The sequence below is a fragment of the Rhinatrema bivittatum genome, chromosome 15 (genome assembly GCF_901001135.1).
Source record: "Rhinatrema bivittatum chromosome 15, aRhiBiv1.1, whole genome shotgun sequence".
In the NCBI taxonomy this organism is placed as follows: domain Eukaryota; kingdom Metazoa; phylum Chordata; class Amphibia; order Gymnophiona; family Rhinatrematidae; genus Rhinatrema; species Rhinatrema bivittatum.
Window position 1 is genome coordinate 49,082,030 of NC_042629.1, and position 71,593 is coordinate 49,153,622.

The following is a 71,593-nucleotide window of genomic DNA, read 5'->3' on the forward strand; positions in this document are numbered from 1 at the left end:
ATGCTGGACTTGATGGACCCTCGGTCTGACCCAGTATGGTAACTTCTTATGTTCTTATGCTAATACAAATACTTCTCTTATAATTATTAGGAGGCAGGCTGAAGGTTCAGAATTCTGTCTGTCCCTCTCCCCTCTCCCTCCCATGCTTCTGTTAATTCTTCCCTTTTCGTCTGCACTTCTGAAAGCATGTTGTGAGAGATAGCATGTGATTTCCCAAAACATGGTCCAGGGAGAGGAAAAAACAACTGGTGCTCTCTTGTGATTTGAGCTCCGTCACAACAGAGCCTGTTTCTCTGTTGTTTACTTCTTCCTTTCCCACACTTGTTTACAGTCACATGAGGCAGTGGTCAAGCTTGTCAGATTTACACCAAGCAATCCCATTACACATTAGATAGGGGAAGGGAGGGGAAGGTTGGGGGGAGCGGAAGGAAAGTTCCCTCCGAGGTTGCTCCGATTTCGGATTTTATAACACACGGCTGCGCACGCGTGTTATAAAATCGGGTGTACATTTGTTCGCGCCGGGTAGCACGCACAAATGTACCCCGTGTGCGCAGATTATAAAATCTGCCCCATAGTGTTTATGTGAACCTCAAATTGTAGATACCTGCTGCACATCTGCTACAGCTCTCATCTTTCCTCTTTTTCTTTTCCCAGTTTCAGCAGGATGAATTTTCTTCACCTATTCTTTGCCAAAGAGCCAGGGGCTGAGTGTCTGCAGCATGCTCCTTGTTCTCAGAGATCAGCCGCCTAGATTTCAAGCCTGATGCCAGTAGAGGGGTGAACCTCATCCCCACCAGTCGTCTCTCATAGTCTCATGGCTCTGTGAATTGTCTGTGAGCCACTTGGCACCAACAATCCTGGTAGATTCTATGATCATCAGGACCGAGAGCTGCTGTCCTGGTGTATTCCTGTTGTCATCAGCGATTGGAAGCTGAGATTTCCTGGAACATTCTAAGGTTGCTAGCGGCCAGACACAAATATTTTGTTTTTGGCGCAATGAAGCTGAAACACAGAGCGTTTCTGGCACATTTAGTTACTACTGGTAAACAGGCATAGCCTTCTTAAAGCACCCTTCACTGCCACCAGAACTCAAGTTTTCTGGATGCACTGCATTACTTCTGCCAATTCCTCCAACTCACGGAAAACTGCAGAGGCCTTCTGAGAAGCACAACCCGCCCCTGAATGCCCCCCCCCCTCCCCCATCCATTCCACTCCCTTCTGCACCTGACCGTGCGATCACAATGGCATGGAACGGGTTAAAAAGTATGCAAAAGAAAAAAATGACATTTTCTTGGGTCACATTTGTTCTTCATTTAAAAAGCTTTCTAAATGCAAAAGCACTTAACAGAACCAGAATGGCATAAAGATTTATTGTATCTGCAGTAATCCTTAGGCTTTTCTCCTGGGAGTTTTCCCACGTAATTTCTCTGACTGTCCTGTCAGATATAACATGTTTGCAGCTGAAAGGACAGTTTTACCTTCATCTTCAGTACTTTCCAGGGTGCTGCTTTTCATCCTTGATTTTTGTGGGTGGAAGTTTCAAAGTCATTTCCATGCATAAAAGATGGGTTTATTCATATCTTGTTATAAAATTGCCCAGGGGTCTGTGTGCACAAAAGGATGTGCTTAATATGATTTCATGTCTCCTTTTATATGCACAAAAAAAAAATAAGCATTCTGGTGGGCAGGGGGGCAGAGTTGAAATTTACAAGCACACTTTTGCTTTTTAAAAAGCCTGTGTGTAAATTAACCCGCGCAAGTTACACCCAGCCCTGCAAAAAAGCAAGTGTAATTTTGGGTGGGTGGGGCTGTATGCATTATTTATTTCAGATAATTTGCAAAGTGAATTTAAGCGCATAAATCCACTTTGAAAATTTGTGCCACTGCGTGAGTTGTTATAAAATTACCCTCCACCCCCAAAAGTGCTGTCCCCCAACTTCCACATCAGAGAGCTGTGAGATACTGGATGCCACACTCAAATCCTCAGGTGATACAGGGCCTGATTTGGGGAGATATTTAAAAAAAAGTCCCTTTTCAATGCTTTCGCTCCAAACCTCAGGGTCGCTTTTAAACAGGAGAGGTCTAAACACAATAAAGTAATTTCAGCCTGTGAAACGTACACATTACACGGGACAGGCCGCTAATGGGGAACAGCAGGAGATATTTTAGGTCAAGAGGGAGGTGCATTAGCAGAACGATGTGTGGGCTCACAACTGGAAGGGCGGTTGCTGCTGCTGGGGTTTAGGACTGGGAGAATCTTATCAGCAAAATTGTTTCTGAGTAGCCACCAGGGAATGCATTAATAAGTGACACGACACGTAAGGACTGAAAGGCATTGGCGGAGCACTGTTGGATCAGGTAAGCCTAGAAAAGGAGGAGCTCTGAAGGTCAAAGGTGAGATCCACCAGAATCTATAAGCCTTGAGCTCTGGAATAGGAAAAAAACCAAGACCCTCTCCCTTATCGATGGGTCTCTGAGAATGAATTAGGCCAAAGATGGAAACGATAGCCCTTGGGTGGCATGAAGATGCGCATACTCTGAAGTCAGTACAACATGAGCTTGGTAACAGGATGGCAGGCAGAATGGCCTGCTCCTTAGATAAGCTCCTGACCGCCCAGTGAGGTTATGTCTTGTGCCAAGTCTCCAGCAAAAGAAGTCTTTACCATCAAAAGCCTTTTGCACGGGATTCCACTGCCACATCAGAGCCTATAAGGTCTGGTTCTGGAAGAAGCGTGCATGTCCAGACCAGAAGCCACTCTCCAGCTGCTTTCCAGGGCCCCTGCAGATCTCTAACCTGGGCCAGGGATGCTGGAGAGAGTCCCTGGAAACAGAAAAGAGCAGGCCGTCTCTTATTTTCAGAAATCTGGGAAGCAGGGTCAGAAGACGGGAGCCCTGAGAGTTATATTATAGAAGGATTAGGTTGTTAACGCAATTGTGTGAGCTCTGAATGTCAACATGCCCTTTGAGTTTAGTCACCGGCCAGCAACTCAATCCGTCATACAGTCAATCAATAGCTGGGTGCAGGAGGCAAGTCCTGTGCCAGCTCGGATGTTACAGGTAGATTGGAAGGATTGATGAGGGGATTACATTAATTTCTTTTTTTTTTTTTTCATATCAAAAGTTTGTAAGCGCTAATAAAACCTTGAGCTTTTCATTCACGAACTCTGCTACCAATGTCATGGGAAATCCCCAAAAAGGATAGAAAATAATCATCTTTTAATCATCTCCTCAAGTTTCAGATAAGGACACTATGATGGTAGATATTCAGTGGGCCAGTGAGTGGGGAAAGTTATCCAGATAAAGTAAGTCACCCAGATAACTTTTCCCAGATGGTCAGCAGAACTTACATACATAAGTATTCCACTAAATATACCCAGATAAAGTTAACCAGGTGGCATTAGGACAGTTATTTTTCCAATTAGACTCACCCAATGTGTCTGGGCAGTGTTGGTTGGTTTATCCCATGAAATTCAGATAGAAAAAAAAGGCCTGGGACAATAGTTACAGCTGGACTCTCTTAATATTCGTCTGAATTACTTGTTGCTAAAATGTGTCCGTGCAATGGTGTTTGATGATAGCACAGGAGAGGAGGTAGCGAAGAACTGAACTGACCTGAAGATCAATATAAAGGCATATAAAGGAGAAGAGGAGACTTAAGTGATCAGAAGCACATCGCTCGAAAGTAAAATTAATTTGGGGTATTACTTCTGGCAAAGGTGCGGGAAAGGACATCTCTGTTTACAGTTTGCTGTAGCTACACTTAAGCCTACGCATGTAATGACAAATATTTTTCTGACAGATGCAGCACAGACTATATATACAAAGCAAATTTTTAAAAAGTGATAGGACAAAGGTGATATTAAAGTGGTAAGAGGTAACCTGACGCAATATACTGTAGGCCTGATTGCTTAAGTGCAAGTCCTACTTAAAGGGAAAAATCTGCTTGGCTGACTTGGGCTTCCCTAGAAGGCATAACTGCTCTATGTGATCGATGTGTGCACTGCAGGCTGCTGGGGCCTTGGGCCTGACTGGCGGCTTCTCCATGACGTTTCGAGAAGCCCGGGAGAAAACAGAAAACGATATCTTGAAGAGGCTTAGAAGACAGCAAGGGATTCACGCTGCGCAAACACATTTTGGAAAGCTCGATTTTGTACTTTCATAAACCCTAAAGCGGAAAGATGTTATCCCAGAAGCAACACGGTGTCGAAGATTGCAGGCAAACCAGAACATATCCTAGGTTTGACTTCCCTGCCACCTTCACCGCTTTTTCCTTCTGGCACAGTGTAACCACAAAATTCACCGCAGACGTCCATGATGTCTTTGTAGTGTGCGCGTGGACTGGAATGCCCCTTGCAGTGGCACGTGTGAGTCTTTCTTGCTGTGCTCTCAGCTCATTTATTTTCCAGAACATTGAGACAGCCGCCGGTCAGCAATGAATCTGTCTCATGACAGCACGTCCCTGCTATCAAAGTCTCATTTCGTCACACTGTAAGGCATTCATTGTCTTGGGGGGTGCCAAGGGAACAGCTCAGAAGCTGTATTTAGGAATTTACATTTTGGTATGTTGTATCTTTTAATTATGAATTGTACATTAATAGCTGCTTTGGGTGGTTCTCTGGGCCAAGAACTCAGGATATAAAGTGTTAAGTCAGCAGTGAGTATTTTAGTTGGATCCCAACCAATTGTGCATATTACAGCGGTGACCTATAGCCCACCCTGCTCAAGAGTTGGTGTCTCAGCACTGACTATCCTGGTGATGGGTTTTTCTTAAAATTTCCCAAATGGTTACAGAAACTTATTGCAATGCAAAAGCCCTTTGCATTCCTGTTCCATGTATGGAAATAAAGGTCAATATATATATACATAATACATATAAGGAGGTCCCTTTCTATTGAACTAACAATATATTTCTTGACAAGCTTTCAGGATTAACACTCCCTTCATCAGGTCAAAACAAAATAAGAAGGTCAGAGCAAAAGATGGTGTTGCTTTGACCTGTATATTTTGTCTTGAAATCAGTACACATCATCTCTCAACCTGCTGCACCAGAAAAGAGAGAAAGTCTTGTAACTTACTGTGCTGATACATAAAAGAGCCATGCCAGTGCATAATGTGCGGGAAAGAGTGACTTGTGAGTAGGCGAGTGTTTGAACCTCCAGTGGTGCATGACTTGGTTAGAAGGGTGAGCGTCTTCCTGTGAGGTTATCACCCTCGCTATAAGAGCAAGATGAGTGGTACAGGAGTGTTTCTATCCTGGAAGCATTGCTTTGCTTTTTTTTTTTTTTTTTTTTAACTTTGGTTCCATTAAAACTGTAAAACTCCAATTTTCTGTGAGAAAACTCATAAATTTGTTTTCAGCCATCTAATGGCCATTACACTTGGCTAATGGAGATGTCGTCAGGCTAGTTATATCTGAGAAAGCCAAAGCCCAGTGAGAGTGGAAGACTGTGGCCTTATGGGTCCAGCAAGCCCGTCGATTCATTTACTTGGTGGGTCTGCGTCTGCTCAATTGAATGCACTTTTTGTTTGATTAGTAATGAAAACTTCTTATCCAAATACCTTTCCACCTAAAACTGGAAAAAACATCTGTGTATTACACTAGATACTTTTACAATGTCACAGGTACATTTCGATCATTTTTAATGTGCATACAATAATTAGAATTATCAGGAAATGAAGCTCAATTCATATCTTTGTATTCTGTTATGTGAGTGGCATGCAGCAAGGTGACGTCATATGCCATGAAGTTTAAACTCAGAACTGTTTCCCTTGGGTGTGGTGTCACGGTCATCATTCTTGATGGACGGTTTCACAGAAGCTCTTGAAAATAAAGGTTAAGAAACAAAAACAATTTATTTAAGGAGATGCCTTTTTATTGGAGTAACTTAAAACATTTCTTGACCAGCTTTCTGGAGTTAACATTTCCTTCCTGAGGCCCAAACAGAGTGAGCAGAAGACATTACCAGAAAATCTAAGTGAATCATAAGATGGAAGGGGAAAGGAATGGTGGGGGTTGATGCATTAGAGTACGGGAAGTAAACTTCCAGTACTGGAGGGCTGCACACCTGTTGGGTTTTCAGGATCTCCTAATGATTATGCATGAAAGAGATTTGCATGCACAGGTGGCAGAGGCAATTGGGTTATTTCTGGGAGTGACTTAAAAAAAACAAACCCCAAGTCTCTGCCATGTCTTTTTCTGTGAGTTCCAAGGTTTTAATCATTTTAACATCAAATGTCTTACATTTCTGGATTGCTCTGCATTTACCTTTTGGTATCCTGATCATAAGGTTATTGATGCAGTGCTCTGATCCTGAAAGATGATCCCCTCACAAAGTTGTTGCCTCCCTCTTTTCTGTGTTGCATAATTTTATATTCTTGTCTTTAATCTTTGACCTGTTTCATTAGTGTGACATCATTCTTCTTATTTTCTGCATTGAATAATATATACAGGAAAAGCTCTATTATTGGGCAGCTATGGGGAATAGAGGGTGCTAGTTAATCAAATATGCCAGGTGTCTGCTGCTTCCTGCTCTAGCCCCTCCCCTCCCAGGCAGCAGCATGTTTAGAGCAGGAAGGGAGGGGGCAAGGCTGGAGTCGAAAAAGCACAGAGTAGAGCAGAGAAGAGCTGCTCAGCTCCCTAATCCAATCCCTCCCCTCCTGACATTCTCTCCACCAAAGGTGATGCTTGTGCGCGATGCTGGTTAACTGAGCATTCCTGCTGGTAAAAGTGCCAGATAATAGAACTTTCACTGCATTACACCAGAGGAGAAACAAGCATGAGATCTCCTAACACTTTCAATTTAGCACCTTGACATACCACATTTGAGCTCCTTAGAACCTGAATTATATGGGGTAACAGTTGAACCACTTCATTCCTGCACTGCTGTGCTCAACCAAAACACTGCTGCGACTGTATAAGTCCTATAAGTCCCCTGCAGCAGAATCCAAAAGAATATTGCATGCCATGGATCCAATTGGTATTATAACCAGTGATTGTCAAAGCCAAGCAGAGCTAATCAGATACCATCGTAGGTGATGTTAAGCTGGGAGATTTTTTTCCAACAAGGTAGAGGAATGTGAAAGTGGAATGAAAATGGAGACTTGAGAAGTGGGATGAGGATTGCTGCTTGCGGTATTAGAAATGCTACCCCAGCACCAAAGTTTTCATTTCAGGTCTTATCGGCATGCATCGCATGAAATCCACTCTCAGAAGCATTTGCATTAAAACCAGGGCCGGATTTAAAAAGTTGGCGCCCACAGGCAGAGTACAATGTCAGCGCCCTTCGAAGCTCTGCTGGCACGTGGCCCTAAGGCAAGCAGAAGTAGGTTCCTCTCTGGCCTGGATTTTTGGTGCCTTTAAAATCTGGCGCTTTGGGCGGTTTGCCTAGGTTGCCGATGCCTAAATCCGGGTCCGATTAAATCACCCCATGAAATGGTGCAAGCGTTGCTCTGGACTTTGAAGCGCTGCATTAATGTGATCCCCAACCGACCGCAAAGATACTGTAAATCCCATCTTTTATGCACTCGATAATAATTTAAAGAGACTCTTGTACACCCCCCTAGTAGAATGGAACTGCCCCAGCAGAGAGGTGATGGGAGCGTAACATTTCCCATTCCTATGGTAGTGGATTTGTCTAACTCTAAGGCAAGATCCTTAAGCAAGCTTTGGACAGCTCAATTGGAATAGTTCTGTTACTTTTCATTTGCCCTTCCCTAAGCATTCTGGAAACTGTAGTATGCACATAGCCTAGAACTACAGATCCCAAACTGTACCACAGTAAGATACAAATTAGCAAGGTGAGTTTAAATCATACCTGATGGTTTGGAAGTATTCAGTAGGTCCAAAATATGCCTTTCTATCATTTCCTGGACGAGAAGCTCATAGCAAAACCTGAGTGGGGAAATTAAGTTCTAAAAATTGCAAGATCTCAATGTTTGTTCTCTCCATACAGCCCTGCAAAGTGCCCCAATCTATAGAGGAAGTCTTTGGGCCAGCCCTGGCCTGATGCCTGAAGGACTGGATTACAGATACCAGAATGCATTGCAATGTAATCCAAACTGTATTTCCTTCTCCTTTCAGGAATGAGGTCCCTTGAAAGCTCTGCTAGAATATTTCTCACACCTCCTTTTACTTTCTGCAAAAAGAAAGGCTGATTCCTACCTCCTTCCTCCTTCCACCCCCTAAAGTACCGCTACTGTTCTGGGTCAAAGGAGGACATCCTATGTACATCAGCAAGCTAAATGTTAGATGGGAAAATGTGCACCTCTGATCCTCCAGAAAAGTAAAGGTCCCCCCTGTTATAAACCAAGGCGCAGGAGAAAAGGATCTGGTGTTCAGAGTGAGAGGGCGTGGGTGGCTCTTCTCATTGCTTCATAGCTCTTGTAAAGTTCAAGGCAAAGCCCAATGCTCAAGTTTCCCTTCAGCGCTGGAGGGCATTCCCCTACCACACATTGCACAAGCCAGACAGCAAAGATGGCTTTCAGCTCATGACTTCAGGGCCATAACCAGCAGCATCCTTGAAAAGCAAACCTGCCCAAGTGACTCAGTTGCTAGAGGGAGAGTTTTGACCTTTTGGAGGATGGGAGGGGGGTTAACATGCTTCCCAGTGCATTATGGAATTTGTTGTCCTTCATTCAATTTGCAACAGCACCATGGTAAACAAAATGCATAGGGGGCATGTCAAAAATCTTAAATTCTCCCTGCAGAGACTGGCTCAGTGGACTAGTGGTGATACCATCTGGGTCCATGTCATAAGGGACAAGCTAATCCTGTCCTGGCTTTACCCCACAGCCAAAAGTTCTGATTTTCCCTTTGATTTTTGCTAAAAAAAAAAAAAAAAAAAAAGTCAGAATTACAAATTCATGCAGTTAATAGTATAAAACCAGGACTGGACTGAGCTGTTTCTTATGACATGGAGCCAACTGGCAACCCTACTTGGTAGCTGTGTTGGAGGTCATTCCCTGGGGTTTGGACTCTCACTCTACAAACTCCTCCATTAATTGAACTGTGTCCATAATCTATTGGGAATCCTCGGCCAGGCTTGGTTGCCAGGTTGCCTGATTTTTAGGGCAAGTATGTGCCCCTGCATGTTCATTGTGGATATCTTAAGGGTCCCAAGGACTGCGTTTGGGGAACCTAATCTACTCAGTGAAGTGTATTTTTTCTACTTTTTGTGTGCCATGTGAACAATCTAAGGCCTCGAAATTTCCGAGCAACCTGCTCCAATTTAAGTACCAAATGTGTGTGCTTCTAGCAGGAATGTGATGTGGACCACCTTTTGGAGACAAGCTTTGGAGCAGTACTGGCTTTCTGGCTCCCCCTTTGCACCCATCTTTCCTAGTGCACCATGCACTTGTAGTGCTAATTGCAAAGGGAATAAGCAGGGAATGCACGGGGATGGAAGTTCAAACACCAGGACTGGCCAAAAGTCTCCTTCCAAAGGCTGGGCTGGGCTCCCCCCCCCCCCCCGAATAATCTACTTCAGGAGGAGGAAAAGAGAAAGAAATGGCCACATTAATTGTTTTAACTTCCTCCTGCCCTTTGTAACTTTTCCTAACCATTGTAGAATGAAGTCAGTCAAGGTGTAGATGTACTGTTCACAATCAGAAAGTTGTGCTGGTATCAGGTTGATATGATTAAAACAAGCATGGGCAAGCCTGGTTCCCAAGGGTCATATTCAAGTCCCACTTAAAAGCCCACTTTTTTTTAGGCTCCCTGGCTCATTGCTGTGCAAAGGAGTCTGTGATCACTTTCTAAAGTAAGTCAAGGTCTTCCCTTCCCACAACAGCCAGAGCTGGAGGCAGTACTCCCAGCCTCTAGGGGGGGCATGTCCCAGTAATTGTGCAATGGCGACATCTAGTGGCCAGCTTTAGAACCCATGATTACAGGGTTCTGGAAGAAACTCTGGTTCGTGGCCCCAGGCCAAGGACTATTGCTTCAATGACAGGGCTAAGCAATTTGGGAGGGAATATAAAATAGGGAACCCCCGCCCCTCCCCCCTTCCCCAGGTAGTTGCAAATGAAGGATCATGGTGCCAGATCCCATTTCTCCTTGCCAGTTGACCTGGAAGCCCAAGGGAGCAGTTGGGAACAGCTTCCTTCCCTCCCACCTCCAAAATAAAAATTAAAAGGTGCATGATATGTATTTTCAAAAAATATTAAAACATGATCATTTATTTTACTCATAAATATGTGATATTCCACTACTGGCTTCTAACAGAAACATCAACGTGGAGCACAATAATACACAAATATACAGTTAAGCTCTAAAACCTGATCTTGGCTCCAAATGGAAAAGGAGGACCAAGAAAAATTCACTGACAGGCCGATACAGTAAAAATCGCGGGAGAGCGCCCGCTCTCCTGTGCGTGAAATTCAGTAAATAAAATTATTCAAACTAGGGCCCGCGGTAAAAAGAGGTGCTAGGGACACTAGTGTGTCCCAGTGCCTCTTTTTTGACAGGAGCGGTGGCTGTCAGCGAGTTTGACAGCCGACGCTCAATTTTACCGGCATTGGTTCTCAAACCCGCTGACAGCCACGGGTTCAGAAACCGGACGCCGGCAAAATTGAGCATCCGGTTTTCAACCCACGAGCCGCAGGCCAATTTTACATTTTTTTTTTAAATTTTTAATTATCTTTAACTTTTGGGACCTCCAACTTAATATCGCCATGATATTAAGTCGGAGGGTGCACAGAAAAGCAGTTTTTACTGCTTTTCTGTGCACTTTCCCGGTGCCGAGAGAAATTAACGCCTACCTTTGGGTAGGTGCTAATTTCTGAAAGTAAAATGTGTGGCTTGGCTGCACATTTTACTTAGTGAATCGTGCAGGAATAACTAATAGGGCCATCAACATGCATTTGCATGTTGCGGGCGATATTAGTTTCGGGGGGGGGGGGGGGGGGGGGGGGTTGGACGCGCGTTTGACGGGCTATTACCCCTTACTGAATAAGGGGTAAAGCTAGCGCGTCAAAAACGCGCGTCCAAACATGGGTTAACAGTGCGCTCTGCTGGAACACACTGTACTGTATTGGCCTGTGAGAGAGCAGAAGTGAAGAAATGGGCGCCAGGTGACCACCATAGGTAGACTGCATAGATCAATTAACCAATTGTACAAGCGGTATATAAGAACTTTTAAATAAATAAATCTTCCAGGTCAAGCTTAGTCACTTCTCCTAAAGACAGCTCTCTGGTGTGTTTGCCTGGGGACACTGGGAAAAAACAGGAAAACATCCATTATCACCTAAATCTTCCATAAAGAACCAGCAACGTTAAAAGCTTTCCTCTGGTGGTTTAGTTCTTCATGGATTACCTTATGTGAGGGGGGCAGGGAGTGAACTGCACTTGCAATAAAAGCCCTGCACATTTAGCATTCATTCGGGGTGCAATGATTTCTTTTTTGCAGACTGGTGTTTTTCGGAGACTTTGCTATCAAGCACTATAGGCAGCGAGCCTGGACGGATGAGCACAGCATCCCCGTGGCAAATAATCCTGCCGGCCAGAGGAAAGTTTGAACGAATGTGCACTGCACTGCTAGCACAGTCCCAGCACCGAGAAGTCCTTTCTGTTTGGGCTGGCTGGATACTTTCAACTCTTACCCACTCGTTTTAGACTGCAACCTGCAGCTCCCCCCTGACTCTCTTCTTGGGCAGAGTCCCTGCGGGGGGTGAAGTGACATTTATTTACCTAGCAAAACTGTGACCCGCTCCATCTTTCCAGGGGACAATTTTCATGCATAAGAAGAGACAAATATAGCAAAGGACAAATATGTAGCTAACATTTATCAGGAAAAGTTAGCAACAAAAAAATAAAAAAGATCGACAACCACCTGAAAACCAGCACGTGAAAGGTAAATAGGACGAGCCGGCGGTCCCCCAGAACGGGTTAGCTCCAGAGCTGGGCCTGGCACAGAAGCGCCAGGCTGGGCCGGATCCGGGATCCGTCCGGCCCAGCATCCTGACTCGGGCAGCAGCCGACCCGGGTCCCTTGCAGGTAAGCTGGGAGATCACCACGCCCGCCTGGCCAATAATTGTGAACGGACCTCATCTCCAGAAACGACTCCACACCTTTTTTTTTTTTACCCCCAACCCATCTGTGCTATCGACTTTGACCAAATCCTCCAGCTACAAAATTCCATGGATTAAACGTGCATTCAATGAAAATAACCGCAAACCTCTTGAACGTGTTGGAAACCTGCTCCCAGCTCGTTTCCAGGAGCCCTACCACTATTTGATAGGGTGCATACGGTGAGTGTCCTACCCCATTCATGAGCTGAGGACCCTCTTCCATCGCACAATCCTCCGGGAGCCCTGCAGGCTGATTTCTCCTGCTACGCGGTGGCCAAATGAAGGGATATTGTGCCTTCAGGGGGAGGTAGGGCTCAGCCACCTTCCTCATACCTGAGGTTGCACCACGCCTTGCTCGGCAAAGGGAGCTACTTAAAGACGATCCCAAGCAGCTCACCTCATTTACCCGTGAGGGGAACCACAGTCATCCCGGCAAAAAATAAAACATAAAACGAGTTCCAACCCTGGCGTCTTCCTCAGGTGGCTGTAACCTGCACGATGGCCTCCGCGGGACAGGTTATATTTTGGAGGTATGGCTTTTACCCGAGAGGAGTGGATTGCTCAGAGTGCATTTTACTGGAAAGCTAAATGAAATAATAATAATAATAATAATAATAATAATAAAAGATAAAGCAATCAAGCAGACCAGCACTTCCGTAGCAGGTCTGGTTTAGAGTTATGGCTTTGTTCTTCTCCATTACATGCAAACGGCAATGTGTGGTTATTTCACTTCTAGCTGGTCCCCTGCGAGTCGAGTTCTGTTCGTGCTCAGCGTGGTAACGCCACGCGCCATTCGTCTCGGGCGTATTTCGTATCGTTGCATGGCTTTGCAGCGGGCCGGGTCGCTTCCCCCCCCCCCCCCCCCCCCCCGTTGCTTCCGAGCCGATTCCGTTTAGCAAACGTTTGAAACGAGAGCCTGCAGTGAAGGATGCACGGGAGAAAACGACCTTCCTCCTGCAGCAAACCCACAAGTGATTTTTATTCAAAGGAAGTTTGCTCGTGGCGGGTGATAACTCTGCGAGACGTTATAATGGCATCCATGGCTCTCCTGATAAACCCTCCCTCTGTCCCAGCACCCGTGTACTGGGGACCATTGAGGGAGCACAGTCCCGATAGAGAGCTCCCATCCTCACTTTGGATATTTCGCCTTTCCCCTTATCAGAGACACCCGAGGGTAAAGCTCCCACGTCTCATACACGGGAGCAGTCGCCGTCTGACCAATTAAACTGTCCCCACCAGCAAAGCATCCAAGCATCCATTAATAGTAATAGGTCGATGGGAAACCTGAGCAATAAGCCGAGAGCCACAAGCGCCGAAAAAAGGGGAAAGGTTGTGCATGATCCTGGGCTCCTTTGAAGCAATCAGAGGAGGAGCTGCTGAGAATCCCCCGACCCCCAGGTCTCTGGGTTGGCCGCTCCTCTTTGTAACTCTTGAGTCTTTTACAGCAAAGTCTACCAGCAGCACCAGCTTGTGCATTTCTAGATTTTATAAGCAGGTGATTTCAGCCATGCAGCCTGCAAATGTAATTATGCACTAGTCAGTGTATACAGTAATTAGTTTACTTAAGATACAAACTTTAGATTGTAAACCTTCTGGGGATAGGGAAATACCTACAGTGCCTGAATGTAATCTGCTCTGAAAATGCCTGAAAAGTGCAATATATAATAATAATAATAATAATAATAATAAAGATAGGGTCCGTATCAGAAGCCAGGCAATATTTATTGACTAGAAAGCAGAGTCAAGTAGCGTGGAAAGTAGAGCATGGCTGGCTGGTGGCTTGCTAGCAGCACTGTACAGTGTGCACTACCATGTGAAAGACTTTGCTTCTTGTGCTGGCCCCGGGGATGCTGGTGCTGCAGAGGAGGCCTTCACAGTTCCAGGGTTGGAGACAGGGGAGTCTCTGCTGTTGCACAACAGCAGCACCTAGTGGCCACACTCAGGGTTCATGCCTACCAGATGCCAGAGAGAGCCATGGCCATTGGCCCGTGGTCGAAGACTGCTGCTGCATTGGTTGGGCTAGGAGGGAGAGGATAGAGTGTTACGAATGGGGAACCCCCCCCCCCCCCTTGTAGTTGTGAATGAAGGGTCATGGTGCCGTAGTTCAGCAAACGCTGGACTAGACTGGGCTGGAAGCCCAAAGGAGCAATTGTGGGGTCCATTTCTTTTAAAGCATAGTTTTTCACATATATGTAAAAGAAAACTAACAATAACCAAACAAATATTGGACAGAGAAGATTTTACAGGTACTTCTCAGCTCACCATCACTGAAAGAGCAACACCGTCCTAGGTGTGCAGCCTCCCATTTACCCATGCCAGGTCCCTCTTTAGAGTTCTAATCATTGCCCTTTGAAATCTCTCTTCCCTGTGGCAGCCGTCTGCACATCCTCTGAAATATGGCTACGGATTTTGAACTTGTCTTAATTCAGCACAGGTAATTCTGTTACCATGCGTGCAGCCTGGGGGGGTGCACCTGTTTTTCTGTGTAACTACAACAGTTGAATGTCACCAGATTCTCACTCCTGAGTGGCACAACAGGTTGAGAATCATGCGATCGCCACCGCACACCAGCGAAACACCCAAGGCAGGAATGTCCTAGAGTAGGTCGCCAACACTGAAACATTGCCTCTCTCAACACTTCTGCTGCTCCTTCATTCTTTTAATTTCATGAGGTTGGTCCAAGCTGGCTTCTGACCCAGGAGCTGAGACGAGAGACTCCCCATTACTTGAATGCTAAGTAAATCCATTTTATAATCTCCAGTTTAGCTTGAAAACCAGAGGGCGGAAAATGAACCGATGAAGAAATCCTGCAGGTGCGATATCGGAGCACCTTGTCACGAGCAGGTGTGTGTATGCCTGCATGAAATACTAGAACCAGCTAGACTGGTCTGGTCGCCGGAGTACATACGATAGCTTTTTTTGCAATCAAGGTGTGCATCAGAATTGCGCAGCTTAAGACTGACGGGGAGAGCTGCACTGTGTCCTGCTTGCATGGTGGGAAGGATGAGTATGGCCACCCCAGAGGCACTTTTGACTGACAGCCTGTCATTCTTCAGGAAGACAGCATCACTGGCCATCACATTAAGCCAAGGCACTTTGGGTTGCGCAATGTGAATCCTGGAAAAAGACAGGACAAGCTTGCTCTTGGGCATGGGGATTTCAACCTGGTCCGTGATGCTTCCCCTCAGTGGCATAGCCAGGACTGATCTTTTTGGGAAGGCCTCAGGTTTACTTGGGCTGAGGTGGACAACTAGGCATAACAGGGACCTGAGACAGAAACTTGGGAAGGGGTCCACTCTTACTGGTCCTCTTCCACCACCCCCACCCCCCCTTGTCTCCTTCCTGGGTCTTCTTTCAACACCTGCATGGCCCTTTTCCACACCTAGATGCCCCCCTCCCCCAATCACTTTCCCTCTTATTAATTTATTTAACATATTTAACTGCCCTTTCAAAATATCAAGGTGGTTAATAGCCATAAAAATAACAATTAAGCATTACAATAAAATAACACAATAGCAGACAATTTAAAATAATAAATCCAATAAATAACAAAGAAGCATCTATTCCTTAAATCAACTTGACTAATAGCAGTTTATGGACTTCTCCTCCAGGAAGTTGTCCAAATCTTTTTTAAACCCAGATAAGCTAACTGACTTAACCACATTCTCTGGCAATGAATTCCAGAGCTTAACTGTGAATTGAGTGAAAAATAATTTTCTCTGATTTGTTTTAAATGTGCTATTTCCTAACTTCATAGAGTGCCCCCTAGTCCAGACAGGCCCATGGGGTAGGCCTAAGTCTAAAGTGGGAGGGGCCATGGCCAACCCATGGGCACACTTCCTCTTCCCTCAAGAGCTGGACTTTCCTGATATCCTCAGTGAATATACATGAAATCCAGGGATGTGCAGCAGGTTGCTGATTCTAACTAAAGCTCAGACAGGTTCATTATGGGTAGTTTGAAACCTTGATTAATTTGTGTGTGTGTGTGGTGGCCGGTGGGGACTGGAGGAGGAGGGAGACGGGGCTGTGAAGGCTGTATTTTGGCAGGGCACAGCTCAGTGCCACAGTCTTTTTGGTTTCCATCTAGAAATCTTAGGATTTAAGCCTGCAGCCTTCCAGCTCCAATCGAGAACCCCATCTACTTTAACCCCCATCTGCTCTCATCCATTCCCTTATTACTTTCCATGTTACAAGGACACAACCACTCCCTCTCTCCCCCTCCCCTGCCCCACACATTCAGATCCACTATCCTGGTGTTACCATCTCATTCGGCATCAGAAGGACAGGTTCAGAGAGTCTTGCTTTCATACCCTTACATCCCATGTAAATCTGTCTCGTGCATATTTATTTTGGATATCCCGGGGTACTCGAGGATCAGGTTGATAACCTCTGAAGCATCTCACGCAAAAGGGCCAGTCCTGGTTTTAACTCCTTCGCATCTATGGACAACATAGGTCCAGTTTCTCAGGAAAAGCAGAAACTACAAGACCATAGATTCAACAGGGGTAAGAGCAGGACTGGTGGCTCAGCCTGACCCCTGTGACATGGAGATCTCTGGTCCAATGCCCCTGGGCTGGGGGGGGGGGGGCAGCTTCCAGGCTTCTCCAATCCCCATATACAATTGTAAGCCAGAAGTTTAACATAGAAACATAGAAATGACGGCAGAAAAAGACCAATCAGCCCATCTAGTCTGCCCAGCGAGCTTCCACACTTATTTCCCTATACTTATCTGTTTCACCAACCACCAACTTCAGGGCTCTTGTTGGTAAGTGTTTGATGCAAATTTCCTGCCATCCCCTGTCATTGATGCAGAGAGTAATGTTGGAGTTGCATCAAAGGTGAGCATAAGGCTTAATGGTTAAGGGTTGTAACCGCCGCATCAAGCAACTTACCCTGATGCTTGTTTACCCAGATTGCACAGATCGATGCTTTGTTGGATGATGTCTGAATGCAAATCCTGTTTTCCTCACTTCCTCCTACCGTTGAAGCAGATAGCAACACTGTAATTGCTTTCAAAGTGATGTATCAGGCTTAAAGATACTGTCCTTGCTCTGACTAGCAAAGGTGAATTAAACTGTAAAGGGGAGAACCATAAAGGCAAATGGTGACCTGTGAATTACTTAGCAGTACCTTTGTTGATCCAGATAGAGAGGGGCCAATGCAAATTCTTTCCTTCGAAGCCTACAGAAGTCCTTCTCACCTATACAAAGGTTAAATTACCCTCTGGCTCCCCTACAAGAGAGGGGGGGGGGGCATGGCTGGAAGCCAGTGGCATTATCCCCTGAATTGCAGTGACACCAAGTGGACCTGGCTACAATTGCTAGGATTAAATGGATATTTCCACAGAAGGAAAATTTAGAGTTGAATGGACCTATGGCAGTTCTTGGAATCAGAATCTGGGGTGTAATCCCGGACCAGAGCCAATGAGGAGCAGGGGATCGTTTGCTAATGAACTTTTTAAATTAGGTATAAAAGAAAGGTTGTCTTTTATGTACAGTCAGACAGGCAGAGCAAGGAAAAGGCAGAAGGACATAGCATTGAGGTGAGGTGTGTTACAGAACTGGAGGTGCAGGATTTATATTGACATTCTGTGCCTTCCTGTATACATTCCAGACTTCACTCTCATAGCCACATAGAATTAGCTGAATGAAGCTATCAAATAATTGTAATAGTAGTTTTACTAGAAGCCTGAAACTAGCCAGCTTTATAAAATTACACAGAAGACCCTTTGGTCTTTCTTATTAAGAATTTTTGGTTTTATAGCCAATTTTAAAGCAGGGGCCATGCTATGGAGGTGGGTGTGATATGAGGAAATGTCATTTTGGTTCTCCCTCCCCAATTTCTTCTGTCTAGAGATGCACTGATTTGATTTGTTGACCAGGCCTGTGGACATTGAATGCACCATGATGTCATGCATCTGAGAAGCTGTCCTGAAGTAACCCTTTGCATATCTCTTTCTTTTTTAGCATGATCGCAATAATAATCATTCTCGCCACAGCAATTGCATTGATCATAGGGTTTGGCGTCGCAGGTATGTCATGTATGCATATATGGGGGGAAAAACTTTCATGTAGTTCTCAGTAGTATTTAGCATTATTATCCTAATCTTCCAGTACCAGTCTCTGTGGTCAGGATGCCTCCCTGGACTTGTTATTGCTCTGCCACAGGTCAGCACCAAGGTCAGCACCAAGAGCTGTGAGGGACTTCAGGCTGTCATAGGGAATGGTGGTACAGGTCTGGGAGGATCTGTATGGGGCTGGAACATGCCAGGTTAGGATCGAGCTACATTATGAAAGAATATTTGGCAGCCCACAAGAGCAGCAGGGTTAATGCAGGTCGGACATAAATCGTTTAATTCACGGAGTTGGACTCACAGTTGCATATTTTGTGTTTTTAATAATATGACATTATGAAGGTCTTATCTTTTACTGACATTTTGATTATGTATGTACCTTGTACCCCGCCCTAAACATAGGAAGGGCGGGTAACAAATGTTTTAAAATAAATAAATAAACTAGTTAACACAGAGCACCTAACGTATGCCTTAAAAGGCAATTTAGAAAAAGATTCTGGTATTTGGGATGGAGGAGGAGAATGGATTTAAATAGTCTCTGGTAAACAATGTTCATTTGCCTGGAGTTCAAGTTAATGTTTTTGTTTAACTTGAAATAATGGAATATTTATAATTCTCTCCTGGTTTTTCCTTTTTTTTTTTTTTCGGTGTGTGCTTTGGAAAGGCTTGTTTTATGCCTATGTCTGTATAAATGCAGAGTTTTATTTTAAAAAGCAATGTACTGACAGAGTAACAACGGAGAAAATTTGCAATCTCACTCTAGACAATGCTAAGAGTCCCTCACTTTCATAAGCAATAAAAATATAATAAGTTTACTCATTTAAAAAGGGAATAATAAGTAGTGTGACTGAATCTCTGCATGCGGTGGGTTGGTGTCTATAGAAGGACATCTCTGCCTCTCCCTTGCTCTCATTAACGTCAGTCCTTCCCTTCTACTGACACAATGGATCCTTTTTGCAAGACCAGCACCTTTGGGACTGGATAAAACATTCCTATAGGTGTAATTCACTCGTAACAGGAATCAGTTCTTCCACAGGAACATAAATGTTCTCTTATTTAACCCAGCAGCTTCCTCCTACTTCACTGAGCTTCTAGCTAAATGTCAATCTACTCCCTAGGGCTATGGCGTCATACGTCCTTACTTGCAAATACCAGTGGGGGAGGGGTTGGCCCCAGTTTTTAAACTTCCCTCTTTACTCCTGTCTGGCTCAGTCCTGGCAGCCAGAGCCCATGTACCGTGGCGTCCTCCAGAGACTGGTTTAAGTATGTCCTGAGTCTGACCAGTAGAGGTCACTGCTGAGCACTGGCCAACACCAGGGACAGCGAATGCTGCCTCCTCAGCAATCCCCCAACTCTGGCTGGCCCGCGGAACAAAAACCCAAATCTCTCTCGCAGCAGCTGATGGTCACTGTCACTGAGTCACCTGCCTGGTCCATAAAAGCAATCTTTATAAAAAAAAAAAAAAAGGGTGCCTTGGCCTCTCCTCTCTAAGCTTACTGTGGCAAAGGTTCACAACGTTTCCTGGTACTTTATACATAGGGACCTGCATTTTCAGCTTTTGTTTTCCCTGGGACTTTATCAGTGCTTTTTACAACAAGAGCAAAAATTGTATTTATCCAGAAACACTTATTTCTCCTGGTTTTATCATTGTGGTAATAATCACTGATAAACTACCAGCCAAAATAAAATAAAAAACTGAAAATGACTAGGAATGTATGGAGGGGGGTTGAGTCACACACACACACACACACACACACACACACACACAAAAACCCTGCCCAAAAGTCATTTTATTTAATTTCTTTTGCTTTAGCACACACTAAAATCATCTGGCGCACATTAAGCCGACAGAAACAAAATGGGAGAAAATAAATCAATAAATAGAAAAGGAAACCAAAGCTTTTTCCATGCCCCCCTTCCAAGATACATTGATTCCACTCCTGGGAATCCATTGAGAATTCCAGCATTTTCCACCCTGCAGTGTAAAAGTACCAGCTTCATATGTGCTCATAGGAGGAAATTAATGTACGACGCCCATGAATTGGTTATTCCGCTTGGGTCTGCATCACTGCAGCAGGAAATAAATTGGACGGGCTGGACAGGCCCTAGGGTCTTTGCCTGCTGTTACTCTGTGGACAGCAATTGCATAAGTCACAGCAGGACATTTTTCTCTCACAGCAGATGACCCCGAGCCACTTAAATTTTAAGTCTCGGAGGGATGAAAACAAATTGAACGTATCTAAATTTGGGGGGCATTCTCGCATTTTTTTTTTCTTGGAAACCAAAATTGTGCAAGAGGGCTTCGAGGGTCATCTTGGAAATTGCAGACTAGTGAGCCCGATGTCAATGGTAGGGAAAAAAGGCAAAAAGGATTGTTCAGGACAGAATTATTGCTCATGTGGCTAGAAGTGGCTCAGTGAAGAAGAGCCAGCGTGGATTTGGCCAAGGGAAGTCTCATCTTACCAAGCCTCTGGTGGCTAGGGGTGAGCCAGTTAATTTAGTGGAACTTCAGCAAGCGTTTTGTAAAGTCTCTCATAAGAGTCTCCTCAGGAAACTACAAAGTCATTCGGCAGAGGAAGAAGTGTCCTGTAGCGGCTTGGTAGCTGTTTTAAGGCTAAAGGATTAAATGCTCAGTTTTCCCACTGGAGAAAGATGAATAGTGGAGGGGTAGCGACTGCGCCTGTCACTTGTATCCATTTTGCTTTATGTATTTATTTATTTTCTTTTTTTGTTTATTTCATTTTTGTTTATTTAAAACAAAAAAAACCCCACAAATAAAAAATGGTGTCAGGTCCGTGAAACACCCGCTTCCCCCACCAACAAAATCATTTAAAACAAAAGCAAAAAAAAAAATTGTGGGCTTCTTTTCACCTCTCCCCAACCCCTCCGATACCCTCTTGCCCCCCACCCCCCACTATCTTGCCCCCATCCGTTGGCTCCAAATGAGGCAGGAGTGAGATCCCCACTCGCGCCTGCCAGGCTGCTGCTTTTTTTCAAACTGGTGCTAGCAATCAGGCCGATAACAGTAAATCCCGCAGGAGAGCCGGCGCTCCGAGGCGAGTGCCTGCTCTCCCAATGTGCGCCCAGGCTACTCTTCTGGGCTCGTGATCAAGTATTTAAATGAGGGCCCACGGTAAAAGGAGCGGCGGCTGTCAGCGGGTTTGACAGCAGATGCTCAATTTTACCGGTGTCGGTTCTCAAACCCGCTGACAGCCACGGGTTCGGAAAATGGACGCCGGCATAATTGAGCGTCCGTCTTCCGACCCGCGGGCCACGGGCCGATATTTAAATTTTTTTTTTAAATTTTGGGGCCTCAGACTTAATATCACTATGATATTCCCGGTGCAGGCAGGCATTCATTTCTGAAAGTAAAATGTGCGGCTTGGCTGCACATTTTACTTTCTGTATCACTCGGGAATAACTAATAGGCTCATTAACATGCATTTGCATGTTGCAGGCAATATTAGTTTCGGGGGGCTTGGCCGCGTGTTTTCGATGCGCTATTACTCCTTACTGTATAAGGGGTAAAGCTAGCGCGTCGAAAATGGGCGGCCAATCGCAGGCTAACCGAAGCGCACTGTACTGTATCGGCCTGAATGTCAGGCTGGCACAGTTTTACTGTACAGTTTCTTGGTACCAGTTTGAAAGATAAGCAGCGGCGGGGCAGGAACAACGGGGAATGGGGTAAGATACTGGGGAGGGGGGGGGGTTGTTTGTTTTTTCTTTTGCTTCATTTTCAGAAAAAAAGGGAAACGAAACGACAATGAAATTCCCAGTTTCCTTCCCTGGTGGGGGTGGCAACAGGGATCTGTGTAGTGGGAACAGTGTTGTGGTTTAACTTATCCGTCAATGATCTGTAAAAAGGGAGCCAGGCATGAAGTTTGCAGATGAGTGGAAATTAAGCCAAGTGGCTAAAACACAAGCAAACTGTGAGGGATCGCAGATGGGGTCCTGTGAGGTTGATGAGCTGAGCATCCACTGTGAATGACAGATGAACTTTAATGTGCCAATGTGAAAAATAGATGCACAAAGGGAGAAAAAAAAATCCTAATTATGGGTCTGACCATGCTAGGTTCTACATTAGGAAAAGGATCTTGGAGTCACTGTGGACAATATGTTGAAATGCTCAGCACAGAATAATACTAGGTATTATTCAGAAAGGAATGGAGAAATAAACTGAGAACATCATCATAACTCCTCTGTATAAAGATCCATGATGCGACCACACCTTGAGTATTGCATTCAGTTCTGTAAGGCTCCTCTCAAAAAAGATACAGTGAACTAGAAAAGATACAAAGAAGGGCAATAAATATGATAAAGGGGTTAGATCACCTCCTTTGTAATTAACAGCTACACAGGTTGGGGGCTCTTCAACTGGGAGAAGAGATGACTGAGAAGGGCTTTTGATGGAGGTTTATAAAATCACGAGTGGTGTGAAACAAGTAAATAGGAGACAGTTATTTATCCTTTTAAGTAGTACTAGAACAAGAGGACATTAATTAAACTAACTGGTGTTCGATTTAAAATAAATTTAAGAAAGTATTTGTTCAGTCAATGCACAATTAAGCTGTTGCTGGAGGATGTGGTCAAGACCAGTAGCATAGCGGGGTTTAAATAAGTTTGGACAAGTTTCTGGAGGTTCATTAACTACTATTATTCATATAGACTCGGGGAATGCCATCTTGTACTGCTGGGTGTGAACAACAGGAAATGCATTTCCCCTTTAGGGTCCGTTGGGTACGTCTTACAAGCCATCTGGAGTGGCTACTATTGGAGACAGGTCGCTGGGTTCAATGAACCAATGGTCTGACCCAATATGGCTTTTCTTGTGTTCTTAAATTTTAAAGAAAAGAAAAATGTTTGGAAGTTAAATACTTCCACCCTCTATTAATTGGAGGTTTTTGCTACAAGTTTTTTTTTTTAGAAGTAAAATATTTCCAAATGTAGTTTGGCCTCATGCAGTTTGTAATAGGAGCAGTTGCACATTTTTTCTTATGATGGCCCCCTGTATGACAAGAAGGCCTCCATACAAGGGGTTGCCCCATCGGGTGAGCTGCGTCGGTACTCTGCTGCGACTCACAGGGCCCTTCTCACTCCTTCCTTGGCAGGTAATAACGCCGCCACGGTCAGCACCCTGACGTCTGTGGGGATGATCAGCAATGACGGCATCCTGTCCTGCATTTTTGTGCCCGACATCAAGCAGGGCAGCGTGATCCAGTGGGAGAAGACAGGTCTGAGTGGGACGGTGCTCCGGTATGAAAATGGCAAAGAGGATAGGACCAAGCAGAATCCTGCATTCAAGGGACGGGTGCAGTTCTTTCTGAACCAGGTGGTAAGCGGCAACGCGTCGCTCCTGATGAAGAATGTGCAGCTGTCCGATGCTGGCACCTACAAGTGTACAGTGACCACGTCGGCAGGTACAGGAAATGCCAAGCTGGACTTCAGGGTTGGAGGTAAGGCAAGAGCACAGATTTGCTGGAAATTTATTCTAGAAAAAGACATTTGTGTCATTTAATTGCATTCATCTTTCTACCAAGCACAGTACACAATTTCAAATAAGGATGTGACGTTCAGAAGAGGGGTAGAACGTGTTTGTTCATCTTTTTGGGCAGCCCAAATGTATTTGATCGTTGTCCATAAATTGTTTCATGCACAGTATTGAATGTACCTGCCTGAGATGACTTACCAAGGAATAAACTGTTTCTTTAGCTCCTTGAAACAGATATGTTACTTTTCGTATTTTCATTTGAACGAATAGCATGAAAAGGTCCCACTCTCACTCCTTGCATTGCTCGTCTGATCTGTTCAATAATTATTCATTTGACTGTGCCATGGTCGCAATCTTTGGGTACTAGAAGTGCTCTGCCCCAGAGTACAAGCGTGGTACAAGGCATGCTCTGCATTGATATAGCCCTATATATATTGACAATTGGCTACATTTCAAGGATCATCTGGGTTTTACTTCCCCCTTCCCTCAAAAGCTCTCGAGGAAGGGTGTGGACAAACTATTGCTGTGGTTCCTTCGTTGTGCCTATCTGGGATCCTCTAGAGACCTATGAAGAGAACATAGAACTCCTCACCCTCACACACCTACTCCATCATTACCCAAAAAAATGTTATTACTTCACTTTCACATAGAAGAAGGGGGCTAGAGGGGTTCCCACAATTTTCTCTGCTCTATAACTAGGACAATACAAACTTGATAGCTAAAGATCAAGTGTGGCAGTGACATTTTTTTTCCCCTTAAAGACCACAACATCCGCATTTTTTGGCTCATTGTCCTGCTCTTACATTTTTTTTCCGGCAGGGATGATACAGATATGAGTCCTCAGCAGGTACTGTTTTATTTCTCCTCAGATTATAGTCCTGTAGATGTGGAAAATGTCACAGGGGGTGCATTGCAGTGCACGTCTGACAGCTGGTACCCAAAACCCTCTGTGACATGGCTAAACACGTCCTCGGGCGAGAACCTCACCAGGTTCTCAGAGACCAGCTTCCAGGAGGTCTTCGACAATGCAGTGGAGGTGGTGTCACTCCTGAAGAACGTGGCACTCAATGGCGCTTACTCGTGTGTGATCGAAAACCAGATCGCCAGAGGGACAAGCTATGTCATTGTCACAGGTACACAGTGATCTCTTCTACTGTCAGAGATTATCATGGCACAGAGCATTCTGCAAAAATCATTGAAGGCACCAAGGGATTGAGGATAAAAAGAAAAGAAATTGACATCTCCAGTTACAGAAATACTTGTTTTATGTCTATCACAATCAGTAATACATTAAAAGGGATTTTATTGTTTCATATATTTTTATGCTAGTTAGTAGATTTCTGTCTTCTGCATATCAGAACTGTTCATCTTAGTGGTTCTCACAATGATCAAATCTATTTGGCACGAAGCTTACGTCCAGTAAACCAGTCTCAAGCAGCTCCCTTAATACATGTATAGCTGTATCTATCTTAATATAGGCAATTTATATTAATGAAACAAGGGTCCCTTACCACATCCGGGATGATTTTTGAGCATGTGTATGTGAGGTTAGAGTCGTAACGAAAATATGGCAAGTAGGGTTTGGGTATATTTTATAAGGGAAAGCTTGTGTACAATTTTTAGATATGTATATAATTGAATTATTTATTTATTTATTTATTTATTTAAAATATTTCTATACCGGCCTTCATGAATGGGATTCATATCAGGCCGGTTTACATGGAACAAGGGATAAACCAAAGTAACCATAAATAAGAAAGGTCGAAACTATCAAAGTTACAATAAAACAGGGGTATTAAACTTGGGAGCTAGAGTAGCTAGGAATAAGAGAAGTAGGAGTAAGAGAGATAGGAATTAACTACATAATAATCATATAATATGGTATGAAATTAGTAGACATTCCGTTCCTTGATCTTTAAATTAAAAGGTTTTTGGATTTTTGCATATGCTGGTTGGGTCTGTTTGGTATAGTTATTTATGTCATAGCTTAGTCCGAGAGAGTACTGTGTGAGAAGATAAATATAAATACTGTCAAACTTGCATAAGAACGCTTGAAATATTTGGGATGCAGCAGTTTGAATAGAGAGGGTAGAACACACAAGCTGTAATTCAACTATAAACCTGCCACGAGCGAGAGAATTATGCACTGGGGGGTGAGTGATGCAATAAAGTGTGCCCAGCCTAGCGCGAGGTTAATGAGCATGTGGACGCGCATTTTGGACTTGCTAGACTAGCACCCGATGCAATAAGGGGATTAGCGCGTCCAAAGCACGCGCCCAAACAACTGCGTAGCCGATAGCTCTCATCACATGTAAATTCCATGTAGATAAGGCTATTAAGCTATATTACCCTCTGATGCAGAAAAATCCCCCCGATGCCCAACGCGCACTTTTCAATGCCACAAATTTAACTCCAGCCCTGGAGCTGGCATTAAATCATTCCGCCAGTCAAGGGCTCCTGAGAAAGGCAAAAACACTTTTCTGTGTGGTTCCTCCTTCTAAGTATCATTGCAATACTTAGATCTACTGCTTGCAGTGTTCAAGATTAAAGGAATCATGTGTCAACCTGATCTAAAAAAAAAAAAAATAAATTTCTGTTTGCACTATATACACGTTCCAGGCGTGTATATTGTGCATGTACGTTGGGCAAAATCAACTGAGGCGGGATAAATGGACACTCATATTGAGCACCTGTTACAATTGTGGATGCACAGCCATGTCTGCTGGGCGCCCAATGCATAAATCTTCCCTAGCGCATCCTTTTTAATGCAGCGCCTCGTTTAAATATTGCATTGGATGCCCAGTAGACGTGGCTGTACGTGCATTAAAAAAAAAAGCAGGCGCCCAATTTGGACGCAGGCTTTTACACTTGTCTTATTGCATCGGTGGGTGCATTTGGTTCCTACGATTGGCTATAATGGGGCATAGTCCTGGAAACCAGGGACGGATGCCTGGAACAGATGCAACGGCAGCCCAGAGGCAAAGACAGATGTGAATAAAGTTTGGTAAATGGAAAAGCACAAAGGAAAGAAAAGGGTGATCCCTGGACAGAGGATTGGGAGAGGGAGGAACTGAGCTCCGTCTAGAGTAGTCACCCCCCACCCAAGGCCTAGAAAAGTTAGCGTATTGCGAGGAGCGAGGAAATCCGATCCCGAAGGGACAGTGGAGATGTTCTGCATGAAGAGCCACTGAGCCATAGTGGATGGTAAGAGGATGCCAAAGCTACCATGGCAGTGAGCAATCAGCAGCCCGGCAAGGACTAGGCAAAAGAGGAGGTGGACTGGACTGGCCTCGGCTGGCCATAGAGGAGCGGGATTTGCAGTCACCCTATTCATGCACTAGCCTTTCGTCTCTCACTTTGATTCTTGAAATGGGGGTGTGGAGCTCACTGGCCCACGAAGGCCTGGAAGGAGGCCGGAAGGCTGCCTATTCACACAGTCCTTTAGAAATAGTATGCAAAATCCTGTGCTCACCCTGTACCGAGGGAAGTGTAGTGCTGAAGGCTGGATTTATTTCCTTTTATCCTAGGAGCTAAGGCAACATTAAAGAGATTCAATAGCTCTACATGTGTCATTTGCTGGAAGAGACTCTCAGGAAAGCTCATCATTAAACTAATATATCATTCTTTTGCAGACTCTGGCATGAAGAAAAAAGCTCAGTTAGACATCCTGACTGCAGCATCCCAGCCTTCCCACCACATCCCATTCCACTGCCTGCTGATACCAATTTTGACCTACTGCCTAACACTGTCATAATAATTCATCCACCCCATGCACAGAACCCTACAACTCAAGGTAAGGCCAAAAAGAACTCCTAAAATATGTATCTGTGTGAGTTTATTGCAGCCAAGCAAGTCCATAAAGATATAGGCGCTCTGACTCTGCGAGTGCTGATAAACAGCTAGGGTCATGTTTTTTTGGTCCTGCATGCTTTTATGGAGCCTGTAAAACTCTATAAGTGACATGGGCAGTGACTCACAACTTCCTGGGCTCCTTAAACTGGATGTCCCCAAAGGAGGAAGCCAAACCTAAGAGAATTATAATAATTCAATTGGACATCAAAGCCCCACTCTCTTAGTAGGTCCTTATCTTATCCCCTTCAATCTCATTTCCGGATGGATGGAAGAGTTTTGGGTCATTATAACACTTCTGGCAGTCGATGAGTCAGACCAATTATAATTAGTCCCTGCCTGGATGCTAAAATGGGAACTTTTGAGATTTCTTTCCTGCAGGACAAATGATCCCTTCTCTTTGTTAATAATGGGGACAATTTTTCAAATGCTGCAGGAAGCTGACTGGTCCCTGGGTACTCTGTACCTTGTACCCCTAGACCTGCAAGCTAATTTTGAAGGAGAAGCCCACCCCACCCCCTTTTTTAACTGAGTACTTTGCATCTGCTTGATAAGTCCCGGCACGCCCTTCACTTCCCTCCCCCTGAGGAGAGGAAAAATGTTCAGCCTGCTTAGTTACCCGGGCAAATTCCCTTCAAAATTGTCCTCCAGGTTTGCTTAATATAATTTTCAATTATGAATTATTTTCAGATTCTGGTCAACAATTGATTGGGGAGGGGGGTGTTAGGAAGTTAAAAAAAAAACAGAAATGAGAGGGAGCCAAGGAGATAGAGAAGCACAGAAAATAAGGTGGGAGTAAGAGCTGTAAAGAACTGGCAAAAGAGTATAGATGGAAATAGGGCAAAAATGAAAGAATATATTTACACCAATATTACCATGTTCCTTATCCTACAGCTTCTGGTTCCAGACATAATTATAGACGGTCACATTGTTCTTGTCTGAACCTCCTCCCTCTTGTTTAAAAAACATATTATAAACTGATCTGAGGCTCCCGATCTGAGTCAGCAGAAGATATCTTTCTTCTCAACTTGGTCAGTCCTGGTATCCCAACTCCAAGCGCCTACCGGAGCCATGAGAGAGTAAACAGAATAAATGACGGCAGATAAAGACCAAAGGTCCATCCAGTCAGCCCAGCAAGCTGCTTTTGGTAATAACTTGGCTAAATTCATCTGAGTCTTCTGGACTTTACTTTGATCACAGGGCCCAATAACCAATTTTTGTTTGTTTGGGTTTTTTTGGGGGGGGGGGGGAATTAATCAACGCTTTGTATCTTGATGTGGTTTTATGTCATGCCTATTTTTCTCACTGAACCTATTCTTTAAAAAAAAAAAAAATCACTTGGAAGTTGGCCACCCTACTCTGCCTTGATCTGGTAAACAGTAAGATGAAAGCACCTCGAGCAGTAAATATTGGTCAGGGAGAAATATCATAATTAGAGATATAAGGGGCAGTTAGTCAGAGAATCCTACCCTCATCTGACTTCTAGACAGCTAGAAAGGGGATTATGGTGTCAGCAGCTGCTTGAGACTTGGAAAAGAATCTGTGTCCTTGACCAAATCAATGCTGCTCTCACAAATGTGTGAAAGCGTTCATTCTTCTCTTTGCTGCTGATCACCTCCATCTCTGCAACACGCTTAGAAGCTACAAGGGCTCCCCAGACTCCATCGAGAAAAACGAGTCAGACCTGGGTCTCACACACTGCTGCCAAGCCTGCAGTTCCCTCTAACCAAATCATGAGTTTAACACAGAGCTCTGGTGGCAGCATTGGTCCTGGATATAGCTGGATCCTTTGCTGGTTGTGGTACAATTTACTGGACCAACCTCACATAGAAAAAGAATATAAGGGCAGACAAAGAGCTAAGACACATCTGGTCTGACCAAATTACTTCCTGTTATGATTGCCATAGACCCCAGTGGATCTCTGGCTTCCTCTTCACTTCTTTTCAGCAAAGAAACGTAGAAGATATTGGCATATAAGAACCAGTGGGTGCACCCAGCCTGCCCATCGGTGCATGCCTTCTGGGCTGCCACAGTTCTTAATCTGTGGTCATCTCCAAAGACCCCATAGTAAATGTTCTTGAGCAATCCAGAGATGATGTGGTACACAAGCTTTCAAGACAGCATAGGTCCTTTCTTCAACTAAAGATTCTTGTGTGGACGCAATATTGTATGCTTGCTATCATCTTTCACTTACACAAACATTGGGCCTACAAAGAATCCAATCATTGGTTTACTGGTTCATTTACATGAAGTTCATTGACATCAGCTGAGCACAATACATCCATTTTTAGGTTTTTTGTTTTTTTTATTAAATAATTTCATCTATTGGCTGGTTGGTAATGTAGCTATGGTGAATGAATCAGCTTCTCCCATTTTGTGTCTAGGACTCAAATGGAAAGCTTCCAGAATATACAAATATAGGTTGACTTTGCCAGTGTTCAATGTCCTGGAAAGTCTCCATAGGGACCAATTCATCAACTGTTTGTTCCACATTTAGCAAAGGAAATATCTTAGTGGGTTGTTTTTTTTTTTTTTACCTATGAAACACCTGAATGCAAAACTGTAGCACTGTTGTTTTGGGTTTGTTTTTTTTAACATGGAAGCAAAGTCTTTAAAAAAAATGCCTCGATGTGATCTGAGAAGGAAATGTGCAGACCAAAATCTGTGTGCTGGGAGGAAAGGAAGAAAAGGTGCCGGATTCCCAGGACTGCTCATGCTATACTAAAGAAAAGTCTTCTGAAATGCAGGAATAACATTATCTTACTATTTGTTTTCAGAAAACGTGAAAAAAAAAACCCAAACGGCATGGCAGGAAAATTTTCAAGGACTGTTCGACTCACAGCCATATCTGAGTTGAATGTCAGGCTTCTTCTTTGAAGAATAAGGTTTTGGTTGGGGGGGTTGCATTCTGGAAGGGATGAGGGGGAGAGTGTATCTGGGTGTGACAGCTCTACCAGCAGTTTATGTGTTAGAATAGACAGTACAAGGTCAACCAGAAGCTCTACTTTTTCAGAAGCTCTCTGGTTAGACTTCTTGCAGTTGGGTTGGGTTGGGTTGGGGAGGGCGGATAGAGAGAGTCAAAGAGTCCCCAAGAATAAAGAAACCCCAAACTACAGATGCATCTTGGTATTTTTCCAAAGCTTCTCTCCTAGAAAGTAACAATAGCTGACCAGTAAGGACCTTGTGGCCCACTGTCCCTTTAAACTGTCATGGCAGACCCTGCTCCGACTCCGCTGTTATCCCTAGCTCCCTGTGTCTGCCCTGGATGCTCGAATCCTTCGCTGGCCTCTGCTTACTCTTCCACCTCTCTTCATAGGAGATACCAGGTGTCCGTCACCTGCCCAGCAAAGCACTAATTTCCTCTGACCCCGGGTATGCTCCACACATCTCCTCCCACCCTCAGGGAAGCAGCTCAAACCTCCTTGCAACTGTGATGAGCTGCAGATTTTAATCCAAGCCCATTTTGTTTCAAACTTCAGCATATTGCTAGAAGCCCGGGGATAGCTAACAAATGTGAATTTTATGCACCTTTTGAGATGAAATCTAGCACAATTGAATTTCTGGAAGGTGAGTCATGAGACCATGAATACTTATTTCTTATAAAGTGGTTGTGTAAAATATTTATTTTAAAAAAATCAATAAAAGGGAATGGTACCATAATTACAGTATAAAAAGATCTCAGTATAATCTTAGTTACCACACAGTGCATTCTTTTTTTTCTCCTTAATTAATGCATCCTGGTTAATCTGGTGACACTATTGTGTTACACAAAGGCACTTTTTTTCTTATGCCTAGTAAATAAGGTTTTTGGTTACGGTGCTTGGAGAGAACAAAGATTGATTGATACTGAATCTGCTGGAAAGTACTCATCATCCCTAGTGTGAAAAGTAATATGCTCAAATCTCCTTCCATCTCATGAGGTAGTTCAGGCTATCTTGTGCTAAAAATCATTTCCAGTCCTTGCAAAAGTATGCTCTCACTCCACCCTCCTGCCAAGATTGCAGAAGACTAAACTTTACTCAATAGAAGAAAAAAAAGATTGGATTAACTTGAATGTGTCCTTCCCTTTAAATTAATCACCCTCTATCTCTGGGTCAGCAGAAGGACAACTTGCATCGTTTTAAGGAACGATAACTAACTCCATTGACAAAGTGGTATTCGATGTGCAGGTTATGCTCCCCACCCTGTTCAAAAAGCAGAGAATAGTGAGAATAGAATCAGGGAAAGGGGCAGGAGTAGGTCAGCAGGAGATACCCTGTTTTCAACCAAACATCTGAATTGTAATGTTTTTGAATTCTTTATAAGAAGTATCTCAAGAACCTGCATACACACACATGCCATTAATTCTGATTTCATGGACGTACTCACGCAAGACAACACAGCAAGCCCTAAGACGTCACAGGATCACACACGACACGACTGTAAGCCTCAAGATATTTTAGATGCATACCAGTATGGCACTACTGAATATCCCAAGTTATGTCATGGCCTTAAATTCATTCCATGCAAGCCACTGTTAACCCAAAATAACTGGGATGAATGCAAATGCTCCAAATCTCAGGATATTCTAGTTTATGAGGCCTACTTGCTCCGTGGGACCCCACAGAATTCAGGAGGCAGTGCTCAGATGCACAGGAGGAATAACCAGCTTGACCACATTGAAACCCGCAGGCAACAAGCAACTATGTGCTTCCCCAGGCCGGGCAAATAGCAGAGACATACCTGAAGTGAATTGGCTCCTACAGGATTCCTTGCTCTTCAGGAATTCTTGACACCAGAGTGACTTCCAGGTCAGCAATAGCAAGCCAGTGGCCTACTTACTTTCACAATTAAGGAAGTAAAATGCTCAGCATTGCTTAAGTTTGAAATATTGTCCTCTGCCTCAGTGACATTGTCTTTACTTACTGTACAGTCCTCACTCAACATTCCCTCCAATAAGCATGAAATCCTCTCCATTAAAACTTCACTTGAGTAAATATCTTTCAAAGTCAAAAGAAAATGTATTTCAGACTTACTGGAAGGAAGGCTGAATGAGGACCAGATTCTTCTGTGCTCTTCTGGGTTCTTGTCTCCATCGCCCTCGTCTTCCCCAGCTCACTATCCACCCGGGAGCAAGACAGGGAAGATGTTCCTGCTGTGTGAGTTTATGAAGTTCCAGCAGCTGATGAACAGACTGGCTCCAAAGGGAACGGTTACCTGCTCTGCAAAGCTGCTACAAGCTCACAGTTGGCATACCAAGCTCTAGATTTATCCAAAAATATTGCTCGCAAGCTTTTCCCATGTTCTTGTTTTATTTTTATTTTAAATGTATGTGCAATTATCTTAATATATTTGTTAGCACATGTAGAAGGCAGAGCTAGAACATTGGTGCAGGGCAGATGCTGTTTTATTGGTTTCTGGGCATTGACTGGAGTGCAGGAGTTTTTGAATGAGAGAAGTAGAAAGAAACAGAGTCTTTTTTTTTTTATCAGAACTGCCTTTCGGTGAACCAAAAAAATGGCTAAAAGCAGAATGGTTTCTCAGCTCAGTCCACCATGAATTTGTCGGTGTGGTACAGCAGCAGTGCAGCAAACAAAACTGGCCTTGATGCATGCCTTTCATTCCTTACAGTGGAGAGATCGACGCGCCCCTGTGATGCGCAGCTTCCCCCCGGAACAGCAGAGCCAAACTGGTAGAGGATGGAACTCCATGGGCGGGGCTTCCTACTTCCATAAGGAAGAAAGCGCTGGGGGTTAATCCTCTGGAGAGCCATGTTTGATGATGCCAGAGTGACCCCAGTCCAAGGAAGGAGATTTTAGGGCCAGTCCCGCATCTCTCACAAGGCCCGTCCTCATGCACTCTGCAATCTGCGGCATTGATTACAGATGGTAGAAGCAGGGACCTTCCAATGCCACAAGGCACTGGAGATGCAAATTCAAAAACCCAGGATGAACAAAATTCTCCTGGAACTGAGTCACTTGGACAGCTCTGTAGAGTGGTCCTATAGCTCCACGTCAAAAGGGACATGGCCTGGTGTCACCCTGTGCAGGCTTAAGTTGTAGATGCAATCCTGCTTTTCTTAGGGAAGCAAGAACTACGCGTCCAGGTCTGCATGCAGTGGGACAAAACCAGAGTTTCCATGCGGAGCTATATGGTTACCCTAGCTATAGTCACTGTCAGAGTTTCAGAGATGTAAACATAAAAGTAGGTAGAGTACTTTGAGAAAGCTTGTTACTCCATCTTCTGGTTTATTAAACCTCCACTTTTTTTTTTCATTGTAAATTCATGTAGGTTCCTCACAATACATTCAAAATCATTTTAGAGCCACTTTTAAATACAAAATGGCTGAAAATAAGTTTGCTTTGCGATTTGAAACCTACTGGGTGAGAAAATGAAGTGAGGACCATACTGTAGGCCGGCACTAGGGCAGCTTCCATATGATACCTACTTTGAATTCTGTATTCCCCCTCAGGAGGAGATACCTCTATCTGTCATGAGATAGTACGGTAACAATCATCCTTGTTAATTACTTCAATCATGCCTTTCAAAGCGTGTTAGAGTAAAAATTGCAACATTTTTATCCGGGGCTGTGTGTTAAAATGTCTTACTGGGTATCTTTACTGCAGGATGTGATATCATGACAGTCTCATGGGTACGATAAAGCCTACATTTTCCTTCCAGCCAGTCATGCTTGTCTGAGACAGGTCAGGTGACCTGTTTCTACCCAATCAGGTAAACCTGCCTATGTGTAATAATACTTATATATAAACCATAGGGATGATAACATGAGCAGTAGATATGAAGTTGAAAGTAAACACCACCAAGAACAGGAACACGGTTTAGGCAGTTCATACATTTGTAATGTATATTTGGAAGATTATTGGCCATATGCAATAAAGACTGTTTCCATAGACACAGAATAGGACAAAGTTCTTTCTGAACAAGGCCCTGTGTGTCTTCACTTTTGTTATTCTTGTATTATTATGTTTTCTTATCAAAACTGTCTATTGCTTAACTCTTTGATTCATTTGTGATCAGTCATCTGAATTTTTATCAAATAAAGTTGTATTTTATTAACTCAGTTTTTGTCTGTTGGGGAAATGCGAGAGGCTGCAGTTCAAGCAGTGGCCACAAGGCAGCAGTATCTTCCATTAGGGACTGCAGTACCAACAGTGACCACCAGGCTTCAGTGTTTCCCAGACATCACAAGTCATTTTTCTAAAAGCTGCTCAGGATAAATTTAACCTGTTATCTTTAGCTGCACTACCCTAACTAGTTAGATGTTCAACTGAAACTCTCTCCAGCTAGATTTAAATTCCCCCTTTCAGGCAGTTCAAAGCGAATTACATTCAGGTACTGCAGGCATTTCCCTATCCCCACAGGTTCCACAATCTTAAGGACCTCAATCACCAAAGCATTTTTCCCACACAGAATAGGAAATAATCAGACCCTAAAGCCTAGATTTTAAAAGGCCTGCACGCGAGTGCCAGGCCTCTCCGAAGGGGGCGGGCCGCGACAGCGCCATTGTATGCTGTCCCGAAGATTCGCGCGCTGGCAGCTGGTCGGCCCGTGCAACTTCAGCTCCGGCCCTGAAGTAAGTTCAAAAACAAAAAAAACATAGGATAGGAAGGGTTTAGGGGGTGGGGAGGGGAGGAGAGGGGAGGAGGGGAAGAGGGAGGGAGTTTAGGTAGGGGGGTAGGGAAGTTCCCTCCCAGTCCGCTCCTTAATTGAAGCAGACCGGGAGGGGACTGGGGAAGGCCCGATTGCGTCGCCGCGCGTAATTTGCAAAAATTCACACACCCCCCTTGCGCGCGCCGCCCGCATGTGCACGCGCAGACTGTAAAATCCGGCGCACATGCGCGGGCGGCCACCCGCCTGCGCGCACGTTATAAAATTAGCGCGCCCATGTGCGCGCGCGCCGCCCGCATGTGCACACACAGACTGTAAAATCCGGTGCACATGCGCGGGCGGCCACCCGCCTGCGCGCACGTTATAAAATCAGCGCGTCCATGTGCGCGCGCGCCGCCCGCATGTGCACACGCAGACTGTAAAATCCGGCGCACATGCGCGGGCGGCCACCCGCCAGTGCGCACGTTATAAAATCAGCGCGTCCATGTGCGCGCGCGCCGGGAACCCTGCGCATCTTTTCAAATCTACCCCTAAGTTGTACCCGAGGCAAAGGAGAGGGAAGTGACGTTCTCAAGGTCACAGGGAGCAGTGGTAAGATTTGGCTTCCCTGGCTCCTGGGCCGCTGCTCTAACCACTAGAGCTACTCTTCGCCGGTTTGCACAGAAAATCAGTGCTGAACCGGTTACGGCCTAACAAAAGAGAATCCCCAAACCGGTGATTCCCAGGCCTGATCCCCCTTCCTGACTGCAAGTGTAGAAAAAAAAAGCAAGGCTGCCCCACTGCCTCTCCCTCCTCCTTCCTGACTGGAAATAACCGGGATCACCCCATACCCCCTCCCTGCCTCCTGTCTGTAATTTAAAAGAAAAAAGTGGGACCTTCATTTCCCCATCCCACTCCCTCCTCTCTCCCAAAAGCAGTGCAAGTGCCCCCCTCCTCCCCCCCTCAGTAATGTTTCCCTCCCTCCCGAGCCCTCCCCTACTTCCTAACCCTGTCCCCTCCCAAGGTTTCCTCAAGCCCAGCTGGGAGGAGAGCACAGGCGTTACCTCCTCCCTGCTCTCAGCATCCAGCTTTGCTCTGACAATGGCCCCTTTTATAAGGGCAGGAAGTTACACTGCACTGATGGCTCATTCTGGCTTAAAAATGACAAGGTCTTTATTTCAGAGCTGCTGCTGCTGCGATCCTAGAGAGAGAGAGAGGGGCTCCATTCTGCTCCTGGGTGTAACCCTGCCTGAATCCTGGCCAAGCAGGTAGGGCACTTTCATTCAAAAAGAAAGAAGATCACACTTACCAGCCTGCTCCAACCAGAAAGAAAAAAAATAAATTCAGCTGGCATTCAGAAAGGTGGTTGCTGCATTAGTGATGGCCACTTTGTATGAAAGCATTCAGCTCCTGGAGCTGCTCCGGTGGCAGGCGGGCAGGCTCGTGCTAGAGTTGCCAACAGGCTCCAGATTTTCAGGGCAGGTAGATCCGGTCCTTGTTTTACTCACTTGCGTGCAGGTACTTATGGTCTTGCTTTTCTTAAGGAATACAATAGGGAAATCAGAATAAGTCCCAGCATGCAATGAGGTAAATCCAGGACTGGACCAACCTGTCCTGAAAATCTGGAGCAAGTTGGCAATCCTAGATTGCGCGATGTGGGTCTGATTCTCCGGCCGGCAGCATTCACACTGCTCAGGAAGAGGAATTGGAACCGTCGCTCAATGGTGACAACTGCCAGCCTGACAAGGTTGCAACTGGCTCCAGATTTTCAGGACAGGTGGATCCAGTCCTGATTTTACACTATTGCTTGCTGGGACTTGTTCTGATTTCCCTATTGCATTCCCTAAGAAAAGCGAGACTGCATGCAAGGGAGTAAAACCAGGACTGGATCCACCTGTCCTGAAAATCTGAAGCCAGTTGGCAACCCTACTCAGGGTGTGGCATAGCCGAGCCTCCAGAGGATAGCCCAGCCTGTGGTTCCCTGGTCAAGGTTCATCACCGCAATGAGCTGGGCAAGGTGGTGGTTTGTAAAATAGCTGGGGTGGGGGAGGACCTGAGCATTCCTGGTACAATAGCCCAGTGGAGACTGGTTCTGTCTGAACTGAAACCTCAAAGAAGCAGGAGGAAAGCTGCTTGCCCAAATAAAAAAACAGTTGTTTTCTGGTATTGTATAAGGTGCCAACATATTAACTGAGCTTTCATTGTTCAGGTGCCTGAGTACAGTGAGCTGTGTACACAGTGATTTCAGCCAATGCCCTGATATCATAGCCCCAAAGGCATCCAAAGATAATTACAGGACTATCATGCTCCTCTCTTCATCCCCGTACCTCGGCTTCCCGACCTTCACACAAACACAGACATCCACAAAGAGGACTTACAGAAAATAGAAAAAATTGTATATATATATATATTTTAAATACATCATTCTTAAGTTTTACATCTGCCAGTGAAATGTCTGCATCTACCGTTGCACAGATTTCCACCCACAAAGGCCTCCGAGAAGTTCCAGTGGTTAAAAGCTTGTCTCCCCCGGTTATATTTCAGGTGGTCCCTGCATTTGTGCCTGGGTTCCTTTTCATCAGGTAAAGGTGGAGTTGCATTTCCGTTTCCATTCAGCTGGTAGGGCTGAAAGCTTGTGGCTGAAGTGTGAGTTTCTGCCTCGGATGTGGAGCCTACATAGCCCTTCTGTGACTCATCAAAATGAGAAGAAAATGCAGGAGGAGGCAGAAAGCCCTAATGGTGCTGAAAAAGTCTCAGATTTACTGTCATATTTTACGAAGGGGAGAACAGCACCTGTTGCCCATTAACCACCATGAACGTTCTCAGCCTTCCTAGAGTAACACGGCTGATAACACCAGAGAAAGGCCAATGGGCCCATCGGGCCTGTGACCCTACTGCAAGGTTATATCCCAAGGGCCAGACATTGAAACTTGACCGCCAGTGGGGATATGGCACCTTATTCAAGTCAATTTTTGTTTTACTTGTCGGGTTTCTACCATCCTGGAGAGATGAGCCTACAAGATCCCATCCCCCAATCCAAAACCCAGCAGTCTCTGCACACCCCCCCCCCCCCCCCCCCACCATCTTCCAGCTGGTCATGTCTTGCCCACAAGATCTGCAACAACATAAAACAGCCACCAACACCATTTTGCTCCTTTTGAAAAATAAAAATATGGATGCTGCTGTGTGGCAGCTATGTCAGCCCACTGGGAAACATAGAAATAGAGGTAAAAATAAGAAGAGCTGTAGGTGAGGCCTTTCTTATCGGCCTCTCTTAATGCACTCAGTACTGGTAATTACTTTATGTCAGCAAACAACTTGCAGTGATACCTGTTTACTGGACTAATCTAATGCCTTTGTGTCTGGCTTTCCAGAGTCCTACTTCTGCCATAAAAGTTTGTATATCACATCGGAGATGGCAGCAGAAAAAGACCTATTGGCCCAGCCAGTCTGCTGTCTACGCTGTAAGGCTCTATCCCAGCTGCCAGCCAGAGAAGCTCGTCCGCTTGTGTGGACCTAAGGGCACTATTGCCTAAATATAAACGTGAACCGTTGGCTGGATTAATGAAAGGAGGGAGGGAAGGGGGAAAGCGCACATGGGCGCCCTATTCTTTCACTAAATCTGGGTACAACTTTTGTTAAAAAATGAAACAAATCCCCTCCCCCTCCCCTTTTATCTTTCTCTCAGAGATCAGGTTCATGGAAATGGCACAGCAGAGCCGGGTGTCCGGGTGAACCTCGCTCCTTGACCAGTTAAACGCAGGTGGTCGGGATCGTAATCCTCCCACTATACCTGAGACTCTGCCAAAATGGCATAGACGGAGGCGTGGTCTCGCTTGCTTGCTCTGGACACCCCCTTGGGGCTTTTGGCTGCACTCACGGTGGTGTAGCACAGATCTTCCTCCTCCTCGCGACCATGGGAGGACCGTTCGCCGCTGGGATGTTTCAGGGCACAGTACACGGTGTCTTCTTGTTGCTCTTTCCATTGCTGGTCCTGGAGCTTTTTCTTCCATCCTTGCTGGGGCTTTACACATGCATAGTGGATATCTGGGTCAGGGACTGCGCTGGCAACCTGCTGATAACAACACAGGAAACCTCAGCACCATGGTCACCCTTATTTTTGACCTATAAACCTCCGTGGCGGAAGAGAGTGGAGGAAACCGCTGCAGAAAGCTTGCACTCGCCTTGTTCTCCTCTCTTACAACTGGCTCTCGAGCGTTAACCCACTGCAGTTTGATTCCCACCTGGCCAGTCTTGTGGTTCACGCCAGTCACTGAGCTTTGGCCACTGGGCCACCAGGTTGAGACCTCTTATTTAAGGTTTTTTAAACCTAATCCACTCAGAAATTTGAAGCTTTTTGGAGTGTTCCAGACAACCCAGAATTTTTACACTGTTCTCCTCCAATTATATGAAATTTAAATAGAGCAGGAGATAGTACCTCAGCTGGTAATAGTAGCTTCAAACCAAAGGACATATTTGCTTGCACAGGATGAATATAGAATTAAAGAATACATAAATAAGCCTCGTAACAGCAGTGGTATTATGGTTGGTTGGATGATTTTAGTTATGATTTTAATGTGTTAACTGTATTATGGTTTTTGTGTGATGTGCTTATTTTGCTTGTTTTTATTTAGTGAACACTATCATCTATTGTAACCCGCTCTGAACACCCACCTGTAGATTTTAAAAGAGTTCTCACTCAAAAACAGTCAAGAGAGAGAGAGAAAGAGAATCTCCCACTGTAAGAGGGGCACTTTCAGCTCAGGGTGAGTTTTGAGGGGGGGCAGGGAGGTCAGTGTTACATTGGTCTGCAGACCCTCGTAACGCTGCAGTAGATGGAGGCATTATCAAGGACGTGCTTAGGTCGGAGGGGAGTAAGTTGCACCCATACACTTGGTTTTCAAATGTACATGCACATAACTTTGTGTCGTCCCCCCCCCCGGATCTGCCAACCTGTAGATAGAGCAGGTACAACGTGTGCATCTCACCCAGGCAGCCTCCCTTTCTATGTATAGTTACGAGATCCACAGGCACAAAAGCAGACGGGGACCTTGCACGGCTGCTGAACGTTACAGCCCACGCCCCTCCCCCAATGGCTTCTTTAAGTTTCTCCCCCCTGTTCTTCTACGGCGCCGAGATTTTACCACCATGCTGGGGTTCCTCCCCCCTCTTAGCAAAGTTCTGCTGAATCCCAGGGCCCTCGCTGATGTTATGAGCACCTCCCCCCTCTGCCTCCTTTCCGCTTAGGTCTAACCACACTTTCTGGTGCCCGCTGCATCTCAGGCGACCTTTTGCTGTGGCATCAGGAACACTTTCCCCACTCGTAAAATACCTGATCCAAGGGGGCTCACACATGTGTGGGCTCTGTTACTTGCGCGCCCCCCCCCCCTCCCCCAACCAGAGCTGCAGCTGGAATGCTCCAGGCAACATCTGGCAAACAGAACATTTCCCTTTCTTGCGATCTTATGGACGGTCGCCCAACTAAATCTTTATCAAACTCGTTGCCCCCTACCGGTGACACTGTTGCAAAGAAGAAGCTTCATTTCCCCCTCTCTCCGGTAATTCTCACATCCTGCCTCTCTTCCCCCTTACTCTCTGCCTTTCCCTTATTCTTGACGTAAGCTGATGCTCCTCTCCCTTGCAATCCAGGCTGGCCTTCCTGAATGTATTTACTTCTATTATGAGTAGATCCCAGGCATTAAGCTTAATAGGCCCAACAAAAGTGAGAATTCTGTTGTTATCGGTTAGCTTTTGCTTGGGTAACAATATCTTTTACTGTTTTGGGGTTTTTTGGGTTTTTTTAGTAGATCTGTTGTCTTTTTAGGTGGAACTTGTAATGCTTTTGACTGTAATTCTTAGATTTTTTTTATTAAATTATTGTTGTCATCTGCTTGGTTCCAGCTGGTGCCAGTAGAACGCGGAATATAAATCTATAAATGAAATAAACTGAAACTAAATCCCCGTCTGCCTCTGCCAATGGGACTTTTATTAACCAAATGATGATTGTTGGTGCACACAGCCTTCTAAATATTGTTCCTTCCCTGCTTATATTCTCTCTATTTACCCTCAGCCCCACTTTGACCTTCCTTACCCTCCCTGTCACATGACAGCCATCCTAAAATGTGCTGAAATATTGTTTCCCACTGATTTTGCAGCACTTCTGTTTTGTAAATTCATTAAAAAAAATAAATTTGCAGACAGTTTGGTTGACAATAGAATGACCTCTAGATCAATCCTGCGTTCCATGCCTTTTATCATTAACATACCTGAGGGCGTCTTCTGTTATCTCTCTGCGCAGTTCTGCTGGAGTTGGCTAGTTGTAGAATAGAAATGTTTAATCATGTTAGATTAGATAAGCAGCATGGGGCTTCCAGAATTTCTAAAGGGGACACATTACTAGCACATGTGAGTGGTCAAGAGTATGAACAGTTTATGTTAGTAGCTGTAATATGAAGAAGAGCTGGGTGCTTTGCAGGTTGTGAAATCTTGTGGTCTTGAAAGCTCACATAACATCCTCATGTTTGGATAATTCTTATGTTGGTCCAATAAAAGCTATCACAGCCTGCAGAGAATCTGGTTTTCCCCAGGACCAGTATAGGCGCTAGAACTCTGTGCTAGGTAGAGATCTGGAATGGATACAGTAAGATTATCTGGTTCTGTTCTTCAGGCTTAACAGATATCTCCTAAGAATTTCCCAACTGCACCCTGAGATCAAAGGCAATTATCATCCCACAGTGGTTTGAAGCGCTAGCGCGGCAACCAGAGTAATGCGAGGAGCCTTAAGGGCATTAGGAAAGGAGCCACGCACTCTGGTAGGTGCACCGGCGGGTTTCAATGAGCGTCCTGCGTGCTCAGTGGTCCGCCCGCATCTTCCCTATCTGTAAGCCCTAGAGCATGCTGCTGCCTTTAAAAATGTGATGGCTGAAACCATGAGTCAGTCCCAGAGGTGTATGTATACTGCGGCGCGGATGTGACCTGCGTTTGAGTCAGCCCTGCCCTCACCCCAAGGAAGAGGGCTGCGTCCCACAGCTGATGGCTTCGCTCCTCGCTTGCACATATGAGAAGCGGTGCAGGGAAACTAACCATGATGTCATCAGCCATGAGACCTTTTGCTCCAGTGTGAGAGTAGGAGAGTTCATTGTGAATCATCCAAAATAATGTAAACGTACAATTGACTGAAAATGATTCTACTTGCTATAACTAAAGTAATTTTACCACATTGTGAAATGGAAAAAAACAGTCCAAACTAAATTTGAAATGGAAAAATATAGCACTTTAAATGAAAGGCCTTTAATAATCATTGAGTTGATTGGCTTGGCCTTTAATAAGTTTTACTAGTGCAAGATCCCTAAACAGCTACTTGTAATCAGTTAGCAGAGTATCCCCAGATTTTTACTCTCTCTTTAACGTGCAATAGATGAATCATCAAATTCTAGTTATGGCAGGTGGACCGGAGTTTCAAACATGGTTCTGTTTGATTGGCCCTGGTACAGATTGCAGCAGCCAGTGCTTTCTCCTCACCGCAGGATGCGAGGTTGCGTGACGAGGTGCATTCAGCTTTCCACTGGACGGATTTCTTAAAGTAAGGGCTCCCAACCCGATCCTCGGGACTCATCCAGCCAGTCGGGTCTTCGGGATATCCACCATGAATATGCATGTGACAGATCTGCGGACAATGGAGGCGGGCAAATCCACCTCTTGCAAATTCATTGTGGATTTCCTGGAAACGAGGACCAGGTTGAGAAGAAGTGTCTTAAAAGACCGGGTAAAAGGGAATGCACTGAATCCCTCCTCCTCCCCTTCCTCTTCTTCCTGCTCCTTCCAATCGTGCCTTTGCCCACCAGAGGAGGGCATTACTACAGCTCATTATTAGTGATTGGGGCTCATGGCACAAGGAGGATGAGAGAGGTGTGAGGGCCTTCGGGTTGCTCTCTCTCTCATATTCTGGTTCAGTCACACCAGTTTTTAAAAAAATGAAACGAACGCTTAAGAAACAAACAGTTGTAGTTCTGCAACCATATCCGCAGGCAAGGTTATTCTCTGCATTCATGGTAGCATTTAATTTCGCTGAGAAGTTAGATGCGACCATACCCGCAGGCAAGGTTATTCTCTGCATTCATGGTAGCATTTAATTTCGCTGAGAAGTTAGATGCGACCATACCCGCAGGCAAGGTTATTCTCTGCATTCATGGTAGCATTTAATTTCGCTGAGAAGTTAGATGCGACCATATCCGCAGGCAAGGTTATTCTCTGCATTCATGGTAGCATTTAATTTCGCTGAGAAGTTAGATGCAACCATACCCGCAGGCAAGGTTATTCTCTGCATTCATGGTAGCATTTAATTTCGCTGAGAAGTTAGATGCAACCATACCCGCAGGCAAGGTTATTCTCTGCATTCATGGTAGCTTTTAATTTCGCCGAGAAGTTAGATACACTGCTGCTTGGGCCTAACTAACTATCAGCAGCTGCTGTCTGGTTGAATGCCAAGGAAATGGTTGATTGCACTCTGCTCTCACACTGCCCCGCCCTGATAAATACAGTACAGGGATTAATCCAGTGTGTTGATGCCTCCTCATCAATAAAGACGCTGAAGGTGTAAATTATTCTCTCTAATTTAGCAACTCAAATGGACATAATATCGGTGGATCCTGCTAGAGCACATGGCCGCTGTCTCTTATTGTCCCTGGCTACCAGGAAGGTCAGCCTAGCATGGTCCTATCTAGAATTAGGGCCTTTTACTGTCCTTTCCTCTACTTTGCACCTTAAACAGCTATGAGTTCACTGACATCGCTTTCTTCCTATGCTTTTGGAACCATGCCAGGTTGATATAAGCCTATGGATTTCAACCCTGTCCTCGAGAACCACCCGGCCAGTCAGAATTACGACAATTAGTTTGCACGAGACACCATTTACATACAACGGGAGCAGTGCATGCAAATCTATCTCACGCACATTCAGTGTGGATCTCTCCAAGGCCCGACTGACTAGGCAGTCCCCAGTGACTGGGCTGAGAACCTCTAATATAAAGGAAAGTAGCAGTCAAGAAAGACTTTGCGTTCATTTAGTACTGCTGGCACAAAAATAAAATCTTTTAAGACAGATTTGCTGCAACGTTCCAACAGAGAACGTGAGGCCTTCAGCAGCAATTAAACTATGAGCCAGGAGATCCACAAGGTGCCATCTCCTCTGCCACTGACTTTCTGTGGAAACCTCGGGCCAGTTGCTTCACCTGCTGCTGTCTCCATTTATCCAAACCTAAGTGGCTAACAAGAAGAAGAAGAATCTTACTGTTCTTCCTTCCTTTCTTCTGCTGAAGGCCCTTTTACCCTAGAGATGGCTGCATGTTTGGTTCTGAAGTATTACAATGAAAAGCACACAGGGGGAATCTGTTTAAGTTAGAGTACTAGGGATGTGCATTCTATTTAAATGAAATAGACAATGGCAAAGAAATTGTTCATTTTATCTTCTTTCATGAACACCACAAAATGAAAGAAAAAATGACAAAATTATGTAAAAATTAGTATTTTGCGTTAGTGCGCACCTACTGAAAATGTTACCTATACCTTAAAAAGTGTCAATTGGAGAGCAGTTCATTAACTAGAGGTATGGTTCTGCATTCCCATTGGCTACCTCCTTAGTTACTTGTTTGTGTTGCCAAGGTTGCAAGGCGGTGTTTGGGGGGGGGGGATGGGATGGCCAGTGCTTGATAACAAATATAAACAAACAAGTTCTAGTCAGCAAAAGCAAAAGCATGTAATGCAAATGTATATTTTGAATTTATCAATCCCTTTGTATTTTAGGAAAGGAAATTTTTAGTCTGCAGCTTTGCTCATAGGGAGGAGAGGTATTTGCCATGACCTTCTGGGTTCTGGCCACTTCATCGTTTTGATAAAATTAGCACCATGGAGTGGCCCATCTCACATCTCTAGGCATAAACATGAATGGAGCTCTCCCTTACCTCGCCTTGCCTGACAGGCACCGCCGCACCTTCTTCTCATCAGGATAAGAAACGGGAGCAAAACCACAGGGACACACAAAGCGTAAATGTAGCTGCCCTCCGAAGTCCCTGAAATGGGAAAAGCAACAGTTGAGGGTTCTCAGACAACTGTTTATCAGCAGCAAACATCTGCATCATGCCAATACTGTTCCAGCTGTGTCACACTTTACATTAAACCCTGTACAGCAGAGGTTCTCAAACCTGTCCTGGAGGACCCCCCGCCAGTCAGATTTTCAGGATATCCACCATGAATATGCCAAAGATAAAATTTGCATGCTGTGGAGGCAGTGCATGCAAATTTAGCTCATGCATATTCATGGTGGATATCCTGAAAATCCGACTGGCTGGGCTCCTCCAGGATAGTTTTGGGAATCATAGCTGTACAGTAAAATTGTTGCTATTTTTAATTAAGGCCTAATATCTTGCTTTTAAATAACTTTTTAATGTATGCATTTAGCTTTCAGATAGAACCTTAGTAAACCCCAAAACTTGTATTCTTGTAAATGTGGCATCCATTTTGTTGGATCTATTTTAGTTAATGTAAATAAAGCAGTGACAGAAAACCTTTGATAGATGAGAAGGAGCTATGGAACCTGTCAACATATTCAGATAAATTATTTTAGCTATTCTGTGCACAGAAATATAGATTAACAAAAACAAAAAAAATTATATATTATTTTTATTAGACTAGGAAATGTATTAAGTTAGTCCAATAAAGAGAAATCACCTTTTTTTTTTTTTTTTGCTTTTATTTGTTAACTTTTATTCTTATGGAAATATATTCAGGGCAGACCATTTCAAGGTTGCAGACTGATACCATCCACCGAATCAGGGAGAATCCGGCGGAGGGTGCCAGAAACACAAAGTGGCATAAAGATTATTTGCACCCATCCACATATAGCATAGACATTCCCACTCCTAACTGCAGCCCTGCGCAACAGGGTCACCAGATGGTCCAAGCATCCGGGACAGGCTGAGCCAGGCCTGCTTTCACCCATAGGCCTTTGCACTCCAATTCCTATCAGAAAAACATGACCACGAGTGTACAAGGAAAAACCAGGTCTGACTCTGATGATGTGCCCCACTGTAGAAGAGACCCTGCCAGGCTGTTAACGTTTGAACGTCAGTGAGACTTGGGCAGCTATGCTTTGCATATGCCAATAATATTAGCCACAGCTTCACCAACAAAGGGTAAGAGAGATCATTAGAAGGAAAACTGGAAGCAGTGATAAGATTTCCACCTTCCCCCCTACTTTTTCAAACATATATACTATGTGTGTGTGTCTATATATTATTGTGTCTTTCTTTCCTAAAACAGATTCTGCACCAAATCTCCCTTCTCCCCACACTTAATAACAGACTGGGCATTTTTTTTTTATTTGAAGAATGTTAGTAACTAGAGAATTAAAACAAATTCTGCTTGTGAGTGGCATGTACAGTTTCCCTAAGGATAGTGATCTTAGATCTTCTCACCTGGAGGGTAAATGGTGTCAGTAAGGGGATCTTGGATGCTGTTGTGATTCACTTGGCAGGTGACCCCAGCTTTCAGCTCTTCCCAAACTTTCCCTGAGATCCGTAAGAAGGAAGTTCTGCTGAAAGTGCCATCTTCCGGGTTCTCACTTCTTTCCTCACTTGGGGGAGCCACTAGATCAAAGGACGGGAGCCAGGAAATGTTCAGATCTTCTGGATAAAACCTCAGAGCCTGGCAGACCAGTAACAAAGAGGCTGAAGTGCCATTGCCTGAGTCAACCCAGAGCCGAATTTTAGGAGCAGCTGTGAAAAGGAATGAATTGCCACATGTGAATTATGGCTCCAGACGGGAAATCTGGAGCAGCTTTAGTGAAGGAAAGCCTATGCGTAGGGTTTATCGTTCTATTACTTCAACAAATACATCTCAAAATGGAAGAGAAAGATCTGCTCTCTACAGCAGCCTCTGACCATAATCTCTGTGCGGACTTGAGGTTCAGAGAGTCAGATTCCAGTAGAGTCAGCTCATTCTATCATCCTTGCATAGCTGATTGAGAAGGCAATAAATAGTCAAGCTATCGGCATTGCTACACTTTTTCTTGCAGATTTTTACCCCCAGGTCTCAAGGGAGAAGTCTGCATGTACTTTGAAAAATGCCCAAGGACAAAGATACCAGTGAGTTTCACCTCTTTTAAGTGTGGGTACTTTTGGGGTGGGTTTTTGTTTTTTTTAATGAAAAACAATGCTCCTCCTTCTGCAGATCCAAAATCCCATGTTATGCCTGGCCCTGGAAATGCCCTCACTATGTGGGTCTGTGGGACTTCGCCCCCACTCTCTGTACACTGCCCACCACATGGGCGGGTCAGGTGAACTTACTTGCATTACGTCCTGCTTACGCAGGAGTTTACCCGGACAGAGTGGAGGGTTTTTTTTGGGGGGGGCTGGGAGAGCTTTGCACTTAAGGCCCATGCATTTTAAAATTCTAACGTGGGTACATAACATTTTCCCAAACAATTTCTACACACAAAATAGCGAGTGGAAGTCTGTGGGGGTAGACTTGGCAGGATAATGTTCAAGGTGGACTTATGCACGTAAGTCTGCTTTGGAAACTAGTATAATTTATGCACCTATTTGAAGGCTAACTTCTGCGCAATGTTACAAAATTAATGCCCCCCCCCCCCACACACACACACTCACACACTCACACTACCCTCCACAGGATAAGGCTCTTGTTGAATCTGTTCATTCTGTACCTTAGATAGTGTAACAGTGTCGGCAGGTCCTTAGTGCTATGGCGTGATTGGCACCACCTAGAGGGCAAGCCCACTAGGCCCAAGCCAACAGCTGGAAGACGTGCCCTATGGAGGGACAGGCTGGTGCTTCACCAATACCAGCTACCTCCCCCACAGGCCGAGCCCTTGGGTTCTAGCAGCCAGCAGGACTTAGGTAGGTCCCAAGGGCAGTCAAGAGAATGAAAGTCCAAGGCCAGGCAAGGATCAAGGCTGGCAGCAGACAACTGATGCATATTTTACTGTAACTTGTGAATTTAAATAAAGGAATCCCTATACCTAAGGCAACTGGTCTTATCCTACTTTGTTTGCCTCCTGGTTCTACTTGACCGTCTTCCGTGAGCAGACAACAGATGCCAGAAGATGGGCCAGAGGTCAGGGTAGGCAGCAATCGAACAATAGTCCAGGTCCAAGCAGAGGTCAGAATCCAGGAAGTCAAGCCAAAAGAAAATACTCTTTTGTTGATGCATTAGTTCTTTGAACTCATGCATTACTCATGTTTTTGCCCATCAACACAGTTTTCTGTTAACTGTATATCCCAAGTTACACTACCCCTTTTTTAGCCATTCCCTATATTTATTCACATTATTTTGATGAGTTATTGTTGTCTATGTAATATTTATTTATGTTCTTATGTGTTGTGATAGACAAAATCCGGAAGTGGATCCTTAGGCCGACTGCCCAGCGGGAACAGTCGGGAGGCAGAACTCCCACTGGGTAACTGGAGCTTCACCTGGAAACCCGCGACTCCTCCAGAGGAGCTGTGAGAGCCCGGGTCGCAAGGTCTTAGGAGTCTTCGCCCTGGAAGTCCGAGGTCCCCCCAGGAGAAGCCCGTAGGGACCCGGACCGCTGGGACTTAGGCGAGGGTGAAGAAGCCCAGGAGTGAAGTACGGACCGGAGTCTAGGCAGATGGCAGGCAAGCAGGAATCGGAGTACGAACCGGGGTCAAGGCAGGCAGAAGACAAGCTGGAATCGGAGTCACGAACCGGGATCAAGGCAGGCAGAAGACAAGCTGGAATCGGAGTCACGAACCGGGGTCAAGGCAGGCAGAAGACAAGCTGGAATCGGAGTCACGAACCGGGGTCAAGGCAGGCAGAAGACAAGCTGGAATCGGAGTCACGAACCGGGATCAAGGCAGGCAGAAGACAAGCTGGAATCGGAGTCACGAACCGGGATCAAGGCAGGCAGAAGACAAGCTGGAATCGGAGTCACGAACCGGGATCAAGGCAGGCAGAAGACAAGCTGGAATCGGAGTCACGAACCGGGATCAAGGCAGGCAGAAGACAAGCTGGAATCGGAGTCACGAACCGGGATCAAGGCAGGCAGAAGACAAGCTGGAATCCAAGTGCAGGCAACAGGAATCAGGAACCGGGTAGCAGCAAGGCAACTAGTACTTCAAGGAAGGAACCTCGTTGCAAGGCAATTCGAAAAGCCCCGGGTCCCGGTTTAAATCCCTACCCGGCGTCTGACATCACGGGGGGCGTGTCAGCACATCCGGGTGCTGACAGCAGAAAAACCCTCCCGTCGCGCGCGTGCGTTCCCCCGAAGGGGAGGAGTCCCCCGCGACGGCCGGCGGCGTCTCCCACGAGGAGGAACTAGGCCCATGCTGCCCGCACGAGCTCCGAGCCCGCGGACCGCGGCCCAGACCCGGGACCTGGAGGGAAGGTAAGGGCTCGGACGCCCCCGTGGCGGCCGAGACCGCAACACTTATGTTCAGAAACTCTGTTTATTGTAACGCCTTAACCGCGACAGTTTTGTTCTATGGAAACCGACCTGATTTGATACTTGTATTGAGAAGGTCGGTATATAAAAATCCTAAATAAATAAATAAATAAAAAGAAGACAGGACAAGACCCAAAGACCCAAACAAGACAAGAACTAGGGCACAGCAGGGCAAGGCAGACAAGATCAAGGCAAGGCAAGGACAAGGCAAGGCAGATAGGAACTCAGGAACAAGGCAAGAGGACACGAAAAAAGCAGGAACACTGGAATGCAGAAAGAGAGGAAAAAGACAGGAACACGGGAATACAGGAACAATAGCAAAATGCACTGAAGACTAAAGGCACATCAGGAGACCTGTTACTGAGGCATCTGATGCTCCTCTGAAGGATCCTTAAGTAGGGAAATGCTGTGATGTCATCATTGGGCGCTGTGGCTGCCTTCCCGCCATGGGCCCTTTAAGGCTGAGAACATTGGGTGAGCATGCACAATAGGGAGCCAGGAGGGGTAGGACAGCATGTGAGCTGTACGGAGTGGTGGAAGCAGCATTGAAGTGGTGCCCCAGCTATGGGAGGTCTCTGGCAGCATCTGGGGTGAGTGAAGCGGCTTGCGGTGAAACTATTCTAATGAGGTACTGGAGTTTATTCCTGACCCTTCTAGAGTCTAGTATCTCTTTCACTACATATTGGGTATCATCTGACCTATATCTTCTTGCCTTCCTCTGTTGCTGTTATTCCTCACCCACCGCCCTGTTATAATGTATTTTCCACTCTTTTGTTGTCATGTGAACCGGCATGATAATGCTGGTATATAAAAGTTATTAAATAAATAAATAAATAAATAAATAATTCTTGATGATAACATTCTCGACAATAACATTGGAGAGCCTGAGAGACAGCCTGGATGGCCAGAACAGGACTGCCAACTTCAAGAGGGATACATGGAAAACATCATGTACACGGAGTGTGGGAGGCAATTTCAACTTCTAGACCACAGGGAATGATCCCAGAAATCCTGGGGTGAACTTGAGGGATGGCATATGGAGTTGCAAGTTCTTGGTATTGAGCCAAACCAACTGCCCTGGCTGAAGCTGGGGTGCAAGATGGCATTTCTTATCAGCTTGTTTCATAGAACACTGGGGTGGCTTGCTCCAGGAGCTGGTGTGTTCTCTGCCAGAGTTCTTGTAATTCATGACCCATTACGTTAGCCACTGGGCAATCTCCATAATTGGGAATGGGCAGAGGTATATGGAGGTGGTGGCAGAACACCACATTGTAGGGTGAGGACTTGGTTGCACTCCTCACGTGGTTGTTAAGGTAGAATTCTGTCCAGGGTAAGAGATCCATCAGTTGTCCTATTGTAAATTCATGTAAGATGTGAAGAAGGCTTTGAGGATCTGGTTTGCCTGTTACTCTGGAGGTGGTACGCCGACATGAATTTGAGAGTGATGCCGAACTTCCTGCATAAGATTTTCCAGAATCAGGCCGTGAATTGTACACCTCCATTGGAGAGGATGCAGTTTTGAAGGCTGTGCAGATGGAATATATGTTGACCGAAGAGATTAGCCAACTCCGTAGCAGAGGGGAGCCCAGGAAGGGGAATGAAATGGGCCATTTTCAAGAAACAATCCACCACTACCCATATGGTGGCATTGCCACCAGAGGGGGGGGGGGGGGGAATCCTTCACAAAGCACGTGGTTACCTGGGTCCATGGTTCTGTGGGGGCCAGCAACGGCTGTAACAGTCCCCAAGATTGAGCGCCATAAGTTTGTTTTGAAAATGTGAGGCAATGTTTTTGTGTAAAATTTACACAAACCCCCAACCCCCCCAAAATGACCCTCTAAATGCATCCCAGAACTTCCTGGATTCCTGTCTCAGGCCGGGTCTCCATTGTTTCGCCTTCTGGGAGGGCATTTTGGGTCTGGAGGAGCTTGCAAACACTACACTTGGAGTCTGTTTTATTATTGGAGCACGTGACTACTTCTCTTTCATTCCGATACTATTTCCACAAGGTCATCAATCTAAACTTTCCTTGTAGAACTGTAATGACCAAAATATTCAAGTCCAAGAATAAACTATATACGAATGTTATCTGTAAAATTAAAAAAAAAAAAATCCTTGTAGGATTAAAATACAGTGTTAGTCATATTTGATTGAAACCTATGTTTCAATCAAAATTATGGCTATAGATGAACAAAAAAAATATTAAAAGTATAGCATGCGGTTAAACAAACACTGCACAGGGGAGAGAGCCAGCAAGGTCTACACCGAAAACGAATTGCCTGGCTTGCAGCCTCCGGAAAAAATACTTCAGCTTTCTTAGTTTTGCTGCTGCTGATCTGAACAGAAATTCTGTGACAAAATCTATGAAAAACAGAGTCGTTTGGAAGCGCAAATCCTTAAGACTGTGCTTATATATAAATGCAGATTACGCATTTTATATCTTTTCTATAAATAAATATGTATTTACTCATTAATCTATCGTGGATGGCAAACACATTAGAAAGAAGAAAGCTGGCATAAAATCCATATCGCTGGGTGATTCTCATAACGGGGCCAAGGAAGGGGCAATCGCAGCCCGCAAAGAAAGCACTGTGAAAAGAAAATAGAAATACACATTTCGGGGAGCAAATATCGGGGTAAGGTTTGTTAGAAAAATGGTGCCTCCGAGTAGAATTCCGATTCTGCAAGCAGCCAAGCCGAAGCCCTGGGTATCTCTGCAGGGCGCTTTCTCTATACGGCAGGGGAGCGGATTACATTATCCCGATAGACGTATATTTAAATTATAGATTTTCTGGGCATCTGAACCATTTTAAAAAAAAAAGGGCACCCAGAAAAGGAACATGATCCCTTCGCATTAAAAACGAAATGCCGTCTCTGCTGGCGTTTATTAAGGACTCTCTCTCTCTCTCTCTCTTTCCATCGGATTGAAAATAAAAGAAACTACAGAATTCACCTGAGGACTGAATGCACGGGCAAACGAGGTTCCAGAGAATGACCCAGTTCAAATATAAATCAGGCACATGAATAAGCCAAGTACCAATGGATGCGATTAATCGCCTACTAAACTTTTAAATAAATATACACATATATATATATATATATATAAGATATGCACGGGCTTCCATGTGTATCTGTGACCACTAGCCCTCACTCTCCTAGCATGGTTATACATATATATAATATATATATGTGTTCCCCCGTATGAAGATTTTATTTTAATTTAAACATATTTATGTACTTATCTCAAACATTTATAAGCCGCCTATCCACAATACTACAAATCGCAATTCCCCATAATACTAGGCAGGTAACAATAAAACATTCAATAACGTAAAAGAAATAAAGCATATAAACAACATAGCATTTCATCTGCATAACAAAACAGTGAAATAATAACAAAACAGATAAAAAGAAATAAAACAAACCACAACAATTCCCGTCTTACTTCCGAGCCCTCTCGTCCTGCCGAGCGCCACCCGTAAAGCCACAGCTCCAGCCTCCCCCGATGAGCTGAATCCCATGAATATAATTTATTGGTTTGCTTTTTTAAGGGGGCATTTGAATTGCAGGCATGTTTTGCTTGGCTGCCTTCTCTTGTGATCTTCCTTTTCGGCTGGTTCCCCGGCTCAGCGTTTGGAGTCACATTGGCAATCTGAGGTGCTTTTATTCCGCTCAGAAACAGCTACTTCAGAGACCACATTTTGAAATATGTGCCTTGCTGAATGTGTAGGTAACGCCTTCAGTTGTCTGTGAACAACATTAATTTTCATGCGATTAGGCTGCACGAAGGGCTTGGCATTAGCTTAGCCACGGAATATATATATATATATTTTTTTTTTTTTTTTTGAGAATTTTTCCCGTCGGTGGGTAACATGAGAATCCTGTTTTACCCCCTCTGTTAGGCAGTTTGTTCCCATTAATGTCTGTTCATCTCCCATTAACTGCTGACCATTTAAACTATTTAATTACAACGCCATAGCAAGGGGTGTAGATTAAATAATAATCACCCAGGGAATTTGTTTTAACTTCCAAAAATTAATATTTTATCTACACCCCTTGCTATGGCGTTGTAATTAAATAATTTAAATGGTCAGCAGTTAATAGGAGATGAACAGACATTAATGGGAACAAACCACATAACAGAGGAGGTAAAACAGGAAACAGAGAGTAGGATTAAATGGACAATTTTCTCAGTGGAGGGGAGTGGACAGTGGAGTGCCTCAGGGATCTGTATTGGGACCCTTACTTTTCAATATATTTATAAATGATCTGGAAATAAATACGAGTGAGATAATCAGATTTGCAGATGATACAAAATTGTTCAGAGTAGTTAAATCACAAGCAGATTGTGATAAATTGCAGGAAGACCTTGTGAGACTGGAAAATTGGGCATCGAAATGGCAGATGAAATTTAATGTGGATAAGTGCAAGGTGATGCATTTAGTGAAAAATAACCCATGCTATAATTACACAATGTTGGGTTCCATATTAGGTGCTACAACCCAAGAAAGAGATCTAGGCGTCATAGTGGATAACACATTGAAATCGTCGGCTCAGTGTGCTGCGGCAGTCAAAAAAGCAAACAGAATGTTGGGAATTATTAGAAAGGGAATGGTGAATAAAACAGAAAATGTCATAATGCCTCTGTATCGCTCCATGGTGAGACTGCACCTTGAATACTGTGTACAATTCTGGTCGCCGCATCTCAAAAAAGATATAGTTGCAATGTAGAACGTATAGAGAAGGGCGACCAAAATGATAAGGGGAATGGAACAACTCCCCTATGAGGAAAGACTAAAGAGGTTAGGACTTTTCAGCTTGGAGAAGAGTTGGCTGAGGGGGGATATGATAGAGGTATTTAAAATCATGAGAAGTCTAGAACAGGTAGATGTGAATTGGTTATTTACTCTTTCGGATAATAGAAAGACTAGGGGGCACTCCATGAAGTTAACATGTGGCACATTTAAAACTAATCGGAGAAAGTTCTTTTTTACTCAACGCACAATTAAACTCTGGAATTTGTTGCCAGAGGATGTGGTTAGTGCAGTTAGTGTAGCTGGGTTTAAAAAAGGATTGGGTAAGTTCTTGGAGGAGAAGTCCATTTCCTGCTTGGAGGAGAAGTCCATTACCTGCTATTAAGTTCACTTAAATGGCTATTCTCTAAGTTCACTTAGAGAATAGCCACTGCCATTAGCAATGGTTACATGGACTAGACTTAGGTTTTGGGTACTTGCCAGGTTCTTATGGCCTGGATTGGCCACTGTTGGAAACAGGATGCTGGGCTTGATGGACCCTTGGTCTGACCCAGTATGGCATTTTCTTATGTTCTTATGTTACTCACCTATGGGTGCTTTTTTGAAAATCAAAACTGAGAATTGTAAGAGGGAAAAAAAATTTGTCATGAGGGCTTTTGTCGATGGACATTTAATTGTCACACTGTTCTCCTGCTTTCAAAGAGACCCAAATCAGTCAGGCGAACAGAAAAAATAAATTGACAACTCTAAAGAAATGACACCATATATTAAATTAGCTAATTTAGTGTGCAATGGGAAGTTCTTATTAACAGCTCTCAACTCAGATTGCTAATTGTGTTTAAAGCCATGCCACTGGCATTAAAGACTTGGGCACTTTAGTTATTATTATGATGATTATCACTATTATTATGAATTAAATGTATATTTGTACAAAACATTTTTTATTATTATTGTTTTTTTTACTTTTTGTATATAAAGCATGATCCATGCAAAGTGTTTTCCACAGACCCAACAGCAAGTAGTGCGGCTGATTCCAGGTTGACACAAAGTGGCTGAGCGTTTGTGTTTCCAAGGCTCTGCACTACAGGGATGGGTGGGCAATGTCAGCTCCTGCCAGGACTCTTGGATTAGGTCCCTCCTCCTTTATTAGTACCTCTAGTGAGCAGAAGGGTCTCAGGTCAAGGACTGCACCTCCATGACCTGAAGCGGCCCACAAGTCCTACAGCACAGGGTGAGCAGTGGGGGTTTCAGTCCAAGAGGAACTGTGAGGTTGAACCCATGACTTTCTGATGCAGAGGAGAGATGCTACTGATTGAGAAAGACAAGGAAATACGGGACAACAAATACCAATGAAAAAAAAAGCAAAAATATATCATGTGAAATAAATTAATACATTTCTTGACTAACTTTTGAGAGTCAATACTCTTCCTCAGGTCAGAACAGAATGAGCAAAAGTCATCTTTTGTTCATTTAAGAGAACTAGCTCTTGAAAGCTAGTCAAGAAATGTATTGTTAGTCCAATATAAAGGTATATATATATATATATATATATAATTTGTTAATATATATATATAATATTTGTTAATGTTTGTTTCCTTGCATTCAAGTGGACTAACTCAGCAGCCCCACTACTTTATCCTCTGAAAGACCAACAGCTTTTAGTTAAATGTAGTTGCAGCTTGTAAGCACAGGGTGATGAGTCAGTGTAATGTCCGACTATACCTTGAACGGTCAGGAAAGTTCCAGATCCTGTACATTCCTTCTGAGGTGTGGGGAGCACCACCCTCACACTGCAATGATAGCTCCCAGTGTCCTGGGGGGTCACAGCCGAAATGGTTAACATGCTGGACAGCAGGTTGAGACTTTGGTGTATGGAGATCCGAGAGGTATTCTGGAGCTCAGACTTTTGTAGCGGTGAAATTGAGCTGGAGTGTTTCCAATAAAAGCTCCATGTATGGGAATCTCCTTGGCCTTTCAGGATACAGTTCATGACTGCCCTCTGACCCTTCATTAAAACCAGTGAGGAAGGTATCTGATCAATTTCTATGCCCAGCACTGCTGTACCTGGAAAAGGAAAGAAGATGTAACATTCTCTAAACCAAAACTGGAAAAAAAAAAAAAAGCCATTGGAAATGATACAATAGAAAGATAATAATAATAATGTGATTATACCTGTAAGCAGAACCCCCCAGACCTGCAGCATGACAGCCATATTCTATACAAGAAGTGGAAAGATAGTTGCCCTGGGCTGCATTGCTCATTTGACTCGAGAGCTGATCGCCACCTAAAAAAAAACAAAAACCCACGACTTACGTCACAGGCTCAAGTGAAATTAATTTTGGTCAAACCTGTGAAGTGGGTAGTGGTTTCTGAGAGTTTGCATGAGCGCTGAGGGCCGGACGCTCTTGTCTTCATACCTTTTGTCATCACATATCTCGGTCTTACCCTACAAACCCTGGGCACAGTAGGATGCTGTGCAGAGAGGAGAGGGTGGCGGACGAAATTATCAGAATATACGTCGGCAGCCATTCAGGGAAATGAAACTGAAAGGCAGAGGACAGGAACTGAGCACAGAAAAAACCCCATAAAAGATGCTGAAGGGAGAGAGGGATTTTACATGCAAATGGCAACCTGGATTCAAGCCTATGGAGATAAACCGGGTTCTTGTTTTGCTCCTGAACTCATCATCCATTGAACGTGTGTGTGTGTGTGTGGGGGGGGGGTTAGATAAGATGAAGGGGAAGCAGGTTTGTTCTCTGCCCCCCCCCCCCACTAAGATTTGAATAATACTAGCAGGTTGTGGGACGGCGTTCCCTTGGAGTCAACCTGGCCACATTGCACACAACAGACGGTTAAACATGTTTAAAACAATAAGTATGAAAGGTAAAAAATACAGTACTTGTACCAAGTATACATTGAACAAAACCTGCTCTGAACATGTTTTTCAGTTAGGCTGCATTAAAATGCCCCAAACACATCAAAAGATTTGTTTTGGCCTGGCAGTTGTCTTCCTTTTGGGCTTCCAGCATGAGAGTCCTCTGAAAACAGAAATGTGATGGAGAAAAAGATCATGCCATATCTCTAGTCTGCCCATCCACATCAACTAATTCAGCTTTGCAATTCCTATCACTCCCTCAGAGATCCCCTGTATTTATCCCATGCTATCTTGAATTCAGATACTGTTTTTGTCTCCACCACCTCCATCATGAGGCTGTTCCATGCATCTCTCTTTCTTTACAAATATTTCCTTAGATTACTCCTGAGTCTACCCCCTTTCAACCTCATTGCATGACTCCTTGTTCTGGAGCCTCCTTTCCACTGAAAGAGGCTCACCTCCTGTGCACGGAAACCTTTGAGATATTTGAATGTCTCTATCAAATCTCCCCTATCTCACCTTTCCTCTAGGGTGTACATGTTTAGATCTTTAAGTCCATCCCCATATGCTTTAGAACAAAGACCACTGACCATTTTAGTAGCCTCCCTCTGGACAGTCTCCATCCTGTCTATATCCTTTTGATGGTGCGGCCTCCAAAATTGTACACAGTAATATTCCAAGCGAGGTCTCACCAGGGACCTATACCACCTCCTTTTTTCTGTTTACCATTCCTCTCACTATGCAACCAGACATTTATCTGGCTTTTTACTGTGACTTTATCCACCTGTTTGGCCATCTTAAGATCATCAAATACAGTCACACCCAGATCTTGCTTGTCTTTCATGCTTAGAAGAATTTCACCTCAAATACTGTATGTTTCCCTTCAGGTTTTGCATCCTAAATACATTACTCTGCATTTTTTAGCAATAAATCTTACCTGCCAGACCCTAAACCATTCCTCAAGTTTCACTAGATCCACCCTGTTCCAGAGTTTGGTATCACTGGCAAAAAAAAAAGCCTTTCCCGATAGTCCTTCCACAATGTCACTCTTGAAAATGCTGAAAAGATCCAATCTCTGCGGCAGTAACGCTCTTTTCCTCAGACTGATCTCCATTTACCACTGTATTGTCACCTCCCACTCAACCAGTTTCTAACCTATTCAGTAACTTTAGGACCCCTACCAAGGGCACTCAATTTATTTATAAGTCTTCTGTAGTGAACCGTGTCAAATCTAAGTGCACTACATCTAGTGCTCTCCCCTGATTTGACTCTCTTGTCACCCAATCAGAGAAGTTGATCAGATTCTTCTGATAAGATTTACCTCTGGTAAAACCAGGCTGCTTTAGATCTAGCACTCCATTGGATTCCAAAAATTGCACGATCCTCTGTTTCAGCAGTGATTCCATCAGTTTGCTCATCACAGGGGTCAGACTAACTGGCCTGTAGTTCCCAGCCTCCTCCTTACTTCTACTTGTATGACTAGGAACCACATCTGCCCGTTTCCTTCCTCTGGAACTACTCCTGACTCTGAAGGACAATAAGTTCCCTTAGTACCCTCAGATATATTCCGTCCAGCCCCATCATTTTGTCAACTTTAAGTTTAGTTGGCAACTCATGATCACACTTTTCTGAAAATCAATTGAAGTTTACCTCAGTTCCAGTCTTATTTGTCTTCATTTTATGTGGTCCTGCTCCTGGACCTTCCATAATGAACACCTGTGACAGTCATTGGCTAGGAGGCCACAGACCACGGTGACCTCCAGAACCATGGCAGCATGCAACGCTTCCTACTGAACCACTGGGTCAGCCATCAATCGTTTTTTAATAAGTGGGAGTTGAGAAAAAGATCACAAACCCAAACCTTAATTCTATACCTTTTTTAAAATTGTAATCCACATTGGACATGCTCCATGGAATTTGTGGAATATAAGGATGTTAAAATAAATAAATAAATAAATATAAAAGACCTAATTATTTTGCCTAATTCAAATACACATCTTGCAATTTCAAAGAATATAAGTATTTATTTATTTTGAATTTATATTCCACATTTCCATGGAAGCTCAATGCAATTTACATCATCAAGTGTTAATACATTCAATCAACAACACAATGCAATAATAAAAACAAAACAAAACAATAAAACTCCAACAGTTAAGAAGGAGAACATAAAATTCTTAAAACAATATTTATAATTAGAAAAATAAAAACAGCAATAAAAACAGCCTAATACAATTAAAAACTAGCTATATACTACTCAGCAACAAATTAAAACTACCAGTTTAAAAAAACACCAGGATAAATATCAGTTTAGGATTTTACTTCTTATGAAATCCTTTATCATAGTTCATTCATTGTACATGGAGAGAGCAATAATTTTTTTATCTTGTTACCAGCCAAATCTCCTGGCATCTTATGAGCATTTGTCTTGATTTTCTTAAAAAAAAAAAAAAAAAAAAGAGATATTGGCAAAAATAATCAAGTCATATCTGCTGTGGGAGAATACTACTATCCCGTTTTCAGGATTTATTTAGGGATGTGCATGTGAAAAAGTCTTGCTTTTGTTTTTTTATTTCATTTACTCTTTTCAATTTTGTTTCACTTCTGTGTGGCTAAAACACAGAAGCAAACTGACGCAACATTGCATGGGCTTTCTGTGTTGCTTCAGATGGGAAATGGCACAAAATGGAATGATGCAACTTTTTTTTTTTTTGTGTGTGTCTCATTTCAGATGGGAGATGGCACAAAATGAAACAACAGATGTTGCTGTGATTGAGTTAAAAATGCCAGCACATCCCTAGCATTATTTGAGAACTCTTGCATGCCATACACATGCTACAAACCAGTCTTCCTGGAGTCTTACATGTCGGTCAAAGAAGCTATCAAAGACTCAAGGACCTAAATACCTAGAGGAAAGGAGAGAGAGGGGGATGATGAAAGACATTCAGATACCTCAGAGGGATACATCAGGCACAAGAATTAAACCCTTATCAGAGGAAAGGATTTTCTGGAGCAAGAGGTCACCATATGAGGCTCCAGGGGGGAGAGCTCGGGAGCACTTTTCATTCTCTCTACCCTTTCAGGCGTGTCCACTCTGTTGCAGATCTTAGTATCATCCGCAAATAGACAGACATTACCTTCTATCCCTTCTGCAATGTTGCTGATAAAGATATTGAACAGAACTGGTCCCAAAACCGAGCCCTGTGGCACTCCACTTAATACCATTCTCTCTTCCGAGTAGGTTCCATTTACCATTACACGCTGTCTCCTGCCAGTCAATCAGGTTTCAATCCACGCCACCACCTTGTCTCCCACTCCCAAGCTTCTCATTTTGCTCATGAGTCTCCTATGCGGGACAGTATCAAAGCTTTACTAAAATCCAAGTAAATCATATCGAGCGCTCTACCCTGATCCAGTTGTCTAGTCACCCAATCAAAAAAATCATTCAGATTTGCCTGACAGGAGCTTCCCCTGGTGAATCCATGCTGCCTCGGATCCAGCAACTCATTGGATTGTAGATAGTTCACTTTCCTTTCCTGCAGCAGAGTCTCCATTAATTTTACCACCACCACGATGAGGCTAACCGGCCTGTAGTTTCCAGCCTCCTCTCTGCTCCCACTCTTGTGAAGCGGGACCACACCCGCTCTTCTCCAATCTCACAGCATCACTCCTGTTTCAAGGGATCTATTGGACAGGTCTTTCAGCGGACCCGCCAGCGCATCTCTATTCTCTGAGCTCCCTCAGTATCCTGGGATGTACCTCATCCAGCCCCTTGGCCTTTTCTACTTTCAGTTTTCCTATCTCTTCCTGTATATTCTTTTCTTTAAATCCCCTATGGCATTAAAAAGAGCAAGCTATGCTTGCAGAAATGATAGATTTGAAAATAGGAATTACATTTCTACTGGAACCTATACATTCAAAGTAGTCACTGGAATAAGCATGCTTTTTATATGGTAGCAATCTGAACATCCATCACCTCCTAATTCAAGTCTAAATGTGCCATGTTTAGAAATAAAGTTGGGCGAATGCCATATCGGTCCACTTGCAAACATAGAAATAAAGGTCAGCAAACAAATGTAGTAGACAACTTGTTATAAGACTTAAGTAATATGTTTGGGATGGGTTTTCATGGGCTGTGCTGCCTTCAGCCAGTCAGTACAGAATGCTATGGATTATGTTGCATTAATATACCAAGTCAGTTGCAGGTTGCATTAGGACAGTGGCATTTCTTTTCAAAGGTTTAAAGAGACATATAGGCTGAGCGCACCATTTAGCATGTGATTGGCCGCGGGTTTTTGACATGCATCTATTTCAAAGGCTATGCGCGTAACCCGAGAAAATCTGCCCCTGCGTGCGCTGAGCCTATTTTGCATAGGTTCCGCGCGCAAGCCCCGGGACACGCGTATGTCCTGGGGCTTCGAAAAAGAAGCGGGAAGGGGCGTGGGTCCGGGGGGGGGGGCGTGGTGACGGTTCGGGGGGGGGGCTGGGGGGGGCGTGATGATGGTTCAGGGCGGGGCTGGGGGCGGGGCTGAATCCTCCGGCACAGCGGCCTGTGCTGGGGGATGGCGAGCTGGTGCGCGCAACTTACGCCTGCCTCGGACAGGTATAACTTTTGAAATAAAGGTAGGGAGGATGATTTAGTTAGGGCTGGGGGGTGGGTTAGATAGGGGAAGGGAGGGGCAGGTGGGGGGGTGAAAAAAGTTCCCTCCGAGGCCGCTCTGATTTCGGAGTGGCCTCGGAGGGAACGGGGAAAGCCATCGGGGCTCCCCTCAGGCTCGGCGCGTGCAAGCTGCACATGTGTGCACCCCCTTGCGCGCGCCGAGCCCGGATTTTATAACATGCGCGTGCAGCAGCACGCGCATGTTATAAAATCGAGCGCAGATTTGTTCGCGCCGGGTTGCGCGAACAAATCTACGCCCGAGCGTAGATTTTAAGATCTGGCTCTAAGTAAGTAAAATAGTGCGCCGGTTGTCGGGACCCGCTGACAGCCACCTTAACCGCTAAGAAGGAGGCACTAGGGACGAGCCATTGTCCCTAGTGCCTCCTTATTAGTGCACCACTTCATTTAAATACTGGAATGCGTGCTCTGGAGAGGTGCCTGGTGGCACGTCGGAAGAGTGGGCGCTCAACACCGAGCGTCCGCTCTCCCGCATTTTTTACTGAATCAGCCTGATAGTCCTGGATGAGCTGAAAACTCTGCCGTTGGTTTCCCTGCAGCTTTCTCAGGCCTCTGCGAATGCCACACCTCCTCCATCCGCCCTCCCATCATAACATAATAATCCTCTGAACACCTTTGGAAACAAACACCACCAACCAACTAAAGCCTGTAACTTACTTATGTATTTGAGCAACATTTTCACTGGCTCATTCTGCACTGATCTGATGAAGGGAGGAGAGTGAGCCACAAAGGTCATGAGTTAGCCCAGAAAAATAAGTCTCGCCTACAGCTCGCTGGTTACTCGACCTTCATTCTTATATGAGCAATGCTTGTTTTCCGTTCAGATGAGCCATTTTCACCCTGTCTTGTGTGAGCCGGTCTTGGGAGCAGAGCCCCACAACCAGACGGCTTCCCTTTCCTCCTTCGGCCTCCCGTGTTTCACTAGGGACGCACTCCCTTTTCCTGCTGCTGCTGCTGCGCACGCAGGCTCGAGATTTACTTTAAGCGCCTGCTCAGAAAACAACAAACGCAAGCAAAATCACTTGAAAACTAGGAAAAGCAAAACATTTTTTTCATGCATACCTCAAAAATATAATCATGATTTACTCTTTGCACATTTTTTTTTTTGGCTTGGATGGAAGATATTTCGATAAACAATTAATAGCTCTTCTGGCATGTTGATTACTGTTACCTTGTGTTTTTCTGGTTTATAATTAGACACTGACTTTCTGAATGGTTTGTGCCACCCCAGGTCCCAAATATACTGTGGGTAATCCGTGGTTTAGATAAGAGCATTTTGTGTTACCATAAGAGACGATGAGCCCCCTACAAGTATGGCAGTCTCATTTAAGAGGATCTCTGATGGAGGGATCCATGCCAGCTGATCATTCTGATGTTAATCCAGCCTGGAAATAGTGCAGTTTCTCCAGGGCCAATACAATTTGTACTAAATAGAAAAATAAATAAACCAATAAACTACTATCTCAATTGTGAGGAGAGCTAGGAGAGGCTGATAATGGTTATTTTGTTTTATTCTACATTTTTAAGGAGCTTTAAATGCGTGTCACAAATGCCAGATTAGACCTCCATTAATGCACACACTGGCATAGCAAGGGACTGTGGTGCCCGGATGTACCTCATCCAGCCCTAGCAGCTCCACCACTGCCATAATCCTCCAGGTAGAAATGCTTAAGGTCACATAAACGGCAGACATTCCAAATAACCCCCTCTTCTCGACTCGTACTTGCCTGCAGCTGACAAAAAAATACAAAAAGTGGCTTTCACCACTTCCTCCTTGCTGTGTCACTGAATGCAGGCAATGGGTATAGCACAGGCAGCAGCTCAAGCTACATCCCCTCTCACACACACACTCTCTCTCTCTCTCTGAGAGGCCAATGCAATATAGTGCGCTCAGCCTAGCGCCCAGCCTGACGCTCGGTTGGACGTACATTTTGGAGGCACTAGAATAAATCCTGATCCAATAATGGGATTAGCGCATCCAAACCTGTGTGTAGCTAGTAGCGCACATCACATGTAAATGCCATGTTGATGAGACTATTAGCTAGAAGCCCTTGATGCAAAAAATCACCGCGCACCCCGACATGCACGTTTTTACCTGCAAAAATAAATCCAGCCCCAGAGCTGGCGTTAAGTATTGACGCACCCTTTGCTATCAACAAAAAAAGCAGAAAATACTGTTTTTCTGTGGTTCCTCCGACTTAATATTGTCAGGATACCAAGTAGGAGGAATCACAGAAAGCAACATCATGAAAATAAGTCTCAACGGCGATTAGGTTAGGAAAATGGACACTCAATTTACAAGTGTCCGTTTTCCTAACCTGAGGCTGTGTGCAGGTTAGGAGCATGAACACTCATAAATTGAGTGTCTGTTTTTCCTAATGTGTGACTCTGTGCACAGCCATGCTTCCTGGGCCCCCGATGCCAAGGACACACTACGGACGCACAATTGATCCCTAGCATGCCACCTCATTACCGTACTGCATCCTACGCCCATGAAAAGTGGGTGGGCAGTCAATATGAGCGCCCGTTTTCTACACTCTTTTATTGCACCAGCCCCTGAGTGAGATGATAATTCACGCTCTCTGCCTGTGCCATCGTTGCCTTCTCTACTGATACTGTCAGTAGCCAAATAGTATCACGAATTCCTGTCCACTGTGACCTGAACTGGGGCCACTAACTTTACACATGCCATCTTTTTAAGGTCCCTTCAGACTTGAACTGGATTTGAATTGGTGACTTTGAGATGAAAGGCTCTGTAAGCCTGGGAGAATTCCCTTGAGCCATTTACTTATCCTTCAGTAGTTTAAAGACCCATATAGAGGGTTGTTTATTTTGACTTTCTCGAGCTGCTCCTGAGCGTTATTATTTTTGTTTGCCAAACTTAGCTGGACATCTTTTCTAAGTCTTGATTTTGAGTAAATCAGACACTTTCAAATGTATGGCAAACCTGGAGGTCAAGAGATTGAGGTCTTCGAAATACTAGCAGTCAATACAAGAAACTCATGAAGCAGAGACTGGCAAACCAGGACTGGCCTTTGGCAGCACAAAACCTTTACAATTCTTTACTCTTTCTGCCAGGCCCTGATTTAAGCACAGGCCACGCAGCCAACTGCCTAAGCTGCCAGATTTTGAAGGTGCCAGGCCACTGAGAAGCCTGCCTGCTGCTTTATTCAGGACCATGTGCCAACACAGCATCAACGGGTTCCACTTCCTGCATAGAGTTTGCAAGCTGAGCTTTACCAGGGTAATCCTGAAACCAGTTTGACTTTATTTACTTTTTAATGTAAACTTTGTATTTTGCTTTACATGAGTTATCCTGGTTAAGCACTGATCATACACAATATTAATATATTTAAGCAAACCTTACACAATATCTGATTATTATTACCAAAGTACTTAGTATACAGTTTTAATAACAGAAATCTGCAGATGAATGCCACACACGGAACAGTGTCTTCCACATACAGAATAAATCCACGGAGCCCCAATATTTATATATTGAATTTAACTTGAGAAATATGTTATAGATGGTGCAGGTATCATGTAATAGGCTCAATGCAGAACACTAGAGAGCAGCAGAGCATGCAAAATTCATAGCAAAGAATAGCAAAGCAGAACTGGCCAGAGCTCTTCAGCGTGAAGAAGAGACAAACGAGAGGAGATAGGACAGAAGTTTATAAAATCATGCATGGCATGGAATAGACATGGAACGATTATTTATTCTTTCAAACAGTGCAAGGGTTAAAGGACACTCCACAAAAGTAACTGGCAGCAGATCTAAAACAAATCGGAAAAAGTATTTTTTTCCACTCAACGCACAATCAAAAGGAGAATTTGTTGCCAGAGGATGTGATCAATCATCTAAGGAAGCCAGGTTTAATAGGGATATGGACAATTATTAGCCAGATAGCTATGGGAAAGCCAATGCTTATCTCCAGGAGCAGCAAGGGATGCATCTGCCGTTTGGGATGTGCCAGGTATTTCTTAACAACCTGGACTGGCCAGTGTCGGAGATAGGGTGCAAGTGGTCTGAGACAGCATGGCACATCTTATGATAACCTGGGATGCCTTTTTTTGTAAGAAAGTAAAAGCATGGCTCTTTGAAAAGGCCTTTTCAGAATAAGACGAGATCTTGTTCTGCCTGGGCTGAAATAAGTTTTGTTTCATTTTTCATTTTGTTGCTGGGGGTGTGTGTGTGTGTGTGTTAGATTTGTTTAGTTTTGTTTCTGTGTTTTAGCACATGCTAAATCATTTTGCGCACATGAAAATGCATAAAGCGAACCAAACAAACATTTTTTGGGGGGTTTTCTTCTTGTCGTTCTGGATAAGAAACGACAGGTTTCCCTCGTCATTTTAAATGACTGCACATCCCTGTGCAAGTCTTGGGCCCCCCCGCAGGGGTCTCTCACGAGTTCTCCTCTCCCCGGGACTCAGCGCGGCTGGGAACTCTCAGGGCGGGGTCAGCCAGGCCTGGTGGTGTCCCGTTGAAAGCTGCCGCCTCGTCTGTTTTCTTTCTCCGATATGGTCATACTGCCCAGGTGGGTCCAAACATCAGGGAGTGACATTTCTATTTTTTTATTTTTTTATTTTCCGGACACTGCCACAATAAGCACAGGATGTGAGAGAGGTTTTTGATAAGATCTTGAATTGCACCAAGGGGGCATGGGTTGTTAGTGGTTTACTGGATTAGCACAGAGACATTTCACATGAAATGTAGGTGTTCTTTTAAATCACCTTATTAGCGCTTCACCCACACACACACACACCTAACATATAAGTATGGTTGCTCAGTGTCAACGCACACTCTGTATTCATTGGCTGAGAATGGGACCCCCAAAGCTTGCATCCTTAACCATTCATTAGCTGGACAGAGATATAGGCCCGGATTTTAAAAAGATTACGTGCGTAACCAGTCTTACGTGTGCCGGGCCTATTTAAAAAGGCCCGGCGACGCGCATAAGGCCCTGGGACGAGTGTAAGTCCCGGGGCTTGCAAGAAGGGGCGGGGCCAGAGGCTCCAGGCTCAGCGGTCATTTGCTGCTGTGCTTGGGATCACGCGCCAGCTGTAGGCCGGCGCGGGCAACTTACTTCAGCCCCAGGGCGCAACTTACTTCAGCCCCAGGGCGCAAGGTGCACAATTGTGCACCTTGCGCGCGCCGACCCCGGATTCTATGGTAAATCTGTTCTTTATTATAGACAATACAAGCATAAATCCACCTCAGTGAAAGCATATGATACATAATTAGGGCTGTTACATATCATACAACTAAGATTCAACGAACCTCATTTATCTCCCTTGATCCCCACCCACCCAGCTAGCTTCCCTTCCCCCTTGTGGCACTGAGAGGCCCAATAGTCATAGTTCCCAGAAAATCAGAGAAAGTAAAAAGCTTTAAAAAAAAACAACACGGTCAAGTTAAACGTCCACACGATTAAGATATTGACTTTTGGAATGGTGTGGCAGGGTCAGAATAAAGGACCCCGGATTTAATAACACGCGTGCGCCTGCACGCGCATGTTATAAAATTGGGCGTACATGTGTGCGCGCCAGGTAGCGCGCGCACATGTACACCCGCACACTCCCTTTTAGAATCTACCCCATAATGTCTAACCACCTTGTATTTAGACTTTTACACTGTCTATAAAGAATGCTCCTCTGATGCCTGAACAGAGCTAAGTCTACCAAGCAAGCTGGGTCAGACCCGCTGCTAGACTAGCATTAGAGATGCTGAAGTGAAGACTGGTGCTGGAGGAATTTGGGGTGATTGCTTCATGATCGGTTCTGTGATATTTCTCGCTTCTTCCAGGCAGGCCCGGGAATGCACGGCGAGCCACTGATCCCTGGGATAGGAACCAGCGTGCACCGGGCGTTCCCCTCAGTACTGCCCGAGCACCGGGGGGAGCGGCCGCAGTTTCTCTAGGTTTGTGTCCTGGCTCTGACCTAAAAAGGCACCCCCTTACCCCAGAGAACCCAGGCCCCGCTGCAGGATACAAGGTCCAGGTTCAGTCAACAGAGTTGCTTGAGACTGGTGGGTTCTGCGACTTTTGTCATTGTTCCCGAGAGGAGAGGGAATAAGAAATGCCTGGAAGGCATGAGAATATTACATGCCATTCCCAAAAATATGAAAACCTTTTGCACCAGCAAATCGCACAGCCTTTATTACATCCGTGAGTATTTTTGCCAAGGAAGCCGCTGGAGAACAAACATACAGCCATGCAGTAGCCAAAAAGATCCTTATCACCCAATACTTACTGTGTTCCTATATGTCATATGTTTTTCAGATCCAATCGGGTAAGCGCAATCATGAAATCAATATCTCACTATCGAGGAGAATTTGCGTGCAGGGATGTGGGTGGCGATGCCGCCAGGCTTTGCTCAGGTATCTCTGTTCCTCTGGGGTGTGTCACAGGCAGGTATGAAAATTCCCTTCTCTTTGTATTTGTTGGTACTGCCCACGCTTACTGATCTAGGACAGCCTCGCCGCTTATTCATCAGACAGTGCTCTATAATACTCGAGATGCCAGTTCTACAAATGTGTGTGTGTGGGTCACCCATATCTCAGGTTAGGACTGGGACCTGTGCAATTTGCACATCTGAATTCAGGTACTGTTACTACTTACTCACTGTGGGCCTGCTTTTCCAAAACATTTACACACTTAAAACTTGATTTTACACGTGTCAATGCACTTTATGCATGTAAGTGGGCTTTTGAAAATTGCTGCAATATAGGCCATTGAATCAATAGGTTTTGTAAGTGTTAAGTGCACTTAAGGTGGGTAAATGGCTTTTGAAAATTGCTATGATAGTGTGTTACATTTACATGTAATAACTCCTTTAACAATTCACCTGTATGAATAAAAATAAACTTCTGCTTTTCTCTCTCCCTTTCAGGATGATGCAATATTGGGTGCTCAGGCCAGCGCGCCGGTTAACTCTATGTTGGACGCGTCTGATGCAATAACGGGATTAGCGCGTCCAAAGTCCGCGTCCAGTCCAGCGCATACCTAATAACACTCATCACACTTAAATGCATGAACATGAGGCTATTAGCCATTACCCCAGGATGCAAAAAAATGACTGCGCGCCCCAACTCGCCCTGTTTAACGTGGAAAATTTAACGCCAGCCGCGGGGGTTGGCATTAAGTCATTCCGTGCTTAAGGGCTCAACAAAAAAACACGCTTTCTGTGGTTCCTCCTACAAAGTATCATCGCGAGGAACCACAGAAAACTGAAGACCAAAAAAAAAAAGGATTGACTGGGAAAAAAAAAGATTTTCAGGGTGCAGAGTATACACAGCCCAGGCCGTGTATACTGTGCCGATGTGCTCGCATTGAGCGTCCGTTTCCCTAACCCACACTTACAGCCACCTCTCCCGGGTGCCTGTTGCGGAGGAGGCCCTAGGGACGCACAAAGTTCTCCCAGCACCTCCTTTTTAACATGGCAGCTCGTTTCCCTATTGCATCGTGCGCCCGGGAGAGCTGGATGGGCGCACATGAGGGAATCAGGCGCTCACTATGAGTCCCTGCTTTTAGCGCACCATGTGGGATCGGCCCCTTTGTGAATATTTTTCCCCTTGCTCTGTTTCTTCATTGTGCACCGAACGATGCGTTCTTGGTGGCTGATGCAATGGCATTGGGTGAGAAGCAGCTCAGGACGCGATCTTGTTAAGCTTACTCTATGCTTATGGCCAGGGACACAAGAACACTGAAACTTTACTGAGTTTCAGTGTTCTTGTGTCCCTCGCCATAAGCATAGAGTAAGCTTAACAATCTGCAATAACTCCCGCATCCAAAGAGCAGCGCCCGCCGGCTGAGGACGCCACAGGAAGGAGCAGAAACGCGGTCGGTCAGTGACGGCCGGGGATAAGGAGCAGCTGAGCCCCTCCTGCCTCCTCTTTGGTCAGATCGGCGTTGTTATTTATTAATAAATTATCATACTTTGGGCCGGAAACAATGATCCCTTCTTGCCAGATGGATGGTTTTGAAGTGCCTGCTATCCTGCTTTCCACAATGCACTGGAAGGGGAGTTGTAAGAACCCAGGGTTAAGCTCATCCCTTCCTGTGATCTGGGCAGATCTGATCGTCAGAGGTCATCTCAGAGCTTACTGCCATGGAGGGGGGAGGGGGCCCCTCAAAGTGCCCGCCCAGCGGTAAAGCCAACGTGCACACATTCATTCGCGTAACTTTCACAGGCACACTTTTTCCACAGACTTCTTCAAGTGAAAACGTCTGGGCCTGTGAGTGCTGACTCTGCCCCTGGAATGCCACGTGAAGCCGGGCTCTGTGCAAACTTTCACACGCACCAGACCTGGGTCAGTTTCAGAACAGCCCAATTATGCTTGTAAAACTGGGTTTTATGCACAAACATGTATTTGAAAGTGACCCTCCCCAGAGCAGAGAGAAACCACTTCTGCCCGTAAGGTCTGCCCATGCTGCCTGATCGCATGCTATGTGTAGACAGGGCTTGCGGTCAGCATATTCATTTATGGGCTGGGGGTGGATGTTTGCGCTGGGCCTTAAAATCCTTCCTCCCGCCTCCCCCAATTACTTTTCCGGGTAACCAAATGTGCAAACTGCCTGCTTCTTAGACCAAATATATTTCGTGCATGTTCATTGTGGATATCCCGAAAATCAGAACAGCAGAGGGGGAGGGGGGGGGGTCCTCAGCAAATGCATTTAGGGAGCATGGAACACATCATTCTTTCTGTAAATACCCATGAGATGGACAAGGCAGAGGATATGGCTCGTCCAAGGCCCTCTCCCCAGCTACAGTCCATTCTACAATGATGGGGGGCAGATGCGCAAGACGTGTGTGGAGTACGTAGGTGACCAGGCTTTCCGCCGGCTGATGTTCTCAGGCTTCGGTATGATATTAAAAGTCACCATATTCGCGCATCACACTTTTACCTACAAGGGAAGACAAGACCAAAGATGCTCAGCGCTCAGATGGTTTATACTGTAGCCTGACAAACTCTGTAATATGTACAGCCAAGACGTGCCTACGAGATGTACCGCATCAAGGCTCCTACGCCCTGCTCTAAGTGCACGGTTCTCACTGGGGATCCGGTCACGCAGCCTGGGATCTCCCAGTTGCCTTCAGGGGTAGCACTGAGGGGGTCCAGCTTAGCACAGCAACTCCCAAAGCCAGCCCTCAAGACCTTCCAAGCCAAGGATGGTTTTCCAGTCGCACACGGTGAATACTTTCCTAATATATATATATATATATATCAAAATAATCGGTTACCTGGAAAACGAGCCTTGTTTGGAGAGTGGCAGATGGGGTTCGCAAAGATCAGATTTGGGAATAGCTGTGTTAGCTGAGGGTACTTAAGAGGCCTTAATAAGATTCCTTGGGAGGGAAATATCTTTGTTGGAGCGGTTCAGAGATACTACCAGGAGGGTGCTTGTTGACTTTTTTCTCTACTGAAGAGATATATTATAATAATCTGCATTCGTAGAAAAGTCTTTTAGCAAAACAGGATCCTAGCGCTGTTTGCGTATCACAAAACCTAAAGTCCATACAGAACAGCGCCACCCCCCCTCGGGTAGAAGGTGATCCTGAAATTATGAAGGCTAGAGGAGAGAAGGAGCGTTACTACTTCACAATTACCTTTAAAACTTTGAGACCTGAGGAGATAAAGTTACCTGTCCAGGGTTGGACCAAGCCAGCGATCGATACAGGAGAAGAACCCAGGATCCCCGGCCACCCTTCCGCCTGCCAGTTCTACGCTATAACCTCAAGCCGCTACTCA

General features: G+C 44.8%; 2 protein-coding genes and 1 long non-coding RNA gene across 4 annotated transcripts; 1 reads left to right on the plus strand and 2 right to left on the minus strand.

Annotated features, from left to right (window-relative positions):
• Positions 1 to 5,629: 5,629 nt before the first annotated feature.
• On the minus strand, positions 5,630 to 36,545 carry LOC115077042. 2 transcript variants are annotated; one of them, XR_003852939.1, is made up of 4 exons: positions 36,370 to 36,545; positions 7,815 to 7,891; positions 6,266 to 6,428; positions 5,630 to 5,820 (listed from the first exon to the last, which is right to left on the minus strand). It is a non-coding gene; the product is annotated as an uncharacterized LOC115077042 (long non-coding RNA). The 2 variants fall into 2 exon arrangements; XR_003852940.1 differs by lacking the exon at positions 7,815 to 7,891.
• VTCN1 (V-set domain containing T cell activation inhibitor 1) lies at positions 18,031 to 34,504 on the plus strand. The gene is made up of 5 exons (XM_029579190.1): positions 18,031 to 18,094; positions 23,245 to 23,589; positions 24,494 to 24,757; positions 27,257 to 27,417; positions 32,945 to 34,504. Exons 1-4 carry the CDS (start codon positions 18,031 to 18,033, stop codon positions 27,376 to 27,378), a joined length of 795 nt encoding a protein of 264 aa, XP_029435050.1. The 3' UTR covers positions 27,379 to 27,417; positions 32,945 to 34,504.
• Positions 36,546 to 38,219: 1,674 nt separating the features above from the next.
• LOC115076494 (tyrosine-protein phosphatase non-receptor type substrate 1-like) lies at positions 38,220 to 58,008 on the minus strand. The gene is made up of 6 exons (XM_029578037.1): positions 57,891 to 58,008; positions 56,012 to 56,353; positions 46,531 to 46,830; positions 45,019 to 45,126; positions 41,327 to 41,373; positions 38,220 to 39,135 (listed from the first exon to the last, which is right to left on the minus strand). Exons 1-6 carry the CDS (start codon positions 58,006 to 58,008, stop codon positions 38,848 to 38,850), a joined length of 1,203 nt encoding a protein of 400 aa, XP_029433897.1. The 3' UTR covers positions 38,220 to 38,847.
• Between the last annotated feature and the right edge of the window lie 13,585 nt (positions 58,009 to 71,593).

What these genes read in the sequence shown, in the direction of transcription:
- VTCN1 (XM_029579190.1), top strand. Translation starts at nt 18,031, where the DNA reads ATGATCGCAATAATAATCATTCTCGCCACAGCAATTGCATTGATCATA. An exon ending in CATAGGGTTTGGCGTCGCAG is followed by an intron (nt 18,095 to 23,244) that starts GTATGTCATGTA and finishes CTTCCTTGGCAG; the next exon opens with GTAATAACGCCGCCACGGTC. An exon ending in GCTGGACTTCAGGGTTGGAG is followed by an intron (nt 23,590 to 24,493) that starts GTAAGGCAAGAG and finishes ATTTCTCCTCAG; the next exon opens with ATTATAGTCCTGTAGATGTG.
- LOC115076494 (XM_029578037.1), bottom strand. Translation starts at nt 58,008, where the DNA reads ATGAAAGACAAGCAAGATCTGGGTGTGACTGTATTTGATGATCTTAAG. An exon ending in TGCCTGTCAGGCAAGGCGAG is followed by an intron (nt 41,374 to 45,018) that starts GTAAGGGAGAGC and finishes TTCTACAACTAG; the next exon opens with CCAACTCCAGCAGAACTGCG. An exon ending in ATAACAGAAGACGCCCTCAG is followed by an intron (nt 39,136 to 41,326) that starts GTATGTTAATGA and finishes TGTTGTTATCAG; the next exon opens with CAGGTTGCCAGCGCAGTCCC.